The 68,075-nt window shown below is 38.6% G+C and overlaps 5 protein-coding genes and 2 long non-coding RNA genes across 8 annotated transcripts in view; 2 read left to right on the top strand and 5 right to left on the bottom strand.

Moving 5' to 3' along the window:
* The window catches only part of LOC140944183 (uncharacterized), a 10,998-nt gene extending 7,055 nt beyond the window's left edge, over positions 1–3,943 (bottom strand). Inside the window, exons 1-4 of one of the 2 annotated variants that reach the window (XM_073393316.1) lie at positions 3,873–3,943; positions 3,220–3,264; positions 890–961; positions 79–120 (exon numbers count right to left, since the gene is read on the bottom strand). In XM_073393316.1, coding sequence (XP_073249417.1) covers positions 79–120; positions 890–961; positions 3,220–3,264; positions 3,873–3,884 — 171 coding nt within the window. In that variant the 5' untranslated portion in view covers positions 3,885–3,943. The remainder of the gene's footprint in view (positions 1–78; positions 121–889; positions 962–3,219; positions 3,265–3,872) is intronic. The other variant, XM_073393323.1, reaches the window with a different exon arrangement.
* A 3,658-nt stretch (positions 3,944–7,601) lies between these two features.
* Positions 7,602–8,617, bottom strand: LOC140934738 (uncharacterized). Its single transcript, XR_012165123.1, has 3 exons — positions 8,498–8,617; positions 8,009–8,057; positions 7,602–7,882 (listed from the first exon to the last, which is right to left on the bottom strand). It is a non-coding gene; the product is annotated as an uncharacterized lncRNA (long non-coding RNA).
* Positions 8,618–14,054: 5,437 nt separating this feature from the next.
* LOC140934730 (uncharacterized) lies at positions 14,055–17,174 on the bottom strand. The gene is made up of 5 exons (XR_012165122.1): positions 17,098–17,174; positions 16,981–17,001; positions 16,410–16,517; positions 15,409–15,472; positions 14,055–15,000 (listed from the first exon to the last, which is right to left on the bottom strand). It is a non-coding gene; the product is annotated as an uncharacterized lncRNA (long non-coding RNA).
* A 4,729-nt stretch (positions 17,175–21,903) lies between these two features.
* Positions 21,904–28,643, bottom strand: LOC140942070 (uncharacterized). Its single transcript, XM_073391078.1, has 7 exons — positions 28,523–28,643; positions 26,092–26,960; positions 25,930–25,971; positions 25,489–25,560; positions 24,397–24,441; positions 23,171–23,242; positions 21,904–21,993 (listed from the first exon to the last, which is right to left on the bottom strand). Exons 1-7 carry the CDS (start codon positions 28,581–28,583, stop codon positions 21,904–21,906), a joined length of 1,251 nt encoding a protein of 416 aa, XP_073247179.1. The 5' UTR covers positions 28,584–28,643.
* Positions 28,644–36,869: 8,226 nt separating this feature from the next.
* LOC140944175 (uncharacterized) lies at positions 36,870–40,611 on the bottom strand. The gene is made up of 2 exons (XM_073393305.1): positions 40,482–40,611; positions 36,870–38,358 (listed from the first exon to the last, which is right to left on the bottom strand). The coding sequence occupies exon 2, from the start codon at positions 38,351–38,353 to the stop codon at positions 37,310–37,312; it is 1,044 nt and encodes a 347-aa protein (XP_073249406.1). The 5' UTR covers positions 38,354–38,358; positions 40,482–40,611; the 3' UTR covers positions 36,870–37,309.
* Positions 40,612–42,115: 1,504 nt separating this feature from the next.
* Positions 42,116–43,691, top strand: LOC140934720 (uncharacterized). Its single transcript, XM_073384299.1, has one exon. It carries the CDS (start codon positions 42,266–42,268, stop codon positions 43,358–43,360), a length of 1,095 nt encoding a protein of 364 aa, XP_073240400.1. The 5' UTR covers positions 42,116–42,265; the 3' UTR covers positions 43,361–43,691.
* A 1,246-nt stretch (positions 43,692–44,937) lies between these two features.
* Positions 44,938–66,685, top strand: LOC140944167 (mitofusin-2-like). Its single transcript, XM_073393296.1, has 19 exons — positions 44,938–45,293; positions 46,639–46,881; positions 48,039–48,121; positions 50,121–50,159; positions 50,521–50,629; positions 51,492–51,599; positions 52,529–52,636; positions 52,990–53,035; positions 53,680–53,750; positions 54,297–54,418; positions 55,872–55,998; positions 57,248–57,352; positions 58,100–58,202; positions 59,163–59,226; positions 59,336–59,492; positions 61,024–61,224; positions 62,816–63,012; positions 64,705–64,839; positions 65,574–66,685. The coding sequence occupies exons 1-19, from the start codon at positions 45,069–45,071 to the stop codon at positions 65,647–65,649; spliced, it is 2,319 nt and encodes a 772-aa protein (XP_073249397.1). The 5' UTR covers positions 44,938–45,068; the 3' UTR covers positions 65,650–66,685.
* Positions 66,686–68,075: the final 1,390 nt, after the last annotated feature.

Here is a 68,075-nt window from a genome sequence, read left to right as displayed (position 1 = left end):
TACTCTCGTAGAGACTTCAGTAATCATATGGAAATCAGCATCAATACTTCACTATATTATAAAGTTCGGTATAAATACCTCTTGAAGCATGTTACATTTCTCTTGTTCTTTATTAACCACCTGTAACATCGAACAAACTAATGTAACTGTGCATTTGTTCAGGACAATTAATACATGTACAGTTTAATAAAGTATAAAAATAATGTAAATTAGACGATCTGAAAACTACTGGATGGTTAAAGGATCGATAGCCTGCACATGTGTAAACTTAAAGAAAGGTCTCAATGAGCATTTTGGCTCAGAATGGAAGCTGCCAGTAAAGCGCTTATGAAAGTTGCCTATTGCCATTTTAGTGCAGCTGACCTTCAAAGAGATAATTATAGCAGAGCTCGCGCAAGCTCGGAGCACCATGGTTAAAAAAATATGGTTATCTATGCATCCAAGAAATTTTGGTTCAGCCAAAATCGTCCGCACTTCTTATGCTTAACTTGATTAATTGGACATCCATGTTATGATCAATTGACAGCTGTCAAAATAGGGTATACGCTGACCAGTGTCACATCACTGTATTGCGGGCTCAGGTGTATATGTCGTGGTTCAATTTTATTCTTGGTTTAAAATTTATTTGTTTTGTTTTGGGGTAGGTAATGTGTGATAATAAAATTTAAACCAAGGTTTAAAATGGAAACACAACATATACATCTCAGTGAGGTAACGTGTTTTTAAAAGTTGGCGAGTTATGGTATTCAAAGGATCACAGGCTCAGAAAACTTTACTTCAGAAAGACATTTCTTAAAAGTTCCCTCAAGAGCTTCGCTTTTGTCCTTGGCTAAATTTATATATTAAGCTTAATGACTATGTTTAGTTGTACTTGCAGGTAGTACTGTACCTCTTGCAACATGTTGATTGACTGCTTATTATCAGCCACCAACGCTGTACTGTCCTTTATAAGACGAGTAGACTAAAAAAGAGTACGAAAATCAGTATCGCCATTTACTATTTACACAGCAGATCGGTTAGACGGGCAAAGTCTCTAAGATTTAGGTACCTTGAAGAGTGCCATGGTTGAAACCAAACCAGTCTACTAGTACATGTGCCTGTTAAAAAGTGTATTTGACAAAAGACAGGAGTGGACTGAAACTAGGGCCAACGTTTTCAAGTTAAGAGCTTGTTAGTTTCGTTTCTCATCATTATACTTATCATTTTGTTCACCAACAAACGTGATCTACACAAAAACGTTATTTAAGAGGGAGAAATATTATAAGACCGATCTTAAAAGTGTATAAGAGAACAACAACATGAACACAGGGTAAGTATAACTGATTGTGAAAATTTACTGTCCAGCTGTTTGACTGACCAACAGTTTGAGCTTGTACAAGCTGCAAATGAGTCACGCGGCACAAGAAATTGCAACTCGTTTTAAAGAATTAGAGTTTGAGAAAGAATGAGGCAGGTGTTGTACAATATTTTGTGATCATTCCATTAATTGCATTTTGTTTTATCCAAAAAATGATTTGACCCTCAGACACTCTAGTAATAACCTTGCATTGATTGCAGTGTAAGAGGGGGAAGAGTACCCCATGTGTACTTGCATGAACTTTTGGAGTGTTCCAATAAACCAATTGAAAATACTGCTGTGCAGTCGAACCTCCCATAAGCGACCACCCAAGACGCAAACACTGAGTGGTCGCTTACGGGAGGTGGTCGTTTACAAGAATCGAACCACACAGGAGGTCTCTTCCGAGAATTGGTCCAGGCACATCTACTTTACGGAAGATAATTTATTGCATGCAATGTCTAGGTTAGGACTTGTGTAGTTCCATGTTGTCACTAAAGTTCTTCGTTCTAAGTAACATAGTGCACACAGCGAAAATAGAGATCAGAGAATGTGTCACAAGGTCGCTTACAAGAGGCTGAAAACAATGGAAAATCATAAACTGTGAGGCCCAAAAAGTGGTCGCGGTCGGTTACAGGAGGTGGTCGTTTACTAGCGGTTCCAACTGTAAGGCTTTGACTGGGAATATTTTGGTGTTTTGGATTGGCGGTTGCCTTTCGGAGGTGGTCCCTTACAACAGGTGGTCGGACATAGAGGTTTGACTGTATTAGATTAAGCTGTGATGAGCTCTCCAAAATTATACTTTTCACCAATTGTTTTTTTTTTCACTAATAGTGTGGTCTCACAGCTGTTTGGTGCCTCAAAGAATGCTAAATTCTAAACAATGTAAACCCATGGATAATTGCTAGGAAAATCCTCTTGCCCTGTCCCACATCTTTGACCTCAGAGCTTTCATGCCGCTGTAATCTCAGCCACAAAATTAATGAACCGGGGGGGGGGGGTACTCCCTTGTATAAGCCATAAAGGTTTGTGCCCCCCAAAGGCTACGGTTTTTGCGCCGTTTTGGTCTGACGACAGGTATAAAGCGAATTCGAAGTGGATTTTAAGAGATCTTTCTTGTTGGCGTTCTAATCTTAGTAATGATGACATAATTTCTGCCAATGCCAAGTTACTGTAGACTGTAGACGGAATTTGATGGTCGGCGAATTTCTGTTATCGTTCATCGTTCTGCTACTGATAAGCTAGCCGTTGAATCATTCACTCGTCTTGCTTGTTTTGGGCCGAGTCTTATTCCGGTCAAAGAGAGAGAAAGTGTCTGGCAAGGTTCAGCTAAAGCTTTCCAATCAAAGATTTGTGAACTCGTGTCTGGCAAACTCACTTAGTGTTAAAATATAGACTGTTCTCCGCACCTTATAACTTCATCTGCGCTTAACGGTAGTGTATTTTGGTCCATAACTTTCATAACAACTGCATGCTCCACAGAATGTCACTGAGAACACGTAACGCAAAAGAGTATCGAAGTATGACTGTACAATTTTAATGTCACAAAATCTACCTATTGTAAGCCGTTCCTTCGGGATTTTTTGTGTTTCACGTCATCCTAACCACTTCATACTAAAATTACTTGCGGGCGCAAACAATAGAAACGTCATCATTACCGACCAATTCCTCGCGGCCCCTGTTCAAGCAAATCAAGATTTTTTTCTATATTGACTGTATGATTGTATATTTCAACTGTAAGTACTTTCCTTAATATACGCGCGAGTTACTAGAGTGCCTCCTCGGGATTTCGCCTTCTGGGGGAAATCCCTGCGGGGGCAATAAGATTATTAACGTTGAAAATAAATAACTGTAAGTGTACAATGATGTATAGTCAGATATACCTCTCGAAGTTTTTCTTCCAAATCAGCACATGTAGCCCTACAATTCTGAATAACAAAGTGACTGATGTTAACAAAAAAAGAAGGCCTAATTCTGGTTAAAAAAAAAAAAATTTTCCTCTAAAATCAAACAAATTGCTGGAACCAATTAGAACACATCTCTGTTATTGCTATGATTTGTAGTTACACTCTACCCTTAACATATCAAATTTAAGAATAAAAAACTCAGAAATTCCTCTTAAATAAGTATACTGATGACAAAGAAAAAAAACTTATGTATTTTATCCAGTGTATGATGTATGTTCCCTGTATGTGTATATATTTAAGAAAAGTCTAACCATAACATTGAGATACAGTGTGCCTTTAATATACACACTATAACATACCCAGACTCTGGAGAGAGATTATGGAAGCAACAGTTGTGGTATGAGCCCGGCCTGGTAACGGACGGACGCACGCGAAAGAGGCGAAGGCAATCTTCTCGTGGGCCTTTTTCTAAGCACTTTCACTATTACTCTCTTGTATAAAAGGCCAAGACTAGGCAGTATCTAAGTCTTAGAACAACAGTCATAATTACAGTGCATGTAAGCAAAGAAGGAACTGTGGGCTCAATCAGTACTAGCATTATGAAGCATGTAATTTTGCAGCAGACTTACCATCAACTCCATTCGCAAATTGCTGTTCTGCACCTTAAGATTTTTATAGAGCAATTCCTTTGTTTGTAGCTTCTAATAAATTTTCAAAAAATATAAGCAAATTAATTACATTTTACAGCTGTGTGTGACTTTAATGTAAGTTTTTAAGTTTTTTGTATCTCTGACATCCTGCTATAATGGCTTAATTGTCAAAAATCAATGATCATGTATAGTGTACATAATATTATGCAATAGGTAAGACCACTTCTCAGGTTGAACCAGAATTGTCTTGCTCCTATGAATAACTAGTAGGCCAGCTAGGAAAACAAACGAAAATCTGAATCACACTAGGTAGGTTAAATACTCATGGTTAAACATGCAGATTGCAGTGTACAATTTAAACAGACAGAAAAGCCACCATACAAAGAACCTGTAATAAAGGCATCGCATTTGAGCCCAGACCTCTCACAGATACCCTCCTTCCACAAACTTGAAAAGATAATGGCGAAAAGTGGATGTTCTAGCTCACACATATATCAGCTAAAGGGTGTTTATTAAAAGATGACACTACAGCGCAGCAACGAGAATGTCAAAAAGCATTGGTTAAGATTAGCAAAACAACAACTCTGCACGTGCATCACACGTGCATCATCATCACTTTGCAGTCACTGCAATGACGTGAAATGGCCTAATTTCAGGCGTTTAATCGATGACATAAAGATACGACGACAAATCTCTCTTACTCTTTTTAAACTTGGATAATTTTCTTAAGAATTCGACTCCAGGAGAGTTCGCCTACATAAACCATAGTAATAGAGATCGGATAATCGTGCTCAAGTTCTATAAATCGCGAAGTTACTTTTTAAGTGACGTTTTTGCCACAATCGCTGTCGTGGTATCTTAAACTCCCTTTTTTATGAGTTACATGTAAAGTGGAGGTCCAACATAAAACTGAGCCGGGTTGCTTACATGAAACAAGTGGACTAACCTGTGTCAAGTAATTAACACTTGATTGAAGCTCCTTATTTTCCTAAAGAAGAAAAAGTCAGACAATGAAAAATCTGATGGGTAGCCTTAGTGTGCTTAACAGCTGTACATGATGTACACCACCAAACAACACCATTATACATGACAAGACTTACTAATTTTTCGTATTTAAAGAATTAAAATTTATTTACCTTTTGGTACTCTTCTAAGAGACCACCGTTTTCAGATGTGTCATTGTTCTCAGTTTCCCTGTGTTGTAATACATGAACTTCTGATCCATGGCTTGAAATTTCAGAGCTGATTATTGGCGATGCTGAACATGAATCATGATGTTCTTCATTTCTGGAAATTTCATTCTGCAGCTGCTGGCCTGTGTCACTGATGCTTTCAGCTGATAATGACAAAAACTGGTTATCAACCATTCTATTTGAGGCACAAGTAGAGGGCTGCCTTGTGACTCTACTGGAGCTTTTGACACTGGAAGGAACACTGGTTTGTGATGCTGATGGCATACTGGATTTTGACACTAGTGTTGCACTGCTCCGTGACACAACGGGAGTACTGGTTTGAGACACTGGTAAACATCCAAACTGGCTTGGTACAATGGAGGTGGACTGATTTGTGACACTGGTCGTGCGTTGCTCTTCTGTGATGACAATGCTGTTTGGTGATGCCACTACTTTTTCTGCTGCTATTGTTGTTTCTGCAAATGATGATGATGCATTATCACCTAACAATACAACACTGCTGTCTCTAGATGAAACAGAGAAAACCCCACTATCATCTACGCCAGCTTCTGTAATTCCAGTGGAGCTTTCATTGGGAAGGTTAGTTAGGTCGTCAGACTGTTTATCCTCTGAAGAAGGGGCAGGCAAACTCCATGGTGGCCACACTTTACATGAAGGCATTTTTGCATCAGATGCAGACAAGAGTCTTTCTATCACCTTTCTAGCTGCCGATGCAGTGTCCACTGAGCCATTATCTAGTTCACTGACTGCAAGTTGGTCAGAAAATGTTGCTGACATTGCCAGTAACTGCCCACTGACTTCCTTGGGAGGAACCAAACCTGGGGAAGCATAACAAATTAGGTAAGTGAATTACCTTATTTTCACTTTATACTCACAAAATCTAAAAATCCCTAAAAATTCCTAAAAATTCTCTTAAATCACAAAAGTAAATACTCGCGAAATATGGTTACGATTTTTCCGAAATTTAATACTCCTGGAATTAAGTGAGAATAATTAAGTCAGTATATTAATGAATTGAAGTTAAAAATTGAGAGCCATACACATGAAGATACAATGCTTTCCATTTCTTTTGTATGGCAGTCTTGCATATGATCTACAGAATGTATCATTCAATAATAGGAGCAAAGTTTGATTCATTTGGTTCTCCAAAACTCTCCTGCCTTGAAACAGGGTTGTGGTTGTTCAAAACTGGATTTAAATAACCTAGGGTTAGTAAAAAATTTGAATTTAGATATGAAAGCTTAAAAAGCAAATTGTCAGTTTATTTATTTATTATTGTGTCTTGGTAAAAACAAAAGAGGAAATTATATAAAAAATTACACGTAATTTTATGCTTTACACAAAAGAATAATTAAAATTTAAGCTGGGGTTACTGCTAATAAACCTTTGAACAATGAGCCCGCGCAGGGTTATATTACACAATGTACTTCTGGCACTGTCCAGTAAAAAGTAATGAATCATAAAGTAATATTACAAATATAGCACCAAAAAATCAATCATTGAAAAGTCCCACAACAGATCTTATGTGTCAGTAATTTATACAGTGTACATGTACTCAATGCTTAGTTATGGTGAAATATTACTCACACAATGCACCTTCACTGACAGTACTCACCATCGCCAAATGTTGTCCCTGATTCATCATTTTTTTGATCACCAACAGTTCGGGGATTAGCCACACGAATAGGTCCTATCCCTACAGGTACATTTGTGCATGGCAGCCAGAAATCAAAATAGATAATTTCTTTTCAGTCATCACTTTTAACATAAATAATTATTGCTGATTCAGTCTAACCGTAAAGCTGTAACAACGTAGAGGTGTAGATAAATGAAAAATACTGTTATATAAAATCTGATGGTGAATTCAAATTACACATTCAAGTTCTTCATGCATGTGCAGGGGTCAACTGTAACAATTGATTTAAATAAGTCTTCCACTTTTTCCAGTTGTCACATTTGAAACAAGCAGTAACAAATTGTCATACACGTAGGCAGGGCTGAGGTAGGAAGCATACATGTGGGTTGCCATATTTGTGTTAAAATTGCGGTAATGAGACTGTTTTGGGTACTAAGGTAACCTGTCTCCTCTTGATTGTTACCCTTGGGGGTTACCCTTCTTCCCAAGAGTTTGTTATCTAGAGCTTCTATTTACACGTTACTTCTCTGTTGGACATGCTGGATTTTACAGGCTAGTTTATATAAGACAAGCTTCTCATGGGCTCCCCTCAGTTGCTCGCAGAGCACAGCACCAGGCATTAAATAATAATAAGCTAAGCCTTTGCAGAACTATTCTATCCTAACCCAGTCAACATGATAACACAAAACAAAGAACCTTTACATTACAATCAGACAGACTGAGAGAATGTTAAGTCACTATAAATACTAAGCTGAAAATAAATAATTTAAAAAAATACGGAATATACAACAGGATTTCATGCAGCTTTCCCATTAGATTTATTTATGGCATGCTACGATAAAAAGCTATATGAGGCTTCTCTACACTGTTTTTACCTAGAGAATGACGTTGCTCATTGAAAGATTCAATGACACCAAGGAAGTCTTCTAAACATCCAGTTTCTTCAAAGATAATTTTCCAGTTTAGTAGAGAAAGCTGTCCATGCCTCTCTTCAAAATTATACACCACTTCATGGACTGACTTGAAATCCTTGGAAGCTTCTTCTTTCAAACCAAGTGCCTTCAGCAGACCATCTAGAACAATCTCTTTTGTCTCTAAGACTTCCAACAACTTTTCTTTTAGTAGAATGGATGGATAGCTCTTAGTATTTGGTGAAAGCCCTTAGTAAAGCAACAAATTGAATGAAGATATAAGAATAATACAATAATAGACCTTGTTATTGTTGTTGTACATGTATTAAGGAAATTAAAAAGACAAAAAAACGACTTACATATTTTTTACCTTACCATATAAATAATTATCCATGGCTTAAGCAATTCCAGCTGCACATTACAACTATAAAACAGAGAAAAAAATAGTCCCTCAAAGTGAAAATCAACCCTGATATGTCATTACTTTGTAATCTGCTAGCAAAAGTCAACCTTTACTAATCTTGACAGTTTGAAAATCAGCTGTGTAAGTGCTTGAAATCCAGCTTCCACATTAACATGCTTTTTAGCTCATGAATAAAGATTTCACTCTCCTGGCAAGGGCAAATTCACAGTATTATGTTACACATGTACATGTTTTACAGGGCTTTTGTAGGAAAAGTTCTAAGAATAGTCCAGTTTTAAACCTTACTAATAAATAAGTCATGTTCAAATAGGAAGTCAGTTAACTTGGGTGAGAAAGCAATAATTAGCACTATTATTCATTCACACATACATTGTATCTTGCTGTTTCTGATTAGTTCCAATCCTGGCTGGCTTAACTCTTCTTAACCTACTGGCACTTACCATAAATATTTATTTGGAAGACAAATTGCTGTAGGCAATAACTTGACATCAATTTGTTGCGTTATTGCTGATTGCCTTATTACCCATTCATCAACCTTGTTTCCAGGCAGTGGCACGGCAGACTAGCTGTTTATGCCTGAGCGAATGAAAAGAAAAAAATGATGTTCACAGCTTTCCAACAATGAAATAGATGACCTTCTGACTGAAAATGAACAAAGTAAATGCAAGAATTAATACACCAAAAATATTGCTAGATGGATGTCATCTATTCTAAGGAGTATCTGCAAGAAAGAAACCAATATCCTCAAACTTCATTGACAAACAAGCAAATGTTTGAGGAAAGTCTGTGAGGCAGCACGGTAACATTAAGGATGATATGAAGATTTTGTTTAAAGCATGTATGATTGCAGAGGCTTCACATAAACCTTTGTTTGCAAATTTGAAAATTCTTGATGTTTTTAGTATCTACTCACTCCAAGTAAGTTCTTTCATGTACCTATATCATCATGACACTTTACCTATTGCTTACTCAAATCTTTCAAACTGGAAATCAGATTTATCAACATTCAACAAGATACTCTGACTTTTACCAACCTCATACCTGCACTACAAACAAATATTAAAAAATTTTTGGTCCTGTTTCAAGGTCCTAGAGTAAGGAATTCATTACCGAACAACATCAGAAACGCCCCAACTTTTAATATATCCAAGCGTGTGATCAAACCATTTTTGAGGGTCAGACAAGGTACAACCTAAATACCTTAACACCTTATATCTATATTTTTCTCTAAACACACTTATATACTCAAAATACACGTCCTTTTTCTTTATTTTTAAATGCCGCCTAACATTTAAATTTCCTGTGGGAGGAAATCTCTATTCCTCATAAGCTCAGCTTCTTGGAGATTTCCCCAGCACAGTCACTCCTTCCAAGTAGTATGCTCATTTTAAATTTAATATTAATTAACCTATTTATTAGCATTTTTGTTCTACTTGTAATTTATTCTGTGTGGCAAAATAACAAAATAAAAATAAATCAATGCCAATATAAATCAAGTTAAGAGTTAAGTGAAGTAATTGCTATGGAAAATGTGGCATCCCTATACATTGCTATTTTCTCTATGGGAAATAATATTTCAGTTACAATCAGTTAGGCATATTTAATTATATCAAACACAACATAAGCTTATACCAACTGAAGCTACAGGGGCTACAGTGCTATTACAAGGGGTACTAAAATGAGTACTGTGTTTTAAACTTTAAAAAAAATGTGCTAGCGAAGCAATTTGCTACTTGTTTAAAAAACTCGGTAATGCAGAAGTGTGAAACCTCTCAAACCCTGAAGCACCTTTATTGCTTCCGATCAGAGGGCTTCTGATGTTACTGTATAGTTTATATTAATGTTTCTGCCAGTGATTTGTGTCTTTTTTCACAAGTCCAAGCTACACCGAACAACAAAACTCAATATTCAGCTGCCGTGAATAATTTGCGAGGTATGCACGGACTGTGTGTTGCTGTAAAAATTCACGCGCACAATTCTACGTCGAGAAAGGCAATACCACCAAAAGAAAAGAAGGCGTGTGAGCTTTTACTCTAAAGTATTTAAAAGCAGATAAATGTGGTAGAACAATCAAGTTTTAGTGATAATTGCAATTATGATCATTGCTTCTTAATCGACGACGATATCGTACGCTTAATATATGTTACACATGTATTGCAATACGACAAACTTTATATAATTAAACTCCTTTCTTGCTGGCAGAGGCCCCGTTTCCCTTTGCAATATTACAACGGAAAATTAGAGTTGACTGCAAACGTTGCAAATGTCACAGTTGAGCTAATAAAAACATGATTTGCAGCGGATCTAAGCTTAGCGAAAACGTTAAGGTTAAGCTTACAAGTAACGAACCTTAAGTTATAGAGGAATCTCAATATCAAACTTATTGTACCTCTTATGTTCGATATCTCTTGAACACCAACTAACAAGACTGGAGAAAGAGCCTCTAAAAAGATCAAGGAACCATTAAAAATACCAAGACGCCGCTTTTGGTCATAGTAAATGTACCTGTTCTATCTATTTTTTATGTAGACCAATGATCATCGTGTCCAATGAAATTCCGATTGTAAGCCGACAGCTAAGCCGAGATTGATCGAGATGGGATCGAGATTGGGCGGGAATGCGCGGGAAAAGCCGGCGCGAATTCAGCGGAACCATTTGTTCATGGTCTCCGTGAGCTCTTGGTTTTATTTCATTTTATTTAATCAGCAGGAGATCGTTCTTCCCTTTTGTTTGCGAGACAAGGGGAAACCGGCGCCTGATTTTTTTCCTTTTATCCCGGAAAATGATCTTCTGATGTCCTCGTCCGGCGAAAAGGTCACGTTGTTGTCGGTTAAGAATTCACATAGCCTGCGTAGCTGGCGGTATTAAAGCACTAAGTATTGAAAGCATGGTTGGTGAGGTGTTCTGACCAGAGTCATCCTCATCATGAACAGCAGGAGTTGCCTGTTCTTTCTGTTTGGCGCTTTAGGACCCTTTAGCCTTCAGCGGCGGCCTGGCTTTCATTCATGCTGAAAAAAAAGCGGAAAAAACGGAAAACACTGTAACGAAAGACGATACTTCACACTTAGCTACATGTAGGTTATGTCGAGAAGAATAGCTAAGAGAACTAAGAAGTACGTCGATGAATTTTTTTCTTAGACGTCGACAAAACAATAAAACAGTACTCCACAGCGGTAAAAGACGGCCTTCTTCAACGCAAGAACAACACAACTGATTTCACGCATGCGCTGCACTCTCTCGTACCTCCTTGGCTGATGACGAAATAGAAGCAAGAGTATAAGAAGCACTCTATAAACTTAGCGTTCGTTTTTCCCTTCATTTGGCGCAAACAACCAGCTATCAGAAAGAATACCGCTCAAATATGGCCTGTTGAAGGCTATTAAAGAATGTCCCCCGGGGGCCATTAGTGAACTTACGCAACAGGACGGGAGAGGGAAGAAGACGGCAAACCTTGTGTGACAAGCGTGACAATAATTTTGTTTGAAATAACTTTTCGCCAAAATTCACTTTCCTTTAAACAGACCTTTTTGTAAAAGACCAGAAAACATTGATGTTAAGTGAAGATCACGACAAAACACGTAAGAAATAGCCTTGTCACGTTTGTCACACACGAGCGTTCTGCCGTCCTCTTCTTCCTGCCGTCCTGTGGCGTAAACTCACTATTATAAGGGCCTACACGGTGAGGCTCCACCTGAAATGATTACCTTTTTCAGGCTTCAGGTACATATATATGAAAACGTAGGGATTTCGGGGGCTGGGGGGGTACTCCCTATGATGGCCTAATCGGGAAGGCTCTGCCCGAAAGGGGTACCTTTTCCATGCTTCAGGTATATGAAAGAGTAGGGGTTTCATTGGTTGAAGTATGTAAAAGGGTAGGGAAATCTGTCATTGCATGCGGTCTGTGAAAAGGACCATAAAGAACTAACAGACATATTTTAGGGCAGTGAAACAAAGACAAGAAAACGTACTGGTTTAGTGATTCATACATATTTTAAAGACCATACTTTCACAGCAGCTAAAAGGGATGCAGCGTTCTAACCTTGGTATGCGAAAGGGGTACCATTTGTCAATAGAAGGTATACGAAAGGGGTACCTTTTCTGTATAAAATCATGGTTCGTGCAACTTCAGACAAACAGCTTTCAAGGACTTTACAAGGATTTTTCAAGGACAAATGACAGTTTTCAAGGACTAAGATTGATTTAATAAATCGGCCTTCTTTACCCACTTTGATAATCCTATTGGCTAAAACACTTCCTGGAGTCATTTACGATTTTTACTACTCCAGTCATCGTTGATCGCATTATTTCTTTTACACTACTTTCCGCAACAAGACTTTGCAAAATGACTGGATATGACTTGCAATTGCATCTGAGGTACAGAGATAGCATTTGAAACAAAGAAACAGAAATATAATATTGTTCATTCACAAAAATGTTTTTACGTTACCGGTAAGTTTTACAAGTTCTTACAACGAGGACGAGCCAAAGTTTCCTCGGCAAAAAAACTCTAATTTTACAGTAAAAGGTGTCTGGTGTAGACAAGGTTGTGAATTTTAAGGACTTCAGTTTCAAGACCTTGTAAAGAAACCAACTATTTTGCAAGGACCTAAATCGAATTCAAGGAGTTTTTCAAGACGACTAGTAAAATTCAAGACCTTTTCAAGATTGTATGAACCATGGAAAATGGTATATAAAAAAAAGGGTAAGGGGTTGGACTTCGGGGCGAAGCCTGCCCATATAGAACTTTGTTGAGCCCCCCCCCCCCCCCCCCCCTCCGCTTCCCTATTCGGAGTGGTCCGCATCCCATTAGCTGCTCTATTTGCGGAAGGTTCATTGGACGGTCTGAGCAAAAGGCCAAGATATCAACAAGTTTTATTCAGCCACATTAAAAGCTGCTACTTTACATTACATGTACAAAATCTTATGTTTTAAACATATATTTTATGGAACGGTAGCTTTACTTTAATGTCTAGCAACGACAATAACAACTTTATCAAGTTCGTGAATTTACAAATAAATTCATCTCCCAAACTTCTACATTAGCAAGTTTGGGAGACGAACTTCTTAGGAATACCTTCGGAAATGTCGGACAGTGCAGTGGATTCTCGAAAAGACATACTTGAAGAGCTCAGCTCTCTACCCGTTACGTACTCCTTAGCCTACGTCTGGATTTCGCACTAAAAAATTAGGCCTGGTTAAGACCCGGTTTAGACGACGAACTTTTCAAATACATTTAATTAAGTACATGAAAAGTTCGGCGTCTGAATCAATTAGGAACGCCTGTTTCAATTTGGAACAGCTCAGCCGTTCTTTCCGCCTAGCCTGACCAGACATTTCGACTTTAGATCGACTGTGGAACGGCTTTGATTCAGACGCCGAACTTTTCATGTACCGCAAGTAATGGATAAATTATTATAACGTATATATAACGTATAAATTATTATAACGTATTATTATAACGTATTTTGCAGTTTGACCGAGATGTACATTTTTCTCCTTGTAAATTTAGTTCGACTGAAATTTAGCCTTTAAATTAATTTCTGCATACACATATAGTATTTAATGGAATAAATAATCACTTAAATACTATGGATATCAAATATTTTCTATTGATTATATACTCTATAATATATGCTATATTGTCCTTCCTACTCCTAAATATTTATATTTTATTTCATTTTCAATTCTTTAGAACCAAAAAAAAAAAAATTTAAAAAAACGAACACAAAAACCAGGAGCTAAAAAACTTTGGCATAGAAAACGTTATAAACATTCTAGTAAGAAAAATTTCGTTTAAGAAATATTGCCCAGTTTCTTTTGTCTAAGAAGTTGTAATGTATCTTACAGGTAAAGTAAAACCATTTTGTTCAAACAGATGTTCGCAGCCTATTGTCAAGATTTATGAAGGTACAAGGTAAAACCACATTTGAAAATGAATACATGAAAGTACCTACAAAACGCTCATATCTACATTGATAAAGTCTACTTAGCAATACCTAGTATTAAATGATTGATTTCAGCTACGATGGTTAACGATGCAGAATATTGTGGGTGTTTACCATTAACCAAGCTCGGAGATTCCTAAAAATTTCGGTTGCAACGTAGATGGAACACGCTTCTTTGGCATGTCCTACTGGATCATTTAACCGTTCGTCTCAAAAGACATACTCTTTGTTTGTTTGTTTGTTTCAGCTGGGGAGTTCGTGGTGGATATTCGTGTTCCAGTTATCGGGGTAAAATTAGTTTCGCGTTTTCTTTCCCACTAAGAGTTCCACGGCCTTGAAGCTTCCACGGCCATTCTGATTGTTTTAAGTATATTTTGGGTGGAAAATCGAAGGCGTGTCCATCGAATAAATTAAAATTTCCGAGTAGCCCTCACCCTCTGTTTCAAAGCGAGGCTAAGTGCAAAGACATTGATATGAAAATGATTCTTTATTCTCACGCAAATAAAACTCATTTTCCAAGAAAGGTTTTGCAGTTAGCCTGTTTTGAAAGGGAGAGTTTTTGGAACACGGAAATGACCCATTGTATACAGCTATTTCGAGAAAGGTTGTCGGATAAAGTGTACGCGACAACCCCGAAATGTATTGTGGGTGGTCTTGAGTTCACTGTTTTTCAAAGAAATTTGAAACAATGGCATGAGAGGCCATGGACATATGTCTGCGAGTGCTAAGCGAAAGTAAGAAAAGTAGGTTCGACAGGTACAGTGTCAGGAACAGTGCATTAATCATATCCCATATTACCTTTCGGGGTTGTCGCGTGCACATTTTTTCCGACAACCTTTCTCGAAATAGCTGTATTAGAAACACGCAATGGTGTTGTTAATAATGCCATTAATGGCAACGCTTTTCTTTTAGGGTCAGTTGGAAGAGAAGTGTTAGAAGTTTTCACAAGTATTCTACGGCATCTTCAAACAGGTCGTCATCACTAGAATCCCCAGAGTCTGACAAGAGAAGAAAAAGAAGAAGAAGAATCAGTGGACTCTTAAACTCTTTTGAAAACATTAAGTAGTTGATAAATGAGTTTCGATGGCGACGTTTTCAGATCTTTACACGCTACTTACTTTACACTTAAATAAATGGAACACGAGACTGTTAGCACCGAAGGACTGAGTACAACTTCACCTTTTCAAAATTACTGGTTATAATTATAGAATACATCACAGAGACCACGTTGGTAGAGAATTCAAACATCGTTAACATTCACAAAAAACTATCAGGCAATAAGGTTTGTTACTATCTGTGATGGAGGGGGGGTATGTAGAAAGACGTGTTGATATCTTCTTCACCGCGGTAAGCTAATATAAACACCAATTACAAGGTCACTTATTATTATCGCTTAGTTTGTTTACCTGAGTGCTGGCTGGACCCAGAAATATGTGCAACATCATCAGCCCCTCTTTCGCCTGAAGTAGACTAGGGACGTTAGAAAAGACATTGTAAGATATAACCCACGCAGGACTTCCAGGTTCGCCCATGAGCTCCCTTTTTTACTTGTCACACAGACACGAGGAATTCAGCTTGAACTAGAGACTGGCTTATGCAACATATATCAAGTGATGCTAAGAGAAAAGATCCCAAATGTTTTTGATAATCGAGAACGTTTCCATGTTGTGACGTTCAACAGGATCAACTTATTTCGACAGAAAATTCAGGTAATGGGAAGTGCGGACTCGGGTAAATATACAGCCATCTTGACCTCACATTTAGTCAATAACGCATTAAAAAGTATCGTTGTCGGAAAACCTTTGAGGCAAAACCGCATAGCATTATGGGTAATTTAATAAAACATTGCAAACTCATGCAGCCACGAAACGACTCTTCTGTCATAAAAGAAAAAAGGTTAAAGGTTTCGAGGTTTTAGATCCATTCTGTGGTTCTATGACCGAATTACAAAGAATTTAACGGCTACCCACAAGAACTCACGGTCGTGTCGTTTAATCAACCCTTGGACGTACAAGCAAAACTATCCCAAGCCGTGGCACTAAGGGGCAGGGCGGGGGGAGCGGTTGAACTTTTTTCTCTGTTTCTCGTGCTTTATTTTCCAAAATACGTCGCTGGAAACGCTTTCACGGCGTCAAGGTCGAAAGCAAACAGTAACAATATTTCAATCGTCTATGTCTAAATTCAGGAAATGTATCAGTGTAAACTTACGCAATTAGTTTCTTGCCACGAGCATAGTTTGAAAACTATATAAGCATAGCTTAGCTTTCCATTCGCTTAGGGATACATCGAATGTCCAAAAAAAAAAGAAAAGAAAACCGCAGGCTGTACGCTGTGCTATTTTTAAACACGCTTTGGGGATCCGCCTGTGCCACTGTTCGGCTCTGCTATTGAATAGCATAATACAAACCTGGAATGAGCAGTTTAACATAGCACTGTCACTTGTTTGATTATCCGCTATCATGCAAGCGTTCTGAGAATCCAACTGATCGATTACCATTCTAAGAGTCCTGATTGTCTACCAAAAAAAAAAGATTTTCTGCGATCATTCAGTGGTCAATAAAAGCAAAGTTGTATATTTACGCGGTCAATCTGGGTAATACAATCTCAAAAATTAAACTCACGCACAAGCTTGTGTGGACTTAAGTGCAAATGATGCACAGTTCCAGTTACACTTAGGCCCGTTTCAAACGTCGAATTTCGCATGGGCCGAACTTAATGCGAGAGTTAAATGCATGTGAAGAGCGACGTTTGAATCAATTATACTAATCAATTATACTACTACCCACAAAGCTGAAATACCACTGCTCCAAGCCAATCAAAATTGCAGAAATTTCTCATGTGGTAGTGTAAAGGCTGAAATCAGAGCAGTTGATAGCCAATCAGATTTAAGAATTTTGTCATAGTTATGATTATATCGAGGTTCGCGCGCTTCTAGCCGCTTACTTACTGCTGTTATAATCAAACAGGTCATGTCATACCTCTTTTAACCTGTGAGGTTCCTGTGGAGTTAAAGATATAAAGAGTTCAGAGAGAAAAAACTGAGTGATTAAAAATCAGGGATTTAATTTACAAATTGACGATAAAACATGCCATACCTTTTTCAACCACTCGCACTCCTGTGAAGTAAAAATACCAAGTGTTAAAGAATAAATTAAAGAGTCAATAATAAGCCCCCAAAAAGATCACAGGCACGTTAAAATTAACGCGCTACTCAAATGTAATGATCAAACATGTCTTACCTCTCTCAACCATATACACTCCTATGAAGGCAACCAGAAAGAGTTTCAATATTTTAGTTTACATAGTGCCAATAAAACTAGCAATTAAAAGCTTACATAGTTATCAGGATGTTGTGAGTGTGGAATGAAATAGCTACCGAGAAAGGGGGTCAATGACAACACGAGAGTTTTAACTCTTAAAAGTGTTGGAACGATTTTCGTATGACCTTGAAAAATGGTTTCAGTGAGCGTTCGGTATTTGTTTTATCAGCCAATGGATGGAAAAATCAATACATGGCCTCTTCGTTTTCCCGCAAAAGAAAATTCTAATATAGAGAAGGCATTGTTCGATTAGCCAATCGTGTTCCAGTATGACGTCAAAGCGAAGTATCGGTTGATTTCTTGAAAGTTCTCGGGCATGAACCTTTTTTTAACCCGAGCGTTCGCTTAACGAACCAAAAGCCACGCGCGTTTGTATCCATTCGATAAACCAATCAAATCGCTCTATTTCCGTTCGTTTGTTGTTTCTGTTTTGTTCGAGCGTTTTCATCCCAAGGTCATACGAAAATCGCTCTAATATAATTATATATATGATGCTTACACCAAAATGCTCGGACAAAATTCAATCCCTTATTTTCTTACGTATCATAGCTCACATGAGGATCAGAGTTTAACATTGACGCACACGTTTACCAGTGCCGGATCCAGACCTTGAGATAAGGGAGGGGAGGGAGGGGGGAGTGGTCCAAAAAAAATTTCTGCCCTTTGGGCCTCAGTTTGGTCTAAACATAAGGAGGAGGGCGGGCCTCCCGGGCCCCTCCCGTGGATCCGCCACTGTTTATCACCCTGCGAGCAGAGCCTTCCTTAGTCTCCTTGAGAAAGGGGGAAAGATTTGCCCCTTTATAAAAAGTCTACAAATTAAAAATTTATAGACATATTGTTATCTCTGTAAAAGGTCTAGTTTTTCCAGTGAAAAAGATTTGAGGTGAATCTTGTTTTCTCTCGTCAAAAAGGTTTATTGCAGTGGGAGTATCCGTTAATTGATCAACCAATGGTCATTCGGTTGAGTTCGCTGTACCCAGCGCACGGCTATTAGGCCTGGGTTCGAAACTATATCCTAGCGAGGGTGCACGTTTACATGCTTAATATCATGGGTGACGAATTGCTCCTTAATTTTGGCGCGAAATTTCAGCGTTTTATACTACTACATGAGACATTTCTGCAATTTGATTGGCTTAGAGCAGTGGTATTTTAGCTTACTTTGAAATACCTACATGTGAAAATTACAGACCTTTTGAGGTTAGTAGTATAAATAAATAATAACATGATTTGTCGGTGATATTTGGCATAAATACCACTAATTTTCTCAAATTTACGTATAACAATTTCGAAATATCACTCGTGGTATTTAAGCCAAATATCACTACAAATCATGCTATTACTTATACTTATACTACTACATGAGAAATTTCTGCAATTTGATTGGCTTAGAGCAGTGGTATTTCAGCTTAATTTGAAATACCTACATGTGAAAATTACAAACCTTTTGCCGGTAGTAGTATAAACAAATAATAGCATGATTTGTATGTGATATTTGGCATAAATACCACTCGTGATATTTCAAAATCGTCTCAAATTTCACTCGCCTAACGGCTCGTGAAATTACGTATAACAATTTCGAAACATCACTCGTGGTATTTATGCCAAAGATCACTACTAATCATGCTATTACCTATACTAATTTATAATTTCATATGTGAAATTACAAAATTGCCATGGCAACCTTCCGTACGTCTCTTGTTTTAAAATGTTTTGAACAAAGATGTCAATCTCGATCGATAAAACCAGGTTAAACAAGTCAAAAACCCCCGATTTCGAACGTAATTCGTCACCCATGATATTAATAGGTAATCAGATGGTATGCACGTGAAATTAGGAAATAATTTCACTTGTGTTTTGTCCAAATCCTAATAATTTGCCTCGCCTGTGAAATTATTCCCTAATTTCACTCGACACCAGTTGATTACACACACGAATGTAATAATAAAAACTAGCAAAACATCTCCTACCTCTCTCAACCTGTTACACTCCTGCGAACAAAAGAAGATCAGCAGTTAAGATAAATTTTCTGGCATTCGATTTTACTTTGTAAAGCGATTGCTGTAGACTACGAAATTTTTCTCTCTCCCCACCGCGTCTCACCTTTCTCGCGTGGGGTGATTTTCACGCTTTCCGCTCGCTCTACTATCCCTGAGGAAAAATGGGGACTACTCGTAGTCTACGATTGCTGCAACACAAAACTGAAAAATTGTTTCGTTTGCTAATTAAACAACTCGTTCTGAGAAGTAGGTTGTAGCCCGTTCAAACCTAGGCATTTTTAATTGCAAAGCAAAATATATTATCTTGTCTACACGTTGCGTTTTTTAATCTCTTTTGTCCGTCAGAATTAAAATGTCTGTTTCTGTTTGAAGACAGAATATCATTTTTAACCAGACCGGCCTTGAATAATCCTAAAATTCTCCTGTGAAGTACAAGTAAGGGAGAAATTAGGGACCTACGAATGGTGTAATAATAAAACATCTCATACCTCGCTCAACCAGTTACATTCCTGTGAAGAAAAGAACACCAGCAATAAAGATATATTTTCCAGGCAGCTTGGCAAAATGATCGAATCAGTGTAAGATATCGGGAAAGTGGCACCCAAAAGTTGACTCCCCTCACCCAACATTTGGTCCTTATTGAGAAGTTAGTGTTACCACTGAGTTGGGGGAGGGGTAGGTTATACTGATGTAATTTATCGCCACATAAACTTGAATAAAGCGAACTGCTGATTTCGCCTTGCTTTGTTTTGTTTGTTTGTTTTTTCAACTTCAACTGAAAGCAATCGGTTTTAATAGACCATTTCCACGTTATCCCAAACCTCTGTTTCATGGCGAGGAAAGTGCATGCAAAGCCATTGGTATGAAAATGATTTTTCACTGTCAAGCGAATTAAACTCATTTTCACGAGAAAGGTTTTGCAGTTAGCCTCGCTTTGAAAGTGAGAGATTTTGGAACTCAGAAATGGCCTATTTTCTTGAGTGGTGCCCATCCGAGATACTTTTAAGGTCTTCTGTATTTGTCATGAGTTCTTCTAACCTTTGAAACAGCTATTGAGCATTTCAGTCAATTCTGAGATCGTTTGGTAAATGATGAAATTGCTTAAAAAGGGTAACCTGGAAATATTACTTAAAAGCCTATAGCACCTCTACAAAAGACTTCATTTCTACTCAGGACAAGACCTTTTTACCTCTTGCTGCGTTCGGATAGTTTCACTTTTATTCGTCATCGCAATTCCCATTTCAACCAAGTGGGATTGTAACTGAATAAAGAAAAACAAAAAACAAGAACCTTTTGTTTATAACAATACTCGCATCAAAGTTGGTTCCTTATCCTCAAGGACAGATTTTTTTCTCAAACACGTTAATGATTTACGAAGTGAAAGTGAAAGAATTCACCACCGCGAAGGTGGTTTGGATATCGGATACCAGTTACCATTAATTTTTTTTTTATCTTTATCCGTTAGTACAATTCCCATTTCGACCATAAAATTTTTCTAATTAACTTTACAGTTGAATTTCCTCAACAGGTCTTTTTTTTCATTTAAGAAGCTACGCATCAAACCAAGACACACGCGCACAAAACAAAAGAATTGAGTTCAAGAATTTCGCATTGACTTTAAGCAATAAAAGAGTGGACGAAGACAATAGGCCGCTTCCGAGTTCCGAAAACCATCACTTTCAAAATGAGGCCAAGTGCCACAACCTTTCTTGTGAAAATGAGTTTAATTTGCATGAGAATGAAAAATCATTTCCATATCAATAGCTGAGCACTTAACCTCGTCTTCGATACAGAGGCCCTGAGGAACTAGGAAATGGCCAACTGGCTAAGGTTCACGACTAGTTGACACGCCTCACCTCTTCATTTTTCCGCTCCAGGTTGCTCATCCGCACAGCCTGTGACTCATTTTCAATTCTTCTTCTCTACAAAATACATAAAGTAGTAAAACACACTCAAGTAAGAAATATCTTACTACAGTCAATCCTTTATGAAACGGTTAGCCTCAGTTGGGTAAAGGGGAGGATATCATCTGTCAAACCAATAATCAAATAGGCAATTTATAATCAGTTCTCGCGAGAAATTTCTGACTTTTCCCGACGACCCTAGCTCTTGATAGGAAGCACAAGAAGTGTAGCTGTATTGTTAGTTTCATATGTGTTTTAACGACGTGAATCGTTGGGTTAAGTCCAGAGATATCCTGTATTACACACTTCGACTGGTATCAGCTGTAAGTTTTCTGAAAGTTATTACCTCTAAATAATGGAAAACATAGTACGAAAGAACGAAGCGATCTGTGTTCCCAGATACTAAAAATAGAGCAAGTCGCAACGACGTGCTTGAAAAGACCTTGGCCCAGGTTGTTTAAAACCTTAAGTAGGGCAATTGCGAATCCTTTATACACTTACGGTTGTTGCATGGAACATACTTTACACTCTCGTAAGTTTCTGCTTTACATAGTAACTTACGGCCTCACTTAAGGGCACCTACTGAGCATGTGCTGTCCACACAGATATAAAATGTTGTAAAATTTTTCTTTAAGGCAGAAACCCATCAGTTGTTTTGTGGTCAGTACTAATAGTCTTTTTTATACCCTCCAGTAAAGTATAGTGTTTGGTTCACATAATTTCAATACCTCTTGTAGCCTGTCATACTCCTCTTGCTTTGAATCAGCGCACTATAATAAAGGAGAATCAACAAATATTTTAAAATTTATTGCAGTTAAAAGCCGTAGGATTATACATTACATACGTTTATGACTGCGTTAGGGGTTCCTTGGGCTTAGCTTTGTAATGGGGATACGATATATCACATATATCTGATATATCTCGATTATCCTAAAAGAGAAGGGGGATAGCTGGGGGAGGCTTATATGTAGAATAAATTTTCCATTGCATTTAGATGGACCTACATTAAGCTGTTGCAGGCTCACAACGAAAATTACCTAAAAATAATACTAGCAGTTATTACAAATTAAGGGAGAGAGCGTCCGACACGTAGTGATTTTACTGCATGATTATTCACGTGACTTTTGTTTAAACGAATTACCAAGGTGAAACTCGAAAGTGAGGCTGTAAAGGCCTACGGAAAGCCCTTGAAAAAATTGTGCGGGGACAAACAATGTGGCGTGCACAACGGAAAAACGTTCGATAAGTAATGGTAATAAGACTGTGTGGAGTAGAATTCGGGGAGTAATCGGGCGAGTAATACGCGAGGCCGATTTGCAATTAGGAGCCCTACTACTCCCTGAATTGTACTCCACACAGTCTTATTACCAATTAATTGTGTCAATAACAAAAATGCGAGAATCGCAGTCTTGGAATATTTATTAATGTAAATAAAAGTCACTGGACAATTTAGTTTCATCCATTTTCCTTTTCCAGTTGAAGCTTGACAGCTTACCAGATCACTATTTTTTCATTGATTTTGATTGGTTATCATGTGCTATGTAGTCAAATTTCATTGGCTACTGGCATTTTCTGCTTGATTTTCATTGGTTCTTTAACTGTCTGATTTGAACTGTCCAATTACAAGCTCCTGGTAATCGGACAGGTCAAATCGGACAGTTTTGGAGTTATGATGACAAAATTAAGCCATAAATACGGGCAATTAGTGATAAAATCAGGACTACGCTCTCCAGACACAATAAGCCTTTGAAGCTGTTTGGAATAAAATCACACTCATATGCACCCACCACTTTAATGACGATGCTAGTGACGTTACAAAAAAAAAGACTACGTATGTGATTGAGCACTGATCAGGCTTTATATAATTACGAGAAGTCAGCAAATTTTTCCTGTTGCCAAATTCAGTGCAGTTGATAGTTGATCGTCAACATTAATACTCAAAATTACCTCTTGGGTCATCCTGATTAACCGTTGGCTTTCAGCCTCCAACTCTGTACTTCGATTTAAAAAAACTGTAAACTGAAAAAAATCATGGCATAAAAAAATGTTAAGTATGCAGATCAAAACTCGAGGTATTAAGAGCAGAGAGTGCTGACCCCTCCTGACAAGTATAACAGAAAAAATTACATGTAGACGAAACAGTGTATATTAATTCTACTGATTACAAGAAAAGTCTGTCAAAGACACTTAACTTTGTATTTATCTTATAATGGCTAATGGCGGGGTTGGAAATAAGGTAAAATACAATAATTATATTATTATTGCTCTGCCACACCAAGGAATCAGTTGTCTACTCAACAGAGAAGAGAAAAGAAAAGGTGTCACAAAAATTGAAATTTGTGAAATTTTTGGATAGGTTGGCATATCCAAAAAGAACAAGATGAGAAATGTCTACTTGTAAAAATTCAGCTTGTTAGTGCAAATTGGCGAGGAGGTATAAGCACCAGTTTGCTCTGATGACTCTATAAAAATCCTTCTTAAATAGCTTGGATTATAACATCTACAATCCAAGCCAATTTTAGAGGGATGTCTATAGAGTGATCAGAGCTAACAGGCTGAATTTTGACACTACTGTGAATACATTTTGTTTCCAAATGTCTCTAGTACAACAGCGACTTATAATCATCTAGTAAGAAGTTGGATATACCGTGTGGTATGAAATGTTTGCGGGTTCTTATTTTTGTGATTTTTCAAGTGATTGGCAAAAATAAGTTCCCGCTAATAAATTTGCTGCAAACATTTTTGCCGCAAAAATTTACTCCAGAGTAAATATTCTCTAGCTTAAATTTGCTACACAAAAATACAGTGGTAAGAAATCACGTCTGTTTAATTACAACTTGTCTCTTTCATTCAAAAACAAAACGATATACAATGATTTACTTGTTTTAGGAAAAAGGGTACACACACTGTACTATTGTTTAAGAAAAATTAATGTATTTCTATTGCACGTGCTCAATAAAAACGAAAATATCAGTCAATTCTGAGTACTGGTTACTTTGTGAAAATTACTAAAATTAATTCCCAGCAAAAAAAAAACAATCTGTCCTAATCGCAAAAATCATTCAGTTAGTTCCCGCAAAACACAAAAATTGCCAATCTGCAAAAAATAAACTCCTGCAAACCTTTCGTGCCACACGGTAATAAGACACTAGGATATGTATGTTAACAAATACCTCTTCCATTTGCTCTTCTAATCGAGCACATCGAGACCTGCATTCCTGTACGAAAAATTCAATCAGTTGATGAATAAATTACGTTCATGTTAATTGGACCAAATAGAGTACCTCTTTTTTTGCAATTAAAGTGTATTGTTGGTTGCCATGCAGTTAAAGATTTTGTGTACTGAAAGACAACTTTACAGACTGAACTACATGTGCATAGCTAGCTACTCTACACTGTATAGAAACACAACTATGGGAGTGTCCTTCAGCTGGACAAAACTGACCCTGACATTTCGATTGTAGAAGCTGTATATCTTCACAAAACAGTTAAACCCAAGGTAGGCTTCCCACTCAAAACAATCTAAATTTGAATTCAAATATTTGCAATCATTTGTCTGACAAAACGTGGCTCATTCAGCTAATGCATTTGCTTTTAATTAACATTTACACCGTCAGTTATAAATTAAAGGCTTCCGTAATAGTCTGATGAATAGTAGATGCACTGTTCCCAAGATACCGTAAGATTTTATTTTATTTTGAAAAATAAGGGAAGATTTTAACTTGAACTGCCTTCCTCTCGTCACATTAACATGAGAGTTAGAAGGCAGAAAAGGAATGGTGTGGAACTTAAATAAAGGCTGCGAGGTTAAGGTTGAGAGGCCTTGAAAGTCCTCGTAGCTTTAATTGTCATGGTTGAAATACAATGATCTTCATTTTCCAAGCACCTCTAAGGTCAGTTACTGGCATTTATTATAATGGTCTCCCTTTTCTGAATTTTACCTTGGCAGTCTATAAGTTCTCACTTCTTCACACTCCCATTACACAATTTGAAGTAACTCATCTCCAATAAACTCACCGCACTGGAAATTTTTGAGGCCTTGGAGCTTTGGGCAAAGGAGGGTCCAGGTCCCCAGGCTCCCCGGATCTTCCACTACACTGGACGGTAAGTGCCTCTTTAATGTTAGTGCTACATGTTCTACATTGTGTAACAACCATAAACACCTTATTGGTTTAAATTGTACTAGTGCTTCTAACAGTGAATTTGCTGGCAAATAGATTGCATAGATTCGAAATTTTAATAGCCAAGAGATCTAGCTGACTTACCAACAATGCCTGCTGCAAATGGCTGTTTCGATCTTGAACATGTTGACAAATTAACATCTGGTTCTGTAACCTCTAAATTATCGATTAAAAATATAAAATTATAACAAAAATCATCATCATCAATCCTTCAAATTTACCAAATAACATAAATAATTAAAACAAAAAAGATTTACCACAAGAGGCTTTCTTGAAACAAAGATCGGTAGTTGATAACACAGTACATTAGGTTAAAAAGAAGCCAGCATAATTTGAACTCCACACATTACCGGGCCTTTTTCGATAAAAAGGTAACAGTAAAACAGTATAGCTAATTGTAATAGCAAGTTTTGCATATAGGCATAAATACCAGGAGTGATTCAACACATTAGGGTATTTAACTGTTAAAAATACTACAATAGATATGAGTATTAAAATAATTACGTCATAATTGAGCAGATTTACCTCCACTCGGAAAATAACATTTGCATGAAGCTCCTCAATTTTCTAGAGATGAAACAAAAAAATCCATGGCATATTAGAAGTGCCTCAAAAATGGTCAAATCACCAAAAACCACATGCAATTATACCATTATTAAAAAAGACTCATTAGCAAATAAAATTTACCTTTTGCAGTTCTTCAACAAGACTAACATTTCCCGAAGCATCATAATTCTTTGTTCCATTGCAATGTCCAGCTGGAGGAAAACATGCTGCTGTATTAAATGTAGTTGCTGTTCTTGAAGAAGCTTCTGACCCATGATTGGAAATAGATGGGCCAGACATTATTGAGAAAGATGAACCTGCATTGTAACCTTCTTCAGTTTCAGATGTTTCATTCTGTTGCTGGTCTGTTTCACTGCAGATGCTGTCAAATGACTGTGACTGGCTATCAACCAATTCATTTGACTGGTTTGAGACACTGGTGGTAAACGATGCACACTGGCTTGAGATGCTCAGAGGTTCACTGGTTTGCAATGCTGCTGGTGCAATAGCTTCTGACACTGGTCTTTCATGGCACACCATGGGTGCACCGGTTTGAGATGATGTTGAGCATTCAGCTGTTTTGATAATGCTGTTCAGTGATGATGATGATGAAGATGAAGCATCATTATCACCTGACAACATAACACTGTCGTCACTGTTCAGAACTGAGAAAAAACCACTGTCGTCTACTTCAGCCCCTGGGGCTCTAGTAGAGCTTTGACTGGAAAAGTTTGTTAAATGGTCCTCTGAATGCATACATGTATCTTCAGGAGAAAAAATGGGCAAACCCCATGAAGGCTGTTCTCCAGATGAAGGCATTTGTGTAACTGGTGGAGACAAGGGTCCCTCTGTCACTTTTACAGCTGCTGCTGCAGTGTCAAGTGCACTATTGTCTAGTTCATTAACAATAATTGCAAGTTGATCAGACAATTTTGCTGCCATTGCCACTGAGTGTTGATAATGATGCACACCACCTTTTTCAGTTTTTGTTTCCTTAGGAGACACATAATCTGAGAAAGAGTAATAGATTAAATGAATAATAAATACAAATGAATCAGTTCAGAATTGTGTGCTGGCAAGCATGAAAATAAAAAAACCATGCCACATTTCCTATTAGTTATGTTTCTATTCACTTCAACATTAACAGCAACACACAAAAAGACATTACTATAATTTGCTCATGAGCACATAGTTCAATGTGCTTGAATCAGAATGTGCTTTTGGCTCATTAATAAGTAAACCAATATTTTAAATGTACATAAATACAACTGTGACAGAAAATAAATAATTCAATTATTCCGAAATTAGAATAAGTGTATTTACCATTTTAATTTCCTCTGTCTATAAAAATACAGTACATCAACCAAGAAATATTATATCAAACTATGTAAATGCAAAATCAATTTGAACAAGAGATGGCATGAAATGATTGAATATAACTGCTGAGTTAATTGGTGAGGTACATTAATAATACATGGTAGAGTGTACATGTACATAAATGCCATTAGATGACAACATAAACAAGACCCCATAATCGGGGTACACTGGGCTGTCAACTGAGCAATTCCGTGGTTTCATATTTTTGGAAGTACAAATTATAATATTATTATACTATTTTCCGAATTGAGTGTATAGGTACTCCTACCCCGTGGAAAGAGATAGGAATACACGTACTGTCATTTGAAGTTGTACAATTGACTAAATTAGTCCTGGGGCCAATTTCAGAGAACTTTTATGAGTGTAAATTACCAGTCTGGTCATTGTTTTAGAGTCTGGAAACAATAGCTAATGAACAGTCATGACTAGTAATAAACTCCATGCAAGAATGGTGTTTTTGTTGCAAGTTTGCAAGATATTAGTCATCCAAATATGTTCTGCGTAGCAACTTGTCCAGTTTAATTTGATTGTCCCCAACAATAAAAATCAGGGGTATAAGCCCAACTATGAATGACTATGAAGTTTAGCTAGGGCTAATAAGTTTCCACCAAAATTTTATTTTTGTTCCAAATCTGTTTGTATATTTCTATAATGAGTGGCCCCCTCCCCTCAAAAGCCAAACAGGTTTAACTTTTTCAGTAAAAGAGGACCTTCAGCCAAAAGGCTAACTATATGTGATGCATTTCTCCCTATTTTTAGGCCCAAACTAACAAAAACTAACAAAAAAGGTGGATACCGTTTTTAAGTCGGGGCTGTAGTAACTTCTACTATAATTACGAATAAAAATAGGCAAGTCTGCCTTTTGAAATGAGAAAAGATTGGCCTTATTTTTAACTGTGACATTTCCACAATGCACCCCCTTCCCCCAATCCCTCTGTAATAGCATGACAGTATAACGTGACTAGTTTGATCTAACTGGTAATTCCATAACTTATTGTCATTCTATGTTTATAAAACGTGACAGGCTCAATTTGCTGTCACATTTTGGAAGAGAAAGCTTGCATCCCTCTGCCATTTTGCCTTATTGCTGCACAGACGAGGTGACTCATTTTTAGATTGGGTGCCACAGCCAGCCCAATAAAGAGTACGCAATGCAAGTTTTTACACCTAAATTAATGAGCAATAGACTACTCACCAGTACTCGACGCCCCTGATTCATCATTTTTTTTCTCTGTGCCGGTCTGCAGATTGGCCATGGCTAATTCAGCAGGACCTACATGTACATTGTACAGCCAGAAAATCAATTTGATTACTTTACAATCACTAAAAAATTAATATTAGGACAATGAGTATGCATGCATGTATATCACTGCTACATCAGTAGAGTCTAAACCCTGGTATAACTGTCAATGCATATAAAGTACACTTATAATCCACTGATTAATTTTCACATGATTTATGGGCTGATTTGGGTCATGTGGTAGCAAATCGAAGGGTGGGTATCAGGCAATACACGCCATTCACATCGATATTTGCCCTGCGATTTTTCAGTGGTGCAAAAGTATGACAAAGTGAACAAAGTGAGTCTCTTTTCAGTTTTTATTTTCTTAATAATTTCAAATCGAAGCAGTAATAAATATTATAAAAACAAACTTGTTTTGTGTAATCCAGTTACACTAAAATTTTGAACTAGACACAACTTTCTCAGATCTCCCAACATGTTAGAAATTAATCAGAGGATAAAATAAATAAACCCCTTCTGGCTTGCTCCTATATCGGCGGATAATGCCCTTGGCTGAAAGATTGTCCTCAAAATTTCACATTTGGCCGAGAAGAGGACAATCTCTCAGCTGCAGGCATGATCCTCTGGTATACCAGTCACCACAAGGGGTTTATTTTAATACTAAATAATTATAGAACTGACAGATCCAATTAATCAAATGGATAGAAATTATAATGAATTGGCATCAATGCTTAATGCACAAGCCATGCATTATGACGGTAGTAATAATATTATCATTTCCAGGGGTTTCATTCCCGGAGGCAGGGATGGGTGGGGGGGGGGGGGCGGGGAGGGCATCTAGGGGGTTTGATATATCCCACTCTCTGTCCAGGCATTCTCTCACAGTTACCATGTGACTATCCAAACCCAAAACATAATTGTGGTGCAGTTTAGGAGTGGGACTGTAACAATCCAAGCAGTATGGATATTTTTAAATTATTGCAACTAATGAGCATTAAAATGTGCAATAATTATTTTTTAATAAGGTAAAAAGTACATTCAAGTCCATCAAATTCTCAATTTAGGTGAAAAAGTAGCTGACTTCTCTGAGCAAAGTTGCCAATGTGTTTCGGGCATTCTCTCGCAGCTACCATCATGTGACTATCCAAACCCCAAACATAATTGTGGTGCAGTTTAGGAGTGGGACTGTAACTATCCAAGCAGTATGGATATTTTTAAATATTATTTAAATTATTGCACATTGAAATGCACAATAATTTTTTAAAATTAAGGTAAAAGTACATTCAAGTCGATAAAATTCTCAATTTAGGCAAAAAAGTAGCTGACTTCTCTGAGCAAAGTTGCCAATATGTGTTTCATCAGTTGTCAGTGCCAATCTGTGTTGAAACCCTAGCCTGCATTCCTTTGTTATTTTCATTTGTTTATGCAAGCAGAACATAACCAGGGATCAGAGACATTCAGAAGGCACCACTTGCCACTTTAAGAATGACTGGCATGCTGCTCCCTATAACGTGAATGTGGATCTCTAAAAACAGGCTACCCTACTACATGTGTAGTGCCTTCTGGCATTTAGCAACTTAATAACTAAGGTATTGAATATGAAAAAAAAGTGGGTTTAAAATGCAAAAGAAATTCACAGCACAGGCACTTCATGATAACAAAAAAGTTAATACAGTTCAACCACCATTATGCAGCACCCTACGAGCTACATATAACTGCAAGTGTACTTGTGTAAAGAGTTTCAGTTTCTTGTACTTTAAACAAGACACTACACTGCACTCTTTTTACCTTGACAACGGCGTTGCTCATTGAAATGAGCTAGGACTTGGAGAAAGTCTTCTGAATATCCAAGCCCTTGAAATATAGTTTCCCATGCTTGTAAAGAAAGCTGTCCATTTTCCTCTTCATAAGTGTTCACTACTTCATGAACAGTCTTGAGATGCTGAGAAGCTTTCAGTTCTACTCCAAGGAGCTTTAGTAGAGCATCTAAATCAACCTCTTTAGATTCCAATACATTCAGCAACTGTTCTTTAAGTGGAAATGATGGATAGCTTGGAGCATTAGATGAAAGCCCTTCAAGTAATAAATTCAATAAAAATAAAGCATTATTTAAATACTGTATAAAGCAAGTTAAACAATGCATACTTTAAAGTATGCATATTGCACCTCCAGCATGCATGTACAAACATATTTGCAATATACTCGATCGGTACTCAATCGACAGTCAACCGACACTCGGCTGATATGTTGACTGAGAGTCGACCGACCCTATAAAGCACAAGATCCAAACAATTAACTAACATAAAGGTTTTTAAATTATACCTTACCAGTTAAGTTATCCATGACTTGTATACATTATATTGTACGTTAAAACTAAAAAGCAAAAAAGCAAAAACCACCTAAATTACAATTCAAAACCCATCCATAAGGGCAGCTAATTATATTTTTAACACTGAACTATCTAAAATTTGATTTTCCAGTTGCATTAACTACTTTTCCTCTTTTTTAGTGATTTTTTTCAGTGATTTCCTTAGTAAGAATGCAATTGCCCTTGAAATAGTTTCTTTTTTTTTAATCAAAATGAATTGTTTTAATTGAAATGAAATGTTCTTAATTTGAATAATTTTTGTTTAATTAAATGAATTTTTTTCTAATCAAGACTAAGGGGTTTTTTTTAATGAAAGGACTTGTAAATAGTGTTTTGACAAAATAGCTTTTTTTAAAGTGAATTAGTTGTAAATAGGATTTTAATGGTTAGCATTGTTATCAATAAAATATGTTCAATTATTAAAAAAGAAAAAACATACTTTTCAGCTCACTGGTCTAGCGAAGGTTTTTCATTGAAAATGGATATAATGTGCATTTCGTTGGCTCAGTCAGGCTCTACAAAGGCTGTGGAAGAAACACAGTCACTGTATTTACTCTTGAATTAAAAGCCATAACCCCAAATAATAGACACTACCCCTTCATAAATATGGCAGATGGAAGCAAATTAAACTATCAATAACATTATGCAACACTCAAAGAAACAGAGATGTACAGTTAAACCCTGGGGGATACTCTTGGGAATTCTTGGTGGGGGTGTGCTGCTTGGTTTTCCAAATCCCGACCCTATTTCAGACCAAAAAATGTTCTTTTCCACACCTGATTTCAGACCTGGCCTTATAAGGCTGAAATTATGTCATTATTACTAGATTAGAGCGCAAACAAAAAAATTCTTCGAATCCACATATTTCTTTGTCTTTCTTACTCATTTGGAGCTGAAATGATAAATATGTTCATACACTCCCGTAGATCCCTCGAAAGCCATACCCAATTCCAGACCAAAATAGACAAAGTGTATACCCGTTTTCAGAACAAATACATTGTTGAAGGTCCAAAACCCATACCCTTTGGGGTGGCACATACCTATATGGTTAATATAAAGGAGAACCCCCCCCCCCCCCCCACCCAGAGTTAAAACCTATTAAGCAGTCACCTTTGGGGTAATGGCAAGTTGCTGCTTGATAATAATAAAAATAAAGACTTTATTAATGTGTCAAATGCCTCGCTTTAATACACAAAGTGTAAACTAATTGTGGATACCTAAAGAAAGGGTGCTATGTAGGATTCGAACCCCGCACTTTTGCCTCGATGCGACATCTCCTTACCACTACACTATTAGGAATTACTACTGGTGACTTAACAGAGGTTCGTCAGAAATTAACATACCGTTAATCTTTTGCAGAAACATCAGCTTATTCTGAAACAAACAACTTTAGAGCCTTCTGACAACTTTCACACCAGAGACAGCTATAATATGGAACAAAAAAAGCAGGCTGTTAAACAAGCAAATTCTTGTGATCAAAGTCTCCACCTCAGCCCTTGGGACCTCCCTCTATCCCAGGGGTATCACACTGATAAGGTGCACTGGCAAAAATACACCATGCGAGCAGAGCCTTATTTGTCTTCTTGATTGATGAGCAAAAAAAGGAGGCTCCACCTAAATCGTGTCCAGCCTTTGAAGTCACTGCAGCCTTATTTTCTGGACTAGTCAATCTTGTCCTCTACCACCAAATAGGTTTTCTGAGGGCGACTATCTGTTTATTGATATACTGATGGTCTTAGGTGAGCCTACTGTACCAAGCACATGGATATCAAGCCTGGTTTTGCAACTGTATCACAGCAACAAGCAACACGTGTTTAAAAAAAGAGCTTACATGATTCACGCAATCTTTTCTGAGGGCACCAAAATCCAGCAAGTGAAGCAAAGGCTCTTCTAGCAGGGTGCCATGAATAGGGACAAAAATAGCAAAATTATATATCAAACGTTATCCACCTACAAATCAGATGACACTAAACACTGTAGAAGAAAACAAAACATAATATCCTACACTTTTAGCCATACGACTGGCGGTGTACAACAAACGCAGACTGCAGACCTGCAGACTGGCGGGTGAATGAGGTAAACATTGTTGTGAAATGTTTTAACAGATTCCCTATCCCTAAACGTTAAGTCTTCTAAAAGTCTAGTTTAGGAATAGGGAATCTGTTAAAGCATTTCACAATAATGTTTAATTACCTTGTTTACCTGTGAGTTTGCAAGAATGCGGTCTGCGTTTGTCACACACCGTATACTACTGGTTAGCTCTTTATTTAAGAGCTTGGCTGTTCTTGTACAAGTCCAAGTTTAAAAAAACAAACACACACACACCAACAAAATTCGCGAGAAATTGGCCGGCCATGTGGTGATATGATTCACATTTACGCCATGAAAGAGGAGGTCAGTACACGCAGCACACGTTTCTATGGACAAGTTTTATCACTGAATGGATGAATCGATGAAAGCAGCGAAAATCTAGCAATAAGATTTAAGCCATCAGCTTGCATTAAAGTAAACAACAACAAATGAAAATGGCGGATCGTCAATCGATCAGGATCGCATCGAGAGCTTATATTCAGTGAACGATCAATGCACACTACAACAGATACCGCAGGCGAGACTACAAGAGAGGAAATACGCTAGTACGAGTGGAACAAATGCAACTTTTCAACGACGAACTGGTAAAAAAATAAATAAATAAAAACGCTAAGTTAGCACATTACCTTTAAAGATGTAAATTGTTCGAAAACGGGTTGGAACACCTAATTAAACACCCATCAATCGCTGAGGGAGGCGAACGAAATGCAATGTAAACCAAACCACTGACCAAAGGAACAAATTTCGTTCACCAACAGGCTGTATTTTTAAATACAGATCGAGTAAAACTGCTGCCAGGTCCGTAGTAAAAACACGCACTGTCCGTCACAGCTGAGTACTGATATGTGAATGGGCATGTAACTGTCAATGAAAATTATAATATCATTTTCGTGTCCAATGAAAATACAAAAGGTTCTCTTTCCCGAGGCACGACGACTGTGTGCGAGACTATGGGGAAAAAAGGCGGGAAAAAGCAAATATGAATCTGTGGTATCCTTGGCCAGCGGAATAGCTATAACAAAACGATATTTACGTCAAATATGGCAAACAAAGTGTACTAAATCAGACGAAACATCTTCCTTGTTGCCAGGCACTGCGCGTCTCCTCCCTCAAGACCTGTTGTCACGAGTGGTGTGCCCCAGGAGACCATTTTCGGCCCCTTATGATTTTTATTGTACATACCCTTTAGCAACTGGGTATGAGTCTTCACTTACATGACAACTGAGCTTGCAACTGAGGCAGCTCGGTTAGCTGGGATCCCAGTCTATTGTGACGCCGGGATCCCCACAGGCTATCCAGACTCTGTCGGAGTTTGTAAGACTTTTTAATTAATTTCAGAGAATGTATGAAAATAAGTAAAATATGTCCTCAATTCCACTTTTTGACATAAAAGAAATAAAAATGAATCAACTTGTGGTTTTGTTTTGTTATTTACTGTCTCTTTGCTTCTAGAGCCATTTGGAAGCCGCTTTGTTGACGTTTAAGATTCTGAATTGTACTTTTATTTCTTACTGTGAGTACAACACAAAATCTCCTCGCAGTTTCCCTATCCCTACCATGGCTTGTTTGTGCTCCCCATCAAAACCGTCATGCTACACAGGCTAAGAAAAATTTGCAGATTCAAAAATATCCGTATACGTGTGAAGTGGGCCTAACTAACCCAAGGATTTTAAGATAACTGTCCTACACGCAGTTTTCACGTGAAGATGTTGGACTCTGTCCCTTTTCGAACGGTTCGAACGTGAAAGAATGAAAAATACCATTAAATTACCCATACTGTAAAAGATAAAAGAAAGGGCCACAACACATTCATTGCAAGAGGTTTATTCCGTGCACATATTTATACATGCTAATATAGACCATGAAAGACAAACTTTTGTCACAACTCATTAAAAAATGGATAATTATATTCTAAAACACATGTACACTGCTCCATGCTATAGTGCTTGTTACAACACAGTTAATGAGTACTGTCACAAAGAGAAATTTGACGTCTGTACACAAGGCTATGTGGCTTGACTCTAGCTTGTGGGTATGCTGGTGGAGCCTGGTGATTTGCTTTTACCTTTGGGGAGACAAGAAATTCTTAGTTTTTGCAAAAAGAATAGCCGTACGTGTCACAGTGGCATTCAAGATTAAGAGCTTACCTTTTTTTCTTAGGGCAGAGGCTCTGTATCAAAATTTATGTTGCAACAGGCAAGTTCTCATTAATGCCTAATTACATTAATTTGATTCATTGACATACAAAGAAAAAAAATAGACGTTTTAAACATAATCTTTTTAAAAAGGAAACAGTTTACAGAGCTTATTTAACATAGTACTCTAAGCAATTTTAAGCTCCTGTGTGTTCTACTTTAGTCAGACATCAGTCACCAATAAATACGAAATTTCTGGGAGGCAAAAGTGCGAAACACCTGTACATTCAAATTTTACCTTCCTCAGTACTTAATTGCAGTGCCACATAAATTACTACGCCCTTTCAATAGTGACATGCTGGTTAAGAGGACTGAGGCAAGGATGCTTATTTAAAAGGCTAAAAAAATATTCATTGAAAGAAGAGACTGGCCTAATTATGATTTTAAACTCAAATGAGAACTCTTCAGATTTAGTCGAGACCTGAAAAGACATAGCTCAAGGCATGCATTTAACACATGGCAGACCTTTGTCTTAAACATATCATTGTGAAACTTGAAGTATTGCAAACTATGTACAGAGGGTACCAAAGGTATTTCTTGAGTTTGGAGGGATGCCTCTCGGCCTCTGTGTCAGCCACAGGCCAACATATCTTTGACTGAAGGCCAAGTATGAAAAGTCTCTGGCACCAAGAGTAGTGAAATGGATGAGTTACAAAAAATAAAGTTAAAACAGTCATGAAACCAGGGCTAATATCAAGTTGAAGTTAATGAACTAAGCCAATTAATGATTAATGACATGCAGCATTTTAATTTATGATCAAGTTGATAATATTATAAATCAATATGTACATGTAGATCTATACATCTAGTACCGTACATACATATTAATTTATTATAATTATTATCAACTCAATCATAAATTAAAATACTGTATGCCATTATCAGAATGAGTTCAGTAGTGTTAAAATGACATTTTCTGTCTTCCTTTTTCGATACTATTTAGATATGCAAACATACAGAGTAGAGGTTCTATTTTTTACAGGAAAAGTACTTATTTATTGTGCCAAAAAAATTATATAATGTCGTGACATAGGCCTAGTGTGGAAGTGTTGCTCCAGGTCATAGACTACTGATTCTCAGAAATCCATTTTTTTTTAATTTTCAGTTTCCTCAAATCCCAATCCTAGTGGTAAAAATATCTCATCAACAACCCCAGTCCCTTTTTCCCATTCTTAAAACCGGCAATTTCCAGCTTCAAATTGCTTTCCCTCCCCAAACCCAACCCCCTCCCCCCCAGACACAGTTAAATACAATAATATAATAATAGAGACCAGGGATCCATATTCTCAGTAGTCTCAGATGACTATACGATCTCATACGGACGATTAAGAAAACTCCAAAAGTCACCCTTTGGACGAATGAGGTTTTGCTGAACCAAAAAATCTTTTCAAAAATTCTTATATATGATTTTGTACATTTTTACTGTGTTCTGACTACTTCTCATCCGCTTAAAACTTTTAAAATAATGGAGAATAACAAGCAGCTTTTGTCTGCAATGAAATCGTAAGTTTGGGCACCATCTTTGATAGTGCAGTAGTTTCTACGAAACGATCACAGGCTCAGTTTTTTGTGAAGTAGTGCATATAGAGATGTGATGTCCAGCACTTTTTAAGATGTTGCGTTTTTTAGAAGGCATTTAGTTGCCTTTGGTTTAAAAAAAGGTGAAGCAGAAGCCAGTGCCTTATACGCATGAGACGTTTCGCTACCTTTGACGAAAAAAAGGTGATCAATGCAGGAGCCTCTGCCTTTTATGGGGGAAAATGTAAATGCACCATCTTGCCTTCATGGCAAACTGGCCAACCATGACTACTTGTAAAATGTAAATAAATTGTGTTTAGCCTTGGCCTGTGGCCTGTTGTACTTAACAGTTTAGTTAAAACCCTTTCTTAGTAACTACAATGAAAATAACCTGCTAATCAGAAATGTTCAAGTTGCACACGATTTTGTCACCATTCTTTTATATTATTAATTCTGCACTTTTTGTCCGGGCAACCCAAATTGTAACCGGGCAAGTTGCCATCAGGTCTACTTGCCTTGCTGACGACTGTGAGAAAAAATGAATATGGATCTCTGAGAGACTGTATATTACTTAGAGGTGTGAGACTCTGATACATTTTTCCTTAAACTGTGCAAAGTTTTAGCCATTTTATACCCCTGATATAAGTTTCCTGGGAACACACCATCTGATCTTAACACATGCTTGGTTAGTTCTTGAAATTTGTCTGCTATTTTTCCAGAAACTGGCTGCTCCGAGGTGCAGTAATACATTCTCTTGTGTGGTTCATATTTAGGTGGAGGATTTTCATGCCCATCAGTCCCCTTTGAAATTATCACTTTCTTGTGAATGAACACTGCCGTGTAACAGTCATCAATTTGTGAATGGTCTCCAAAAAGGTCTTTTTCTCTGATGTAATAGATTTCTGCGATATCAGTACGATTCTTCAGACAAGTCTCTGACCAATAACAACCTGGAAGAGCGACACTTGCATATTTATTCAGTACACGACACTCATTTTCCTCTATGTTGTGACCAAGGTACAACGAACCACCAGGTTTCAAGATTCGTAAGAGTTCTCTAACCAGATTGCACTGCATCTCTTTATTCCCCAGATCTTTAAGCCCTCCATAGTTAATAGCATGTGCAAACTGCAATCCATCCTTCAAGAAGTTTAGTCTTCCATCAGGGCCGATAGTTCCAAATGTTTCTGGCGTATCATTAAATAACCTCTTAGCATATTCCACGGCATACTGATTGGCATGGGCACCTCCAATTTTCATCTTTGGATACTGTTTCCTAATGAGTTTTAGCCACTCATTGCATCCAGTGTTACTATCAAACACAGAGGTGTCTTCAGCATCTAAATTTAATTGTTTCGCCAATTCAGGAATCCAGCTTTCTTCCACAATCGTTTCATTACCATGTTTTCTGCGGCAGTGGATATCCTCCCAGTTGTGTTTGAACACAGTTTTCTGGAACCAGTGGTTAAAATGTTGCCTGGCTCGGTCCAATATACCTTTCCCACCTGAAGCACGTAAACTAAATTGTGCTAACAGAAACATAAACAAAATCAAAATGGTTGCAACAGCCATGAACACAATCCGTCCATAACGAATGTTAGTGATCCTCATGATTCCTATGAAAACCAGACATAAAAAAGGAAAGAAAACATTTTTATCAGTACATGTAGCTATCAAGACATATATTTGTTCCTTTAGCTAACATATTAATAAATTCTAAAAATGTGAGTTTATATTCTTTAAATGGTCATTCTGAGAAGCCAATAATTTAAAGGGACATAAACATTATTAAACTTATTAAGTTTTGACTTTCCTCCCGCAAAAATCGGCCGGTTTTTTGGCGAATTTTGACTTTTTTCCCCCGAAATCGGCCGATTCTTCTGCGAATTTGCCCCTGAAAATCACGCGAAATTTTGCTTTTTTTTCCACAAAATATCAGAAGCCCTGTTATACATACAGTCTATCAATCTGAATTAGAGAAAATATTTTTACTGATGCCTCATAAGCTGTCTATCACCCTCCTGTTGTTTCCCGTGCTTGGAATGACTTTCAACAGATTAACAAAGGAAATTACAGATGAGATTTACCAATCAGACATAAGTCTCTTTTGTTACAACCATCACAGTCTACTAAAAAGCAAATTTCAAGAAAGTTTTTTGTAATTAAATCACCGAGGCATGAAATACATGAACTGATCCTTAGATTTCTCACTGATTCATACTATCAAAAATGTTTCATTTTCGTCATGTTCTGGAGTTGCTTATACATTGATAAATCAAAAGAGGTACAAGAACGTCCTTCCTAACCTGATCGAAAGTGTTTCAAAAAACCAACTGTTGTCATTAAGTGTCAATGGAAAAAATGCCAAAACTGAGGTTCCTACTATGACTAGTCTCCTTCACAGCCGTTTTTAGGCCTGTCACGCAATGCTCGTCCCCATGAGCATTGTGTGATGAGCCTAAAAACAGCTGCAAAGGAGACTATACTATGACAGAACATTATTTTTGCTTTAAATGGAAAGAGTAAATTAATAATGTTTGTCTCTACAAATTCATCAGTTTCTTTATATCAGGACAAAGGCCTGTGTAAAGGGTTATTTCAATCCAAGATGGCGTTTCGTGACGCTAGAAACGGTCATACACAATGTAAAAGGCTACTTGAATTCAAGATGGCATCTAGAAGACTACTAACATGCTGTTTTTTCCAAAACAAACCGAACAAGAAAGTGTTTACGCCCCGTGATCAATGCCACAGATTACTCTTGAGCAATTCACAGGATCCTTAGGCAAAGTGTAGTGAAGTATTTATGTCGCGAATTTGGAAACTACTTTTAAGGTCACATTGGTGACAAGAGGGAATGGGATATGCAAACCCTCTGGGAGATTCATCCGCCATTTTGTCTTTTTTTTTTGACGTAAAAAGATTGTGCTTCTCATTTCCTGATTGGGCTTTGCCCTCTCAGGCAACCCAATAATGGAAAATATCCCGATGTCTACTTCCTGGCCATAAAACACAACACACACAAAAAAGAAATACAAATCCACGCACATCGGAGGTAAAAGCAAAAACATCTTTGAGCTATTACAAACTTACAAGATGCATAGGAACTAACAAGGCTGCCACACACGCCGAATGACGGGATTAATAAGCTTAAGTTCACATGCAAATTAATGGACCTTGTCACAGTTTTCGAAGCCATCTTGACAAGTAGGCAAATGTGTGAGAAATTACAGTGTTTGTATGAGAATCCAATGTTGAAGAATTTCCGTAAAATGGCTGTTCTGAAAAAAATATCAATTGAAAACTATTAAAGCTACAAAGCAAAGGGTTGTCCTAAAAATTTTGGGGGGCATACCTGTGCTTGAATTTCTCCAGAGGCTAGCTTAAGATTTTCCATGTATTTGTCTGTAATTTTTCCCGGGCTTTATTACACATTTACAGACAAATGTATAGAAAATCAAAAAAAAAAAGATTGTAGGTCTAGCGCATGTAACGCGCTCACTTTTTTCAGTAGAATCCTTAGGAGTGAGGATTTAGTTTACAATTCATATATTTTTCCAGAACAGCCGTTCTACGGAAATTATACGACATTAGATTCTCATACAAATACAGTATAAATTTCTCACGCGTTTGCCTACTCGTCAAGATGGCGTCGAAAACGGTGACAAGGTTTATTATTAATCAGTGATTATAAATCTTAAAAAAACGGTTGCAAAGGTACACAAATAATTTAACTTACCTAAATTACACGTATAAACAAAGAGCCCCTAAAAGTTGTCAAGTACTGCTTCTTCGATTTACAACTTCCATAACGAAAAGGTTGTTAAAAATCCATACGTTCAGATAACTAACTAAATTCTACAACCAAGTGTCCGAAGTACTGTAGCCTTAGTAGCCTGGCTGAACCCCTTGTTCGCTTTGTCCCCAGTCTCTCTCTTGTTAGCTTGAACGAAAGTCACTCTACAAGTTGAACTTCGAACTGGACTACGAAACGATTGATTGAAACGGCCTTTTATGTTGGCAGTGATAAGAGGGGCAATAGCAGGGGACGTAGATCCCGGCCAGTATTGTGACCCCTGCAACTCTCTATAGTAATCCAGGAGCAGAGTAATCCTTTGCTATACACAGAACACCTGTATAGCGAAAACTGTTATAGGGGGTATAATTAAAGCCCCGCGCAAAGCAAGCGACAAATGTGTGTGTTGTGCATGCAATGGTTACTCAGTTTTTAATGGGTCGGGCTTTGCAGCAATCCAACAAAAGAGAGAATCAGCTAGCTTTCTCTTGGGCAATCCTAAAATCTTTTCCTTCTCCGCGTTTCCAGAACTCTTTGCCGGGGAAATAATAGCAGTGCAGAACATGCGCCATTTAATTTCTTCGCTTTTTTCAGGCGGGTTTCGTGCCCCACGTCCCTTTCTCTCACGCCTGAAACTGACGTGTAAAAACTGTGCCTTGGTTCTGCAGGCTAGGGAAATAATGCGCTTATCAGGAAGAAAGGGAAAGCTATCTAGTCAACTAGCTAACACTTGTGTTAATTGATTTTGGTCTCACTTCCGTGTGCGTGTGCTTAGGAGGAAAAGTAACATTTAGGGTAGCATCTAAAGAGACTTTTTGAAGGGGAAAGAAACGGCAAGCGTCACAAATTTGTTGAAGACAGCACTCAGTTCATCTTTTGCCCTATACCTTTCTAGATTTCGAGAATTTTCGCCCTATTACAGGGAATCCAAAACAGTCTTGGATTCAAGATTTCATGCAGTGGATTCCGTTTTCTAGGCACTGGAGATCCAGTCGTTGTCAATGGAACTTGGATTCTGGATTCTATAATCGTTAGTGGAATTCCGGATTCCTTGAGCTGTGTTCCGGATTCCAAAGCCCAGCATTTCCATTTCCACAAGCAAAATTTCCCGGATCCCCGAATCCGGATTCCATTACATGTTTGGGTTCTGACAGGGCGAATATTCTAATCACCGCGTACAGCTTTCTTGGTTCTGAGAATTGACTGCCTGTTTTGGTCTCCAGCTAGGTTGCGGTCAAAAACAGGGTCACTTGTAGCATTTACTAGCAAGAATGTATATTGGCTTTCCAGCGTACCCTGCACACTGTACCGGCGGCCTCTTATCAGCTTGTTGACACCTCATGATATGTTTTTGTGTCCCCCCACACCTTGCTCATATGCCTTGTTAATAAACAGTCATTTATGGAAACAAGGTTTGTTGAGCCTAGAGCTAAAACAAACAAAACATTGGCGTGTCTTTTTTGAGTTGGCTATAGTTCAGTTAAGATAAACAAAGACTTCTTTGTTGACAGACATCAGTTTTTCCATAAGTAGATTGTAATTAATATCATTCACTGGCATCTGGGGCATTTTTTATTTTGTCACGTTTCTAAGGGCTGCATTTCCTACCTATCTTTGATCACGAGAAATTTCTTGACATTTCGTCATGTTCGAGCAAGTAATGTCGCAACTATTTTTGTGATGGTATTTGTAAGATTATAGTGTCTTAAAACTTCAAGGGTTTAAAGATGGCTAAAGCGACCAGACCTATTCAGCGTAACGAGGAACATTATGTCGCCAAGATGAATTTTAGAAGCGAGAAGATTTTACAAAGTCAAATTCAACGATTAAACAAAGAGAAACTCTTGCATGTGAAAGGCTTGAACGCCCAGATACGAAGCTACGAGCGGAAACTCCAAAAAATAAAAGACAGGGTTCTTGAAGTTGACAAGCTTTCGCGGAACTCTTCGGATCCATCTCAACGGCTTCCTACTCGAGATCATTTTAACAAACTATCAAGCGATACAACTCGCCAAAGACAAATGGCAACCGGCGTTGGTTACTCCTACATAGACCAACTTCTTGGAGCATCGAAACCCCTTGTAAGTCGACCGTTGAGATGGGGAATAAACCCATCTCTACCAAGTCTTCAACAACAGCCTTCTAAACCGATTACTCTTGTCAGTGATTCTTTCAACTCTAAGGCATTTTTGACGGAGATTAAAGGTCAGCCAATCTATCTTCGACCGCGAGAGGCCGTGTTTCTTAAAAGGCAACTCAGGCCCAATGCTCTTTTACTGCCTCCCATTACTTTGAAACAGAAAGACTTCGACGAAAAGGGATCAGAAAATAGTTTGATTCCGAGGGATTCTCTTTCCGAAAAAGCTAAACTCCAGGAACTGGATCTCTCGAGGGAAGATGACGAAATGAAAAATTTAGATGGAGCTTCTCAACTCTCTCCTATTCCTGAGATTGTGGAGGAAGCTGTGCCAGTTTCGAGAGAAGCGCGGAAAAATGATAGACAAGAAACAACTGCGGAAATTTCAGGACAAAAAGAAGCGACATTAGAGGAAGAACCGACTGGTTCTGAAACATCCAACTCTTTGAGTGAGCCTATTAACATCGTTGTTGAAAATCGCGAGCCAGGTTTGGACAAGGAAATGAATGAGCTTCGCAGTTCATCTTTAGATGGTCATTCTTCTACCGAGTGCGAGTTTCCAACGCATGGCTCAGAAAATTTTACACGAAGCACTGAGCTGCTGCATGAAACAAATGACCAGCAAAACGAAAACAAGTCTAATTCTTCTCGCTATGAGCTTCATGGTCGAAGATTTTCGTTGTGAGCTAGACCACAATTCAGCAGTTGTGCTTGCCGCAAGTCACTTTTGAGCAAAAAAACCATACCGGGATGAACCCGCCATTTCAATTAGCCATATTTACTTATTCGGCGATATTAATTAAAAATCAGTTAAATAGTCCATTTATAGAGTTTATACATACAGTTATTTGTATATATTAATAGACGTTATACACAGATGACAATTTTTTCTAGCCATTGTGTAGACTAACTATGTTGACACGTACATGATGAAATAGCCACTATTTATATTGCAGTTCAGTGCGGTTAATTCAATCCCGCTGACAAATTTAGAAACATTAGAAATAAAACAAAAACATTTATATCATCCGTTTGGGTTAAATAGTATATAATTTTTTTTTTAAAAAAAAATGAATAATTGTATTTGACAAAAATAAACGACAATCTGTTTTTTCCCTGCGACTTGTAAAGTGGGCATTTCTGAGTGCGATGACTTCCACAAGGCTCAGGTAATTACATGTAATGTATATGGCTGTGCCCATAAGAGGGTCGGAGGCTCTTGGTGGCAAACCTGCCAGCTTAAAAAACCTCTCACCACCTTCTCTCCCTGGGTCATTAGTCCATTAGTCCTACAGTTGAAACCCTTTAAACCTCGCCTCCCTGGAGATATCCACATACAAATTCTCAAGACTTATTTCCATACATCTCCTTAAAGAATGTTGAGAGAATTTGAAAAAAAGATCAAAGAATTGTCCCTTTTGATTATTTTCTTAATTCTCATACACTTTTCTCTTAATGATGGATAAACACTGTTAGGAGAAAATTGATGTTTGTCACCTTTGGGACTGAAAGGGTTAAACTGGCTGAGAACTGATCTCTCAGGCCGCGAGCTTTAGTTTCCTCTCTCCCCAAGCCATGCTCCGCGAGGGTCGATTAGCAGCCGCGGTTTTTGCAGCGCTCGGATCCGAGATCGGACGCGTGGCCGTTTCAGTCACGTGTCTCCCCGCCGCCTTTGGCTAGACTTGCTACAAGTCGACCTCTAGGCAAGCGCAGCGAGCGTTTTTAGGCCGCGAAGCAGCCGACCGAGCGACGAAGTCGCGAGAGATCCTGCGCCATATTAAAGACCATTAAATCTGACGAAGGACTTTTTTTCAAAGTCTACCTTTCCCCGACCGCCTGATTGCGCTTCCTAGACTCTCAGACAGTCGTTTGCTCTTTTAGCTTTGTCTTTTATTGGCCACTATATAACCTTATGTGAATTTGTATTACGAAATTACCAGATTTGCAGGATTTGTAGAGTGAACAAGCAATTTTCGAACCATAAACGAAAAGTTTTGGGTCTTGGGTTTGATTTACTACTACTTGTAATGACTGACTTGTCACGTTTCACATCAAGTAATAATTATAACCTGAGAAGTTAGGCTAATCCTGACGTATTTTGCGTTTGTTTGTCTGTTGTTGTTGATGTTATTCTTGTTGTTTGGTTTATTTTGTTTTGATTTGCTCTTGGCCCACTCGGCCCAGTCCTCGATATGCGCTGGCTGAAGGACGTTCAATGAGGTCAGCGAATTCAACCTAAAAAATATGCTTCAACTCGCAAAATCCATGTGCGTATATTGAACTTCATGTGAAAATATACGAATATTACCGTACATGTGCTCCGATCTTCCTTCGTCTCGCTTAAATAAGACATCAACTTCCATTCCTGGAAGGTCAGCCTTCATTGTGTAATTATGAGGAATTCTTCAGCGCCATTCAAACGGGCGCTGTCAATGAAAGACGGCGAGATGAACGGTGTAAATGGCGTTTCCCCTCTGCACAACTTCGTAAAAGCGAAGCAAAAGATAAACTCTACTTTTGGTGACATTGGGAAGTACCTAGAGGACTGTAACAACTTTTTATCGGGTTGTGTAATAGCTGATGAAAGTAACGAAGAGATCAAGAAGTTTACTTGCGAGGTCAGTGGATTAAGCTTTTACACATCATGCCATCGCGTATCGATGTCTAGAAGCCTTTTAATTTTGAAGCTTACGTAATTACACAAGTTTATTAAATTTATGAACAAATATTTTTAATTCATCGACACTCACGGGAACACTAGATTTCATGATTATTAGTAAGCAAATACAGTCCAAACCTCTACTGACGGTCACCTCTTGTCAATGGCCACCTCTCTAGAATGGCCACTTCCTTCTGTCCCCAAGGGGGGCCATTGAAGAGAGGTTCAACTGTCACTATTTTGTACCTCATTACCCACAATTGGGCTTTTAGCTGCTTTCGAGAAAGGAATAAGTAAGGAAGCTTAGTAACTAATTAGTTACTTGCCTTCGTGTCTTGTTGTCTAGCTTACTCCCTTACTCTTCTGTAGACTTGAGAGACCCTGTTAGGGTTAAATTCCGACAAGTGACACAGCCTTGAAACAGCGACATAAGATAGATGAAATGGCAACAGACGACATAACACTGATTGAAACTGTGACAGTGATGAGGAAAATCACAAATACAATAGTATAATACTGACAGCAACATGACCTCCTCTTCAGTACCGATATGACTGCTTTTGAAATTCAGATTAGGGTTAAGGGATGTCATGCTTACCCCCCCTCCCCCTCCTAAGAGAGTCTCAGTTGTTAGGAACTTGTAACTACCTATAGATACACTCAGGGTGGATTCACTTGAAACAAATGTGTATCTATATGTAGCTGCATGGTGGAAACAATTATGGAATACCAAGGGTATGGTGGATGACCCACTTTGAAAATTCCGAAGGCAAGGGGGAGGGGGTTAAAATATAGGAGCTATCTGTGGTATGGTATGGATGCCCAACCACTTGGCTTCTTGTGGTTCTTGAAAAGATCTGCTGTTTTCTAGAATTTGTTTGTTTGCTGGGGGCAGTGTAGGCGGTATAGTGTTAGAAGATCATTCCAGTTGCAGATGCAACTTTTGCAGTTGTTCAAAGAATTCTTAAAAAGATGCAGGCACAAAAGTTGCATCTGAAACTGCAATGATCTTCTTTCTGTTTCATTCTTCTCCTGTAGTTATGATTTTAAAACATTCATTATTAATTTCATCTTCATCCTTCCTTATAACAAATCAACTAAATGACAAGCTCCGAGTTGGCTTATTACCTAAATTTAATTTGTAGAGCACTACACTGGTATTCCATGCTTGTATTTCACAATGGCAAAAGTTGAGTCTGCTCTTGCGATGAACTTCTTTGACATTTAAAACAATAAACTGTTATTCAAGTTAGGAAATTTTAATATCTTATATTAAGATTTGTGTCATATTTATACTTGAACAGGTGTCAGGCTTTCTAGCTCAAGTTTCAGGCATATCAGAGGTGTTAGCTCGAGACCAGATGAAGGTGGCGTTCTTTGGCCGTACCAGTAATGGTAAAAGTACTGCAGTGAATGCTATGTTACAAGACAAGATATTACCAATGGGTATTGGCCACACTACAAACTGTTTCTTGAGTGTTCATGGTTCAGATTTACCTGATGCTTACATTTTAACACCTGAGAGTAATGATAAGAGGAATGTTAAGGTATGTCGTGAAGGAGGGGGACACTGGAGATATATGTACATGTACCCACTACAGTAAAAATGCATGACTAAGAACTTGCATTTTCCTAAGTTAGCCTAAATGGGTTCTTACATAAATGGTAATTAGCACAAATATGTAGGTTCTTAGATAGATTCTTACTTTCTGAAAGAAAAAGTATAGTACAGCAGGGTTGTCACTAAGATTTCGAGTTGCCGGGTAAATACAACAAGTAGGCGGGGAATTGAACTCTTGGGGGTTTCTTTTGGTTCTAATTTTCTTCTATTTTCCAATAAAAGTAGCCGGGAGCCACACTCATTGTAGCCGGGGGAAGTCCCCAGCCCCCGGCTCTTAATAACAGCCCTGGTACAGTGTATTATAGTAGTATAGTATTTTTGTGCTATTTTGGTTATTCCTTAAATAAAATCTGCCCATCAATACATTGCAGTTGGAGTGATAAGGCACCTATGTCCCCAAAGAGGATCCTGAAGGTTGACTTATCTTATTTGCCCAAGATTTTAGAAAGTGAGAACCTGTGTAGGTTGTTGTGTAGAGGGGCCAATCTACCCTAGCAGGTTCTTAAAAACCGGGTTCTTAGTCATAAATTTGCCTGTACCCCAATATTATGACCTTTCTGAGGGTTACAGAAATGGAAATGTAACCCCCGACAAAACGTCTTAGGAGATGGGTTAGGGTTCATGTGGAGAAAAGTGTGTGTACCTCTGGAAAATGTATAGCTAAGCTTTTGAATTACATTAAACTGCTAGACAGTGATGGGCTCCTAATAAATTAGTTGGAGTCAAAAGCTGTGATAATTTTTTTGAAATCTAAAATTACTTCTCAAGTTCATATGTTTTACTTTATAAACGTCATTTCCAAGCAAAGAGTTTGTTACAGGTCAAAAGTGATTTCAGGTGAAAGTTTTTCAACCTAGGGTGATTCTCAATTTTCTTTGTCTTCTAGAGGTTCAACAGTAAGGGACAAAGGAAATTGAAAATCAACCTACAGCTGTAGGTTAAATCAAAATAAATCTGAAATTAAATTTTACCTTTAATTTGACTTGCTTGTTTAAACAATCAGTAACTGCCTAGACAGATCAGACCCATCAGGATGAAGGTCTAAGAGTTCAATACTGTGAATATGTTGTTGCCTCTCAACAGTCTTTATCTCAACTGGCCCATGCCTTGTGTGATGAAAAACTGGAACACAGTAGCCTTGTTCAAGTGTTCTGGCCAAAATCAAGGTTTGTTGGTAATAAAGTGTACATAGATTGTACTTGACATACAGTCCACACTACAGGTATAATAATATTGTGGCCAAATGTTTTCCTTGGTTTGTCATTTTATCGTTTTTTTTTGTGTGTGTGTGTGGCAATATATGATGATGAGTTTGACATAATGGAAAATAACTTTGTAACTTTATTTGATTTACCACAAAATACAAATAACGATAAAACAAGACAGTTACACAAAAGCAAATGAAAGTGGCGAGGAAGCCCAAAAAGAAACCATGAGGCTTATAGACATTGGGCTCCCTCAGAGTAAAAATAAAGTTAACAGTAACGGTAAGGCCAGGATCGAAAGCAAAATACAATGAAGGTAAGTATAAATTAACTAATTACATAGACTGAGTTGACAAAATATTAGGTATGGTACAAGTAACAATAAGTATAAAAATAATATCAGACATGGAAGAAATATAACTAATTTACTACAAGATTTATAACTAATAATTCATATATAATTTTTTTTTCAATTTCGTTTTGAATAAGTGGAGAGAATTAGATTCTTTAATATCATTTTCTATAGTGTTATAATAAGTAGGTCCTTGGAAACTGACAGAAAATTTACGAAGGTTTGTTCTACAAGAAGGAAGGTGAAAATCGTTCGCGTGTCTAGTGGCATAGCTATGGACTTGTTTGTTTAAAGAAAAATAATTGTTGAACTTTGAAGGCAAAAGAGAATGGTTAAGAGAAAACATAAGTTTACCTAATTCTAGCTGTCTAATATCGGAAAGTTTTAGTAGCTCTAATTCTTTGAAAATAGGGTCTGAATGAGAATCGAAAGTTGATTTAGAAATAATTCTGATAACTCGCTTTTGCAAAGAGACAAGACGGCGAAGATTGGTTTTGTACGTAGATCCCCAGACAATAATACAATAATGAAGATAAGGTAAACTAAACAATAATAAAGAGTTTTTAGACACGGTTTAGGTAGAAAAAATCTTGCTCTATTAATGACACCTATTGATTTCGAGATTTTACGAGCTACTTGAGAAATGTGCGGTTTCCAAGACAGATGTTCATCTAGGACTACACCGAGGAAGACCGTTTCCTTAACCTGTTCGATTCTCTGTTCGTTTATGCATACTTGTATTGGAAAATGATACCTTTTCTGTCTAGGCTTAAATAACATAAAGTTTGTTTTCTTTAGGTTTAAGGAGAGTTTGTTTGCCTTAAACCAAGTGGATAATTTATTAAGTTCGGAATTGGAGAAATTTGTGGAGAAATTTGAACCAAGACATGTATTTTTATAAAAAATATATTGGAGATTATTGCTTCATCAGTCAAGGCTTTGCAAATCCAAGGATATTTAATTATCCTTGGATAATTATTGTAAGGAGCTCATAAGCTTCCAGCTTCTTAAAAGCAGGGTATGGTCCAACATGTATATGTTTTGCCCAAAATGGTGGGCAAAAAATACATGTTGGATTGTACCGTGTATCGTAGGCACCAATTACATAGAAGAAAAAAATGTTTTGTTTAAAGTTTAATTTCTTCTTGTTGCCCAAAACAAAAAGTACAGTGTAAGTCCCTAGTTGCCATTGAATGGTGCAGGAGCACAGTCTTATCACTTGTCAGTTGGTACAGCTGTAATATATAAAGAAATTATTATTTTGTTATCTTATAGAAGATTTGTAGTGATTTAACAGTGCATCTCCAAGATGAATTAATAGAGAGTTTTAGCTTCACGTATACATCAAGTGGCAAATGTGAATTGGTACCATGTGGCCAAGTTTTCCCCTTAATTGTCATTTACTGTTTATTACTTGACTCAAAAATAGGTAGTGTCATTCCAGTTTTATTTATAAGAATTGTTCTGGACAGTTTTTATCTGCTCATTTTCTATCTTGAGAAATTCTTAACCTGAATCAAATGTTTGCTGTTTGCCGTATACATGAAGCTAAAACTCTCTGATGTCTGTTATTAATGTAGTTATCCTTTTTACCAATACAACTTTCAGATGTAAAATGTTATCCGAAGATGTTGTGCTGGTTGACAGGTGAGAATTTAAAAGCTGAGGAAAAAAACATTTTATTAACGTTCATCATTATTTTAATAATAAGTAAATAATTCCAAACTCATTAATATTCGCTGTGTGAAATAAAAAACCTTTAAATAATTTCTGTTCTTTAGTATATGTTGTACCATGTTCTGTCTCATCTCCATTATTAATTTTTTTTATCTTTTTTTTTATCTTAACAGAAGAAGCTGGTTAATGTCATTTCTTCATTTACTGTGTCTTTCACCATCTTTTAAAATCAGAAATAGCTTATATGCCACACTTAGAAACATATAATTGGTTTTTCTAGCTCTAAAAAAACCCTAAATACTGGTAGTAATGAACTCTGCCTGCCTTTTAGTCCTGGAATTGATGTCAGCCCTGATCTAGACCTGTGGATTGATAAGCACTGTCTGGATGCAGATGTGTTTGTTCTGGTGGCTAATGCTGAGTCCACTCTCATGGTTACCGTAAGTTTGAACAAAATACACTTATTAGGTTACAAGTCAGATGCACACAGTCATTATAGGTCTTAGTATTTCCACCCCAACTTGATGTTATCGTGAGAACTTCGAATATGTAGATACATCTATAATTTTATGTGTTCTTCAAATCAGTGGGTCTTTTTGGAAGTGGGTGGGGGAAAAGGGCACCTCAACACTCCCATCTGCTGCGAGACTGCATTACGACTTTTTCTTGTTACGATACATAGGGCTGTCATTAAGGGCTGGGGGCCGGGGATTTCCCCTGGCTGCTATGAATGTGGCCCCTGGCTACTTTCCCTTGAAAATAGAAGAAAAATAGAACCAAAAGAAATCCCTAGCTGTTTGATTCCCTGCCAATTCTTTATACCTGGCAACTTGAAATCTCAGTGGCATCCCTGCAATACACCTTTTGCTAGACAACCAGGAAGTAACTTTTCACCTACACTACAATATTGATCAATAATTTTATTTTATTATGGGTTGATTGATTGAGTGATCTCAGATCTGTTATTATTATGAGAGACAAAGGCATAAGAATGTCTTGAAACCAAAGAGAAATTTCAACGGTAACATACCATAGTATCAATGGTTGGATCTATTTGCGGAATAATACCTAATTTTTTGCCCAACAACATTTGATACACAGATAGATAGTTTATTGACTTTAAAAACTTGAGGGAGAGGGCTCCTGAATTACAACAAGGTTTACAAAGCAATTAAAGAAAGATGTTCATAAATTGCCATCTTAAAAACTATTTTAGAATTACAATGTACTTCAGTCAAACTCTTTGCAAGTGCCCCTCTCTGCACAGAACCAGAGTCATATCTTTTGCTTATTGTTTTGTAGGAAAAGAATTTCTTTCACAAAGTCAATCAACGGCTGTCACGTCCAAACATCTTTATCCTTAACAATAGATGGGATGCATCGGCATCGGAACCAGACACAATGGAACTGGTCAGTACCATTAGTAATAAATATTGAAACTTTACATAAGACTGAACATTTTAAGCAGTCTCCCCTTATGTCTCCTTCAAAATGCAACCCTCCTTCAGTGGCTATTTGGCAACCAACTCTTTTGGTTTTGCCGCCAAGAGAATCAAATCATATTTCAGTAGAACTGATTAATTTTTTTGTTTCTTTACGAACCAATAATTCTCTTGGGTTACCAACTTAGTGATATTTTTCAAATCAAGTCAGTGCTACATGGTGACTAAGATTGATGCAACTTGCAAGGTTGCAAAAGTTGTTTGAGAAACAAAAATCCATACATCTCTCCCCACCTGAGGATCTTTTTGGTTTGAACTCCCTCTCCTCCCTCGAAATTTCAGTTCAGGTTTATACATCCCTTTTGACAGTTTGGCCTTTAAGCCCCTCCTCCCCCTCAGAGTTTTCAGTGATCCCCCATGGGGTTGATAGTAGGAAGCTTAAGCAACAACGATGGCGGTGGCTACGAAAACATCACTTAAAAAGTGAATTTGCACTGCTTCAATCTTTGTTGCACTTATTCCAGCTTGTTTACTTCGTCAAACGTTGGCAAATGTTTTTGGCGTAGAATTCTAAAGGACTATATCAAAGTTCAGGAAAAGAAAAAGAAAGTTGTTGTCTCGTGTTCCCATCCTTGACAAAACGTACATTTTGGCACTTTCATGTTGTAGTTGGGCAACGACTGCAAAGAAATGTAGTACCAAAAATGATGAAAAGTTGTTGTCTTGCTAATCTAAACCCATTGCTTTTTTGCTGTTCTCGTTGTTGTCGCCGTCATCATTGCTTAAGATCCCTAATGTTCTGAAACCACACCATGATGCCATTTTTCTGCCAAGTTTTGTGAATTTTACCGTAATTTTGTTATTGTACATGTATCCTTTTTGTTTCCTTTGATGCAGGTAAAAAATCAACATCTTGAAAGGAACATTAGTTTCTTGGTTGATGAGCTGAAGTGTGTTGACAGGGCTCAGGCAGAGGATAGAGTGTTCTTTGTCTCTGCCAAAGAGGTACCGGTAGCACAAAATATTAATTTGATGAAGATGCCATTGTTATTAATGTTGACATGAAAACAACTCTGCAAAATTATTACTAGGACAGTTTTCAAGTAACATAAAATACGATAAAAAGTGGGTACTGTGCTAAAAAAGAGATTTCCAAAAAAAAAAAAGGAAATAGGCAAAAGATCAAAATGTTTGTATGGGTGAAGTTCAAAGCCAACTGAAAAAAACTCTGTTAGTTTTATGATCTTAGCGGGCAGGTTTTTGGGCAGTCACTGATTGTCCTTGGCCAATAGCTCTACCTGTTTGCATTACATATAGTGGGGCCGATGCATTTTACAGATTTTTTTCTTTTGTTGTAGACATTGATGACAAGAATGCAGAAACATCAAGGAATGCCCCAAGGAGGTACACAAAATCAATAATATTCACTTAAAATGTAGCTGTGTGTCAGTGTGATTTTAGGGGATTACCAGTAGAGGTTTTGGGCGCCCAGCTATTGTTCTTACCTGAAGTTGATAGCCTTGTTCAATATTACAGTGTTGCAAGTATTTTGTGTGAGTGCTTGGCCCTAGGTTTGCATGTCTGCCATTGAAAGCATTATTATAATTATTAAATTATTATTAAATTAGCCTGGGACCAGGCTCCACAGTGAGAGGAAAAGGGGAAAAACAGGGTCAAATAGGAAAAATATTGGGGATCGAAGTGAGCCAAGCGGTGGACCCCACCCTTTCTCCTCTCCAGACTACCTCTCAGCTGGCTTCGCTTGCCAATTCTTTTTTTTTTTTGCCCACATGATTTTTTTCTCCTTTTTCTCCCAATGTGGAGCCTGGTTCCAGGCTAGCTCTTAATGAAATGAAGTAAAACAGGTTTATAAGCTTCAGGCACTCTGCCACCCCTTTCATATACCTCGTTTAGAACTTGCACATGTATGCTGCTTGAACAGTAACAAGCAAATATTATCCTTGTATATATTATCTGCTAAAATGTAAATAAGGCATTATGTCTTTGTAAGACTCCATAGATTCACATGTAAAATGTTTTACTTGTAGGAGGTGCTATACATGTTGAAGGATTCCCTGCAAGACAACTTGAGTTTGAAAACTTTGAACGCAAGTTTGAGGTAAAATGTTCAAACTTTAACAGCATCGTCAAATGACAAATTTGCAAGTGACAAAATTCGTAGTATACTTTTGCGGAAGGGTTTTTATCATGCAAAAGAGGTCTGTAATTTGAACCAATTGATCCAGGAAAAATAACGTTTCTTTTTTTACCTGGTTGAGAAGGATATGTAGCTGTCTAGTTTTCCATTACCTAGAACCAATGAATGGTATTGTTGTATTACCAGAGGTACATGTAATTGTACAACAGTGCTTGACTTTAAAACACTGAGAGGGTAACCCTTGCTCAAGGGTTACCACAGCAATCGCGTTGACATTAGCTCTACCCCTGGTACCTGAGGTTGTTTCTTGCATGCGGTGATTGAGTGTGGCACAGATACTTCAGGGTTGTCCACAGGCCAACACATCTGTGAATGACTGACCAAAACTGCAAACCATGCATGAAAAGTCACTGGCATTAGGGTACGATAGCGCTGGTTTATGTTGCGAGGGTACTACCCTCACTCCTTGTAAACAGGACTTAAGATGTATTTCCTACTACCTCACAGGAGTGTATTTCCAAATCAGCCATCCAAACCAAGTTTGAATCTCATGCTGTCAGTGGACTCAAGGTTGCTCAAACGGTAAAGGTGATCATGGAGCAAATTGTTGGTTGCGCTTTCCAGCAGAGGTTAGCTACGTTTTATCTCTTAGGGTTGTTCTTTTGCAATAATTACAGTTGAACCTCCACTAAGTGGGCGTCTATCAAGAGGCAACCCTCTATTAAGCGGCCGGTAACCAAAGTCCAGGAATAATTGTAGGAAAAAAATGGGAAATTCAACCTCTATTAACCCTTGGGCATACAAGGCGGGGGTGGGGGGGGGGGGAGGGAGGTGGTTGCCACCCCCTAAGGTTTCTCTGATTTTTTTCCTAGATGATAAAACATTCAGCACCTGAAGTTTTCTGTGAGTGTTTGTTTATCCCTTGTGTCACGAGCCTAGGCTTCTGCTTGCGTGCATTTTGAGACAAGTTTAGTGATGGTCAGTCACTATGATTACGAGAGTAGCAGGTGGTCAAGCTCTTTTTGAGAGAAAATGCATGTTTTCTCAACTTTTTTCAACAACAAAAGTAAAAAATCGTTTTTAAATACTGCAACAAATCAAAACCTCAAGGGGGGGTTCCATCAAGTACCCCTCCCATACCATGGTGGGGGTAGACTGACTTTACGCCTACATCCCAGGGTTAAGCGGCCGCGGCCACCTTTTGGCCGTCCCAACCAGTGTTCTCCCATTGTTGTCACCTCTATTAAGTGGCCATCAAACGCTTGATACACTTAGTTTGGTTTCATTTGAAGAATTTGATCAACGAAAATACTGTTCGAGATGGGAGCTGACAACCCTTTGTGGGCCAGTAATGCTTCTCCCGTCGCTCGTTTGTTTCGAAATAAAGTGATGTTTCTGCTAATGATTATGCTGAGTTATCACAAACCCCTATTAAGTAGCCAACCTCCATTGAGCGACCACTAGCAGGTACCCTAAGGGTGGCTGTTTGATAGCGGTTCAACTGTATTTTCATAAGACCCAGTTCGCATAGGACTTGTGATTACAGAACTCCCTTGTAGTCCCTTATTGCACAATAATTAATTAACCAAAGATAGCTGTCTGTAATTAACACAATGTGTATGTCAGTTCATTGTTTCTCAGGTCCTGTTTACATGGAAGTGGGGGACCCCAGGTAGGTGAGGTGATATGTGATGGGTCACCCCACCTATGATGTAAACGTGATCACATCAAAATCAATGAGAGATTATATGGACAGGCGGGTTACCTCACCTACCTGGGGTCCCCCACCTCCATGTAAACAGGCCTGAAGATGATTACCTCCACCAATTAATTCTACATTTGCAAACTCATAAGTATGTTATTTACTTTTGGTGACCTCGTTGTTAGGGATTGCTAAATCCTGTTTGAGGTTTTCCCCAGTTTCTAAAATGCAACAGTTCCTTGTAATTTTTTTATAACTGAAAACTTATTAAAGTTAAAGTTAAAATATGATGTTTTACTGCCCAACATCCGCTCCCACATTATAGTCCTGATATGACCCAAGATCACCAGGTGTAAATTAATGGCCTTTTTATTGCACAGAACAAGACTTGAAAAAGCCAAGAAAGAGCAAGAAGATCGCCTGGAATATATAAAGGAGCAGTTAGAGATGTACAGTCACGATGCCAAGAGGCACATCAAGGAAATCACCACCAAAGTGGAAGGACAGGTGAACTATAATGTAACTTTAAATTGGGAAGCTTAAGCGGAGGCGTTTTTTGAGCAACGCACGTCACCTAGCCTGCGTATACAGCCGTTTCTCCTTGCTCCTCACCGCTAAGGACGTTTCGCAACGTCCCTGCCGGCGAGGAGCTAGGTGAAGCAGCTGTATTCGCAGGCTACACGTCACCCGGAAGTGGAGCTTTCCCCCCTTAAATTTGCCTTGACGCAACCAACTTAGTGTTGCTAAGTGTTTTTACTCTTTTAGCAACGATTTGCTCGAATATCAGGTCAAAACTACTGCTGATTGACTTGTGTTTGTCAAAAAATGCCTTTGCTTCAACTCCCTATTGATAACTGGGGCTAAGGAGAGGGCACTGTCGGGAGGGTCTCCCATTTGACGCACGTGAGGATAACGGCTGGGAAATCTGGGCGTGGTTTAAGCTCTTTCGGACCCCTAAGAGATAACATTCTGAAACTAACAGACAAATTACAAGTTCTATCAGTAAGGTAATAGTGAACAAGAACTCCCCTAAAATTCTGTTGCCCGACTGTCTACCGAAAGTCTACCGATAGTGGTAAATAAGGAAAATGTAAGTTTTAATTCACCTTGAATAATTCAACGATCGCTCGTCGTCGTGAAATAAAATGGTCACATCTCTATTCCTGTCAGCGAACAGTTTTTTTAGGGGAGCTATTCTTCCTTTTTTCCCGTTTTAATTGCGATAAACACGCTATTATTAATTGCGTTATTGGTCTTCTCCTTTTTTCTGTTCTTTCAACCTGTGCTTTCTTTCTATCTCTGAATGAGGTGACTGTCATGTTCTTGCCAGTTTGCTCTGAGAATATAAAAAGGTGTGATTTGTAGGTGAACGGTCGTTTTGCATACTCGTTGTTTCGCTAACGTCCCGTTCGCTAACTTCCTAAGTTGTTTCGCTTTCTAAACGGAACTTGTATTACACAAAAAGTCCGATAAAAACAAACGAAATAATGTAGGAAGCTGTCCTAAGACATTGGTGAAACGAGCCATAGCGTTGGCGAATAGGACGTTGGCGAAACGTCTGGTGGACGAAACGGCGGTGAATAAATCAGTCTACAGAGCTGCTGCAGGGCAAAACCAAGTGTTTATAGAGGCACATTAATCCTTTTACTGTGTGTAAATAAAAGGCTCACGTGTACAGTTGTATGAATACACTTTCAGTGTATATAATATATATTAGTATAAAATAACTAACTTATTTCTCTTGCTGTAACTGTAGGTAACAGAGGCTATGACGGAAGAGATTGGGCGATTAGGATTGCTTGTGAATGAGTTTGATCATCCTTTTCACCCTCATCCTGGCTTTCTTAAAACTTACAAAAAGGTTCGTTGTGTGGGTTAACCACTGTCAAGGTTCTCCTCTTAGAGCAATTTTTATGTTACCTTGAAAGACTGTCCCTATTGAATGCGCTCATGTAGAAGTATTGCATGTGTTTTCCACCCTCCCCCTCCCAAAAGAAATCTTCTCACTAAAAACCGTAAATCCTCTTTAAAGCCCTCCCCCTCCCCCACCCCCACACACTACACCCCATTTTCAGGGGAAGAAAGTTATTAAGGCCCTCCCCCTCTCTCTTAAAGCCTCCCTGCCCCTATTATTCACAACCAAATAAATCAGTGATACACTGTAGTAATCAATCACGACTGTAACGCCTCAAATTTCACGTGCTGGAAATTCAGATTTTTTGTATTCTCCAACTTCATGTGCTGAAGCTTTTCCACTCTGCGTTCTAGATCTTTAGGGTATTGATACCACCTTCTAGATTACTTCCTAGTTGTTTGAAAAAGCAGTTCAACAGCCCGTTTTGCTAACTCAAATAACCCCCATCTCAAATAAGCCCCTCACCCCCATAGCCTAAAAATGGGAGTAGCACTCTGTTTAATGCCACAAGGTGTTGTCTCTATCGGTTAAAGTAGTCTGATAGTTAAGCCTTTACATTTAACAACTAACTGCTTTGATTGAATGTGAGTGCTTGTGAATGCTTGTTGGAGGCTGGCTCCCATGATCTCTCCTCTTCCCTTGATAACGAGGTTGTGCGTGTTGTCCACGTGGCTTTGCTTTGTTACCTTCAAGGAGTTGTATGGCCACCTAGAGAGAGGACTGGGAAGGAACATGACAGCTCGCTGCTCCAGTTCACAGACTCAAGTCATCAGTGACGCGCAAAAGGACATGGCAGGTCAGTTTGTGTTCTGCTGATCACGTCACAATAGTTACTATAGAATTGTTCTTTTGGGAGTATCCCATTTTGATTAGTTGGGTGCTTTCGTCCCAGTTTTTCAAAAGCTGGATAGCGCTATCCACCGGATAAATCATTTTAGTAAAATCCAACTAGTGGTCTATTATCAATGCTGCGCTCTGATTGGTTGAGCTGCTACTAGGCTATATGTTATAGCCCACTAGTAGCGAAAAGCGCGGGCTTTTTGGCGGCAAAAAAGGATTAAAGTCTAGCTTTAACTAGCTAAATTTTTTTATTCTCGATATTTTTGACCAACTAGTTGGATTTTACTCGCCCTCATGGCCTCTGAGTCAATAACCCATTCTGCCTTCGGCCTCATGGGCTATTGACCTCAGAGCCCATTCGGGCTCGAGGAGTAATTGTTAAATGTAAGAAGACAAGTCTTAAGGAAAACCAACTGCGCGGCTATCCCGCTAGAGACTGATTTATCTGGCGTTATCCCCTCGCCTTTTGAAAAATTTGGGCCTTTGAAATAAAGAAAAACATTTATAGTTGGTTAACTTTTTTCATCCAATTCAAGAATCGGTTGAGACGGTTGAAATTGTTGGGATTTAATTGTATATTACGCTATAAAACAGCTGTTTTTCGTGACGTTACCAGAAACCATTGGTCACTTCGCGAAGTGTCGTCTGTTTTATCACGCTAGTTTTACACGTGTACATCTTGAGCTCCTCCTGCGCGAACGGGATTTTCTTTGTTGTTTTGTATACGGAATTTTTAACACTAATTAAACAATGGTAGCTTAGTTTTATCGAGTTGTGTAAATGAGCGCCATGAGAAAGTTTCCTGGATTTCCAAGGGCTATCCCTCGGTGGATTATCGGCACATCCTCTGACAGATTTTAGTTATCTTTTACTTCAAGTTGGTAGAAATTTCTCAGTGATACTTCGTTTCTTCCAGATCGCCTTCGTGCCCTACTTCCGCCAGAATCAGCGGAAGTAGCCCTTGATCCAGCCTCTTCCGCGTAAGTAGAATTACACAAAAGATATCTGTTACAGGAATTTTCAGGTTTTAACTGTGGCAGTGGGAACTTATCAATGTCAGAATTTAATACACATTTTCATTCCACTTAGCCTCGATTTCCAAGCAAGTTACAAACTGGACGTACCAAGCCTGTGCATTGATTTCCAGGAAGACATTGAGTTTCATTTCTCCCTTGGCTGGCAGGCCATTTTGAGGAAGTTCTTAGCCCCGCACAATGCGGGTCTCGCTATTGCCTTAGGCGCTAATGTAAGTACTGTTTTGCAGTACAGGTATATGAAATAGCTTTGCATATTTAATTGCCATTGCTCGTTGAACCTTTTAAGCCCTAAGATTGATCAGCATCAAATTTCTCCTTGTAATATCAATGTTTTGTAAAACAGAGTAGTCATGAGAATTACGGACGTGATCAGAGAAGATGAATTTACTTGATTTTTTATCGACTTCTCCCCACCACTTCTGTAGGAAATGAATAGGGCAACAAATGAGAATTCAAATTTTGATCTCAGGGTTTAAAGGGTTAAGCTCAGTCTCCAGCCGTGGATGTCTCGATGCTCCTGCGATTCTCCCTACCCGAAGGAATTTCAGAAACAAAAAAATACAGTCAGACGCTGTTAATACGGAGAGTGAGGGGCCATAGAAATTGTCCATATTAACGGGGTGTCCGTATTAAGCGGGTTGAATTTGGAGAAAATTCTCGGGCTTTCCCGAGGGACAAAGCCAAAAAACTGTCCGTATTAAGCGGGTTGAATTGAGAGAAAATGTAAGGGCTGTCCCAGTTAAACCCCGCTTTGCAGACACCTGCGTAATACAAACAGGTGGAGTTGTATATTTCCGACGTGGTAAACGTAAAATTTATTCAATTATCAAATAGTTTAAGTCTATGTTACCCACAATTAGCGGAGCTATTCTAGGTGGGCAACAATACAATAATTGTCTCCTATAAAGTCGGCAAAAGTCGCCCGAAATTCTGTAAGAAAACATGATGTTTACATTTCGTTATGAGTCAAGAGCACAATAGAGACCTCGACTATTGTAAACATCCTAAAAATATAGCCTCTGTATCTCCTCTGTATACTGTGATGGACAGTTTGCTTTGTCCCTGGGGAAAGAGAGCCCTCTCATTTCCTCTAAATTCAACCCGCTTAATACTGACAGCCAGTTAATACGGACACTTTCTATGACCCCCTCAGTGTCCGTATTAACGGGTTCTGACTGTGTGTTCTTCCGAAATGTCTAGACGGCTATTTTGGCCGCTCGCTGGAACTTTCGTGGAATCCCTGTCATCCCAATAATATGGGTATAACTTGCGCTATACTGCAAACCGACTATTTGGTTTGCTTCAAGCAGAAGTCGTTCCTTTGCATATTGAAGCTAAGCAAAAAGGAAACCGGCTTTTGCACGCAGGCCAAATCTTGGCGTCGCGCACAAGCCAAAATTATCGCCTCAGTTAAGCGGACAGTGTCCAAATGAAGGCTCAAATTAGTACAAAAGAAGCAGTTAATTTTATATTCAGACCAAGCAAAAAAGGCTTTCAACAAGTAGATGTCACAGGTTAATAACGAAGAGAGTAGTTCTTTTTTTATACTGTACACAGTCGGTCAGTAATTAGTATAAATCCAATTTAGTGTCCTCTGCTCGTTGTTTTTGTAGTGATTTACAGTTCAACAACCTCTGGCTGATCCTGAGGGCGTCTGCTTACCGCAGGCTAGACTCTTCTCAGTCAACTTCAATTTAAAATAATTGACTCTTATTAATTATTGTTCCTCTCTATTTTTAGCTCCAAAGGAATGTCCAGAACTTAGTTCCCACGGCCAATTATCAGTCTACAGAAGGAAGAACGGGCACTAGTGCTCAGGCCAGCTCATCGCGTGAGGTTCTAAAGCGACCCGAGGGTGATGAGGTTGCCGTGGCTGTCATTCAGGGGCTCGCCTCGCTCACGTCACGGACTGGCACGTTGGTGGTTATCATAGGAGGACTAGTAAGAATATTTTGGGTCCTTTTTCTGTTCTAGAATAAGTAATCACACCAGAACACTTCCGAACTTGCTAGGGGTAAAAGAAGGAGGCCTCACAAACCACGATATTAGCGTACAAATGAAAGTCTGTTAAATACAATGTTCCGGAATGATTGCAAACATAGCGACAACATGGTGTTTCTTTGTGCCGGAGAACTTGCCACTCCATTAATAAAGCCACCTAAGGGAGATTTTTTTAAAAAGTTGTATTAAGGAGTTGGTCATGTAAAAGACACTGGGTGGGTGTTGCACAATGGGATTGTTAGAAGGAACCTGGTTCTAGTTAACGTTCGCAAAGACTTCTGGGACTGTTCCTAGGGACAGGGAGAAAAAGTTCGCCAAAAGCTGACTGGCGCATGCCCAGTAGCGATCCCAGGAACAATTGCGGTGTTCCAGGCCCCTTCTCGTTTCTAAAGTTTCTGGTCATTATAAAGTTGCACAGGAAAATGGGTCTAAATTCATTTCCCAAGACATTGTCATTGCGTACTTCGACGCATCACTGACCAGTCTCTCGCCAGCGACCTCAAAATGGCTCACATTCACCCTTAATGTATGGCGCATCAAGGTGCATGTCTTATTTGGAAACCCGCCGTCACAAAGACCCAACCTATCAGATAGGAACCCACGTTAAACAGTCCTAGCTTTTCAAAACAAAAAGACACAATCGCCAAGCCTCTCATATGATGGGGGGCCTTCAACTAAAGGTGCCGTCCCTCTGTTTTAGATAGGAATATGACGATATAATGTGCAACTAGAGGAAGCAATTGTGGGCCTGGTTTGCGGTGGTTGTATGGTCGTCTGGCGCGGTCCGCTGTGGTTTTGGTTGGCTGTTATGTTAAAATCTGCAATAACAATGTCGGGTCTAAAGAAATTGTTAATAAACAATAATCTGTGTGTGAAACAAGAAACTTGAAAGGGCCAACCAAAAATAACCCTTAGAAAACTTCGTTGTCTGATGGTCGCTTTTGTCGAAATGTCTCTTAGAACATTAGTTCTTAATCACTGTAAAACGGAATTACACGAAGATACCTTTATTACACTCTTCCCTCGCTATAACAATTTTTTAATTGAACACTTCATTTTACTGCTCCTTCGTTTATGATCCGCATGTGCTAGACTGCAGATTTTTTGTACCGCGTGCCGACGAACCCGATTCGGTAATAATGCTCAGTTGTGGGCAAGTTGTAATAGCAAGCCCTAATTACTAGCCTAACGTTTTAAACTAGCATTAAGCAGGGTTTTTACTAGAAAGGCCGGGGGTCGGAGAGTTTCCCTAGGATACTCTGAGCATGCCCCCTCGGCTATTTTCATAGGAAACGTGGGGAAAATAGAACCACAAGAACTTTGTAGGAGTTCAATTCCCTGCCTACCAATAGCATATTTTGCGGTTCAATTTTATCCTTGGTCTAAATTTTCTTTTCTCTCGTTTTGGGTATGGTAATGTATGATAATTATTTTTGAATAAAAAGAAAATAAATTTTAAACCATGGACAAAATCGAACCACAACACATAATTATAGCCAGGCATTTTCAACTTTCCTTGCCTTGTGTTTAGATTTGGAAGACTGTCGGATGGAAATTCATAGCCCTGTGTGGTGGTCTTTACAGTGGAGTGTATGTGATAGAGAGACTTCGCTGGACCAACAGCGCCAAAGAAAGATCTTTCAAGCGACAGTTTGTCGAGTATGCTACTGAGAAACTCCAACTGGTTGTCAGCTTCACCAGTGCTAACTGCAGTATTCAAGTGCAGCAGTAAGTTTACTTTGGAACTTGTCGAGATATAACTCTCTCTAAACCAAACACCCTCGGGTCTGACAATGACTGTCCGTCCTAGAGAGGTGTCCGGCTTACAGAGAGTCGACCCCAGTGATTTTATAGCTGAGCCTATTCGCAATGAATACACGTCTGTTTAACTTGTATACTGAAAACAGCAAAGACTGGAACAAGCAGGAACTCCCGTGATTGACAAGCATCCTATCCAGGGGGAAGAAGCAGTACACTTAGATGCTTCATGCTACCAGAAATCGAAATAAACCAAACTCCGTCTCTGTGCATGTAGGACTCATGCCTCGTGCGCACCTCGAACGGAGTGACTTTTTGCATCGGACGCCAATCAAAGAGCGTGCGGGTTGGCGATGAGCGGTCTATTTTTTTTTCGCAAAAATCCCCTTATTCCATCATCGTAGGATAAAAGTGTCCTGAACTCTGTTAATTTCGAAATTAACAAGGTCCACTTTCATAAACAGGTTCAAGTTTTTAAGCCTTCGGCTGTAGCTAACCACTAGCCAAACTTCCCTTGATTGACTCCCCCCCCCCCCCCCACGCACACACACTCCCCCTCCCGGAACGTTTTCCCAATTGTATGTATTAGTCCTTTGCTTGCTAGTTTATGCCATTTTGAACAGAGATCTTCATGACTACAGTAGTCAATTCACAATATCCACTGAGGAGAAAGACGTGACTCACTTCGTTTCGACACTTCAACAAAATATTCAACAAAAATTACACTGTTCAAGTTTCTGGTTACAAAGAGGAAGACTGAAAATGTAGGATTAAGATTTTTGTTACCAAGAATAACAACCATCCAACATGTTTATACGATTATCTCTTAATCCATGACGTTGTTGACCTTGTTAATTTTTGGGTTCTGTTCCAGGTTTTTTTTTGTAATGCTTAAGTAAGCCTGTTTACTTGATCTTGTTAACGCGGATGTCTTTTACGTCATAGTGCCATTTTAATTCTAAAAAAAGAAAGTTTCCAGCTTTTAATAGTCTCCTTGAGAGGCTGCCCTTAAACTGTTTCATCCATGCTCGCGCTTGGCATGGAACCTGTATTTCTGAAAATAAGAAGCTATTAAGAAAGATGTCATGTTCTTCCCCTCCCTCCCCCCTCCCCCACACCCTTCGTGTCCCAATAGTGGGACAAAGCTAAATCTTTGTCCTCGACGTATTCAAGGTTTCCACTTTGTCACGCAACGCTCTTTTCTGGAAGAAAGGGTCTAGGGACAATGAGTGCGCATGCCCAAGACGAACCAACCACAGACCGCGTTTTGGCAGTTGTGTTGGTGCGAAGCAACACACTGAAGCTGACGAAAAGTAAAATGACGTATATAAATAGAGTACTGAACGTATTTATTCAAGAGAAGTGGAAAGTGATTGGCATTTTATGAATCGACCAGGACATGAAATAGTTAGATCACCTCATAAAACTCATTCAGAGTAGTCTTAAAGTGACGAAGCTAAAACTGCTGTCTTAAAAGACAGTTGTCCCGAACCCTCTCTGCAGATAGCGAAAAGTTGCATGACAGAGAACGCTAGAGATAGTCTAGTGAGTAATGATTGCCCTTGCAGCCCCCGGTCAGGCACCAAAGCCAACGAGCTACACAAGTCATAGGGGACACATTGGCACCCAAGATCATTTCAATTTTGATGCATTTTTTTTCAGAGAATTGACTTCCACCTTTGTAAAGCTGAAGTCACTTGTGCAAAGAGCGAAAGAAACATTGGAGGAAAATATCATTGATCTGTACAAAGAAATTACAAGGCTGGAAAAGATCGAAAACGATGCTAAGATTTTAAGGTAAGGCTGGGAAGCGCGGGGTCTGATGCTTGCTTTGTTTAACTTGTTCATTTATTCAATCCGTCAAAGGTACTCAGGTTTACCCGGGGTACGTTTGGGAAGTTTTCGAAAATATGGGCTGTGATTTAAGGCGATGCATTGTTTTAGTCCTTTTTTTGTTCAGCAAATTTGGGTATACTTTGTAGCGGCTCGTACTCGCACCACGCCAAACATAAAAGTTTTATGTCTATGAAACAAAATTTCCACCCGGGTGGTTTGTGTAAATGTTTCTCTGTTTTCTTTTCATGTTTTTCTATCTTAAGTTCTTCGCAGTTGTAGGTTAACAGTTGTGTTGGTCGCGTCTCGTAGGGACGAGGATAAAGGTCGTGCAAAGGGTACGGGAAGACTTCGGTCTCCCATTCCTTTGTTTCCCTTCCCTCCCCTCTCCGGTGCTTTATTCAGTGCTCCACAAGTTGTTGAAGTCTAGCAAAGGAGTTTGAATAGTTATGTTGTTATTTTTTTCTTAGGTTATGTCCGGGGGAGGGAGGACCCTAACCTATACAATACACAACATTAGTACCCACCTGCACGTCAATAGCAGAAGAATTAAGTGGTGTGGAGTTGCTAGAACACATATTTCAGAAGGGGTGGTATATATTTTTTTTGTCGCTGAAGGGGAGGGGCTGGGGGAAGGGAGGTTTCCTGGAACATATTTTATCCCTGGTCTGGAACTAAGGCTCAACTTCTCTTCTCAGAAACAAAGCAAGCTGGTTTGAGAGCGAGTTGTCTCAGTTTATCACTGAGTTTGGTCTCGCAAAGAGCAAGATCTAAAGCTCTTCACATAAGCGGACAAGCCAGTTTCGAAAGGTAAACATCTGATTTCTACGGTGAAGAAAGAAGAAGGACCATCTTCACGATTTTAGCCGATTGAAGCTTCGGATTGAGGCAAAATGAATCATTTTTATTCGTTTTGCATCAAAGAAACTTGATGTAAAGAAAATGTCCTCAGAGGAAAATCCGGTTGCTTGTTTTAATTGACGAACGTTCTGGACAAAGTTCTGAATTGGCAACTTTGGGATGAAAGTGTCGCCCGTCCCTGACCGTGTAGGGGTTTAAAACTCCGAGATCTTCAAGAATGTAAAGAAAACTTTTAGGGCGAGATGAAACTCTCGTCAATCTTCTATCGTGTTAGAAACGATTGCCTATTTCTTCGGGTCAGAATGGCCCCGGACGATAAACAGAGGGGACTCAGTCAACATACTACTGTACTGGGTTACTTGTGATTCCGAATTGTGAATACGCCGAGTGTTGGTCGTCTCAGTGAGGAAGGTGACAGGATTAGATGTAGTGGGAGGGGTGGGAATATTTTGCTCTTCCATTCCTTTGTCTCCCTTCCCTTCCCTCCCCCGTAATTCATTCAGTGCTCCACAAGTTGCTGAAGTCTACTGACGGTGTTTGAATAGTTCTACTGTTACTGTCTTTTTAGGTAATGCCAAGGGGAGGGACAATGCCAACCCATATGATATGAAGCGAAAGTGAGACTTTGTCTTGTCTGTCGCCTTCTTCAGTGATTAACCTTGTATATACTTTCACTCACTGGTCTTTGTCTCGGAAATAGGGTACTCATTTGATACTAAATGATGCTACGAAGTATACGCGCGCACATTTTCATTTCATGCTCTTTAGTAGTAATGGTTATTACCGTTATCATACGGATGAAATCTCAGAAACCTCTCCAGCGATGTACCTCGTTTCATTGAAGCACTCTGTCTTTCTCTCACTTCCAAACTGCCATACCCTAGTATCGACCTAGTGTATATATCATGTTCATCTGGAATTTAATGCTCGGGTGTCCCAAGTGGACCTTGTAAAATATGACATATAAGGTCTTTGCCAGATTAAATGAAACGTCGATAACTGGTTCTCTTATCTATCGTACACATTTCCGAGAACTTTCTGCCAAGTTTTTTGTCGAATGAACCGGGCGTGGGTACTTTGACCTGTTTAGTAAAGTTGGTCCGCTTTGCACCGTTTTCGAAACTGCAGAGCGTTTTCACCTTCGTGGCCAGAAGCTATACAAATTTACTGGAACAAAAGAAGGTTCTTACATAAGAAAGAGGTTCAGCTCCCACCGGACTGAGGACTGGTTTGAAAAACCAACATGGCCACTGTTTCATTGTTTTGGGACACCAATATGGCCATCGTGACGTCATGAAAACGCTCTATTGCTGGTTCGCACGTGACGTCACGGCTGCCATGCATGTTGGCGGTCAAGAACAAAAGCATTTCGCTCCTCTGGGAACTAAACTCTGTTGTCATGTAAATTCTTCGAAAAAAAAATTCTATTGTATTGACCCCCAACATGGCCGCCTTGTCACATGGTTGCAATCTAAAAATATAACTGATTTGTGTTTTCCCCTTGGTTTTCACCGACATATTGTGATTGGCCTTAGTTCTCTAAAGCTGATCACATCGTAGCAGGCAAAACCGGTCTTAGCCTTTGATTGCTCAAATCATCCAGCTTGGGCTTGTCTGTCATGCGCTACCATAAAACGGGACTCAAAGATTCTGATCGAGCTGATTTTAAAAAAACCTAAGAAAACAATACATGACAGTCCCTAAAAGGTTTTTGGGATACGGAATTTCCCTTACGTGAAGCCCGGGGTTCGGGATTTTAAAGCTAAATGGGGGCGAGATTCGGGATTTTAAAGCTAAATGGGGGCGAGATTCGGGATTCAAACCAGCACGGTATTTGGGATGCCGGAAGTAACCCATGATCGGGATTACTGGATTGAGCAAAAATTTGGGTCGGGATGATAAGGTTGACAAGGGAAAGAGGAGAAGCGGCTTTTTTCGCAGGCTACGCCAAATAAGATCAATGAGTATTAGACACAGGCATTGTTTTGTTTTTGTAGCAATTGAAACTGATTGAAAAGACGTGCGCCAACGAGGGTAGAGTGCGCAGGGTTAAGCTTTTGCGACTCTCTATTAGCCTAAGAAAAATAGAAGGGGGAGGGGTGGGGATGGCTTTAATGTGCCATGGGTAAATGGAAAATCGGTTTGAAAAAGGTATAGAGTTTGTCTAGAGAAGGAAAGTTGGTCTTGACTGAAATAATGGGGACCTTAATATCCAGCGACGGTGACTGCAAAAGGAACGTCAGGTTTAAAGGTAATGTTACACGGGGCAATTTGCAACACAGCATTACAACATGGTTGCAACATTGTTTCGAATGGTTGCAACATTCCCAGTGCTGTGT

The sequence above is a fragment of the Porites lutea genome, chromosome 1, assembly GCF_958299795.1.
Source record: "Porites lutea chromosome 1, jaPorLute2.1, whole genome shotgun sequence".
In the NCBI taxonomy this organism is placed as follows: domain Eukaryota; kingdom Metazoa; phylum Cnidaria; class Anthozoa; order Scleractinia; family Poritidae; genus Porites; species Porites lutea.
Note: the sequence above shows the minus strand (reverse complement) of the source record. Positions and strands in the feature narration are given on the sequence as shown.

Coding starts and splice junctions, on each gene's coding strand:
- LOC140942070 (XM_073391078.1), bottom strand. CDS start 28,583: ATGGCCAATCTGCAGACCGGCACAGAGAAAAAAAATGATGAATCAGGG. Junction 25,561..25,929: donor ATGTTATTTTCCGAGTGGAG/GTAAATCTGCTC, acceptor TCGATAATTTAG/AGGTTACAGAACCAGATGTT. Junction 23,243..24,396: donor TAGAAGAGCAAATGGAAGAG/GTATTTGTTAAC, acceptor GATTTTTTTCAG/TTTACAGTTTTTTTAAATCG.
- LOC140934720 (XM_073384299.1), top strand. CDS start 42,266: ATGGCTAAAGCGACCAGACCTATTCAGCGTAACGAGGAACATTATGTC.
- LOC140944167 (XM_073393296.1), top strand. CDS start 45,069: ATGAGGAATTCTTCAGCGCCATTCAAACGGGCGCTGTCAATGAAAGAC. Junction 52,637..52,989: donor TCTTTGTCTCTGCCAAAGAG/GTACCGGTAGCA, acceptor CTTTTGTTGTAG/ACATTGATGACAAGAATGCA. Junction 59,493..61,023: donor CTATTGCCTTAGGCGCTAAT/GTAAGTACTGTT, acceptor CTCTATTTTTAG/CTCCAAAGGAATGTCCAGAA.
- LOC140944175 (XM_073393305.1), bottom strand. CDS start 38,353: ATGAGGATCACTAACATTCGTTATGGACGGATTGTGTTCATGGCTGTT.